The 72089-nt window shown below is 33.1% G+C and overlaps 1 protein-coding gene across 1 annotated transcript; it reads right to left on the bottom strand.

The window, feature by feature from the left end:
* Positions 1–61032: 61032 nt before the first annotated feature.
* On the bottom strand, positions 61033–71745 carry LOC123657623 (peripheral plasma membrane protein CASK-like). The gene is made up of 11 exons (XM_045593145.1): positions 71611–71745; positions 70006–70118; positions 69394–69499; positions 68956–69033; positions 67780–67961; positions 66843–66911; positions 65960–66135; positions 65415–65537; positions 64324–64498; positions 62890–63011; positions 61033–61452 (listed from the first exon to the last, which is right to left on the bottom strand). Exons 1-11 carry the CDS (start codon positions 71667–71669, stop codon positions 61033–61035), a joined length of 1623 nt encoding a protein of 540 aa, XP_045449101.1. The 5' UTR covers positions 71670–71745.
* Positions 71746–72089: the final 344 nt, after the last annotated feature.

Genomic DNA, 72089 nt, shown 5'->3' with positions numbered 1-72089 from the left:
AATAATCGCACTGTAAACACGAGAAGGAATAACAAAATTGTACCTCCAAGTTTTCGACTACGCAAAGTAAACGTCTCCTTTCTGGGTATAGTATTCGCATGTATAATAAAATCTCACAAACATTTTGGGATTGTCTCAACATAAATTTAAAGGTTTTGTTAAAAATTAATAGATAAAGCTTATTATTCGGTGCAGGATTACATAGTTGATAAAGATGTGTGGACATAGTGACGCAGTATTTTAGGCAACATGTTACTAATTTTGTACTAAAACACAATGTATATATTATTTTTCAAAAGAGTAACTGCGAAGTTTCTTGCCGGTTTTTCTCTGCAGAATCTACATTCCGAATCGGTGATAGCTTTACTTTTACAAAAACAATAATTTATTTTTAAACTTTTAATTTGTAAAATAACGATTCGAAAGTGCTTTTCTTCTTTGAATAAATCTGTTTTAGATTTTGATTTTGATTAAAAAAAATGTCCTTACAAAATTTTTAAAATCCATTCAATTCACCTTTTTTTGTCCTGTTACAAGTTTCTATATAGATAATTAATTAGTGTAACACAACCTAAAATATAATAAAAAGCACTGTAATAAACACGTTACACAAGTTATTAACATTTCGAACTTAAACAACAAACCTTAAATAACTTAACCTTAAAAAACTTAAATAACTTAACAAAGGCCAACTTAAATACAACCTGCTACACTGACGCGTTATGATAACATATTTCCACTACATTAAATTCGACTACGAAACCCTGTTAGAAATTCTCCTCATAAATTTACATATGTATGTCTATCATTAGGGTTAATAGAATACGAGCTTATCAAGAGGTTACAGGTACCTCCGGTTTTTCCTAAAAGCTTAATTCATATTTTATCGTATACTCTGCAGGTTCGAGATAATACTCTAATGAAGCACAGATTATTGTGTCTAATAAAACGAAATTTGCGGTTTCGCACGTTTAATATTTTGAATGAAAAATTAATTTTAGAAATAATTAATATTCAAAGAAAAGTCGTCCATACATACATTTCAAATACATGTAAATTGATTAAATATATAATATTTAATAATACACAGGTATATTTGGAAAATATATAAAGATATCATCTGTATAAATATTATAAATCTTTTATAAGTTTGTTTGTTGAACACGCTAATCTCATCGAATCGGACATACTCTCCAGTTCCCCCGGGCTGGAGGCATCCGTTAGGGATTTCCTCTGGGAAAAAAAGAAGATGCTGGTTCGAATCGAAAAATTATTTGGTTCGAATTGATAAATATATTGGTTTTGAAGAGCCTATTTATCAAGGAAGGTTACATATAACACTAGTATAACATACCACGCTACAACTAAAAGCAGTAGAGGATCAGGGAATGTTGCAAAAGCGAGACCGACCTTCAATATTAGACAAACAAATAACATTTCTCCTGTTTTCGTGTTGGGAAAGCCGCGGTACAAGCTAGAGTCTAATAAATCAAAACAAAATCAATAACTGCGTTCGCACCTTTATTTTTCACCCTCATAAACAACAAAAGGACAATTTGTTACTTTGTCTTAGAACTCGTTATAAAAACGACTTAATTATTGTCTCGAACTTAACGACGCGAAACGTTTGTCGAATTACATTGAGTTTCCTTCACTGTTTCGCTCAACTTGGCCCGGGTTCATGCAATTTGGCAAATTGTAGACGAAGTTGGAGATGAATCTTTAACTATAAGCACTAGAACGATACAATCCGCGGAACTTGTACAACAGAACGATGCTTGCTTTAATAATGCAAATATTAATTCGCATTGGGTATAGATAGCTATCAATAAGTACACGAGTACTTTCAATAAATACGCGCTCATCGCTTCGTAAAACGTTTTATTAATTTAACCGCGGGTGCGAAGTGATATTGGTATTGCTTTTTGTTTATGTACATAATAATGACGTTGATTACAAGCAATAACAAGCATATTTCAGTATAATTTTTAATAATATCGTACAGATATTCATTTATGAAATATGGAATGAAACAATGGGTGAAAAAAAATTTTCTCATGTGATAATTTCATGAGCATAATATTATGCATAATATATTGTTAAAATATTTTTATTACATAAGCGTACGTATTTTATCGTATCATTGTTAGTATTTTACCTTGTATATTTTTTCATGGTTTTTAGTCATGTCTTTCATCCGTAAAGTATGAATCCCGTAAATCACAAATTGTATGAATTCCTACTATATGGTTTTCAGCATTTAAATCTCCGTGAAAATAGAACACACAAACAATCAATAAAACGGACTAAATCCCTTAACAAATATCATTATGATTTGTTTTTCTTCATCTGAACATCGTTATAAATATTATTCATTCTATTACATCAACAATGTACTATATACTCGTACCTACATCTCTTTTACACTTTTGAATCAGTCACAGAAACATAACATAACATAACATAACAATACACTTTATTGTACACCAAAACAGAAATAATACATATTATGGACTTAAACAGAGTATCATCAGGCACAAAGGGCGGCCTTATCACAGAACAGGCAGGCAGGAAATTATAACAGGCAGAAATATCGGGTATTCAAAACGATAATTGTGTTTGATTGCAGACGAAAAAACCGACTTTAATTACACCGACTAGTCGTCACTACGATTTTCGAGGGTTCCCCACGATTTCTCTGGGAACAAAAAAAGAATTATCAAAATCGGTATAATAATATATGGTCACCCATGTAATAATATATAAATATATATGGGCGAATTGATTAGCCTCCTCCTTTTTTGGAGTCGGTTAAAAATCGCGGTACTACCCTTAGAATTAAATGTTCATAGTGACCATGATCCAAGCGTATGCTCCAAAATGTACTCGTATTTCCTTAGCACTTGACAAACATTCTTGACGAGTCTGGAAACATTCGTTAACTACATGTTAAATTAAATGCTATTTGTCAAATCTAAAACGTAGAGTAAATTGGAGAAGCTGCAAGCTCATTAGGGCAACAAAATATTGTTAAACGAGAAACCGTCGCAGATTAAACTTTGAAATTAACATCTTTAATTCCATACAGTTGCTTTACATTACGTCATTTTAATTGTCAATGATATTTTTAACCGACTTCAAAAAAAGGAGGAGGTTACTCAATTCGACCGTGTATATATATATATATATATATATATATATATATATATATAATCGGGAGGGTTCGGGGATAACTCCGTCGGTTATGAACCGATTTTGATAATTCTTTTTTTGTTGGAAAGAAGATATCCCTAGTTTGGTACCATGATAAGGAAACCAGGATCTGATGACGGGATCCCAGAGAAATCGAGAAACTCGAAAATCCGCATAACTTTTTACTGGGTCTACCGATTTTAATAATTTTTAATGTAATCGAAAGCCGATGTTTATCATGTGGTCACATTTAAATTTCATCGAGATCTGATTACAACTTTTGGAGTAATCTTTGAAAATACGTATTTACTCGACAATTCTTTGTCTACCTACGTTGTATCACTTGTCGATATAATTGAAGGCGGTTTTTCTACGTTTGCCTGCAAACACAATTATTGAATTAAATTTTAGCTCTTTTCTCTGAATTTCGCTGAATTGTTATTGTTTCAAATCACTTCCAATCTATACGTACGTTAGGAGTTGCTTTTTTTAACTATCTATTAACATTTTTTTAACGACGCGTTGGCGCAACGGTCACAACACTGGTTTGTGGCTGTTACGCTGGCGGTTGCGGGTTCGATCCTCGCACAGATGTTTGCTGTGGTCTGGTTGTTTGTGCAGTCCTTGTGGGTCTCCCCACCTTGCCTCGGAGAGCACTTTAAGCCGTCAGTCCCGTTTGTTATCATTTACACCTGATAGCGATCGTTACTCATAATAGGGAATATATTTCCCAACCCGCAATGGGGAAGCGTGATAGATTAAGCTCGGATCCTCCTTTTTACATGGGGAAAGAGGCCTAAGCTCAGCAGTGTGATATAACAGGCTGAAGCGTTAATTTTTTTAGGATATGTCTTGCTCATGATCTGGAGCAACATGCTTAGTATTATGTCATAAACTGATAGTATTGACAGCGAAGATGAAGTTGGCGAAAAGTTTGTGATTCTCCTGGTATTGCAGGTATTCGTAGACTGCGGTAACCACTGGCTATCGTAGGCGATCCGCTTATTTGCCACACCAGTGATCATCTAAAAACTTTTCTAATTATTAACTTCAATACAAAGTTCTCTAGTACTTTTATTATTTTGCTTTATAATTTACAAATACACGAAGACGCTTTTACACTCCCTTTCAGATAATTACGAAGTTGTTAGCACTCATACCTGTACCTAATTAATTAGCGCAGCAAGATAAATGCTTACCACTAATTTTATTTATACAAAACGGGAAGGACACTGAACCTTTTATATATTTCCATAATCAAATTTAGATGCCTCAAAAAAAGTAGATTCTAAATATGCCATAACGCAGCCTTAATACATTTATGCTAAATTTATTCACAAGAAGATCCACTTAATAAAAGAATTGATTACATTACCCGCATATTTGCTCATCGTACTAAGTTATAATATTGCTGGCAGCTCTCCAGTAACAAACAACAATAGTGAAGAAGTTAATATATAAATTGTATAATTTTTATTTATAATGCTAATACAGTTTTATAAAGTGACAAACTATCGTAGGACTGTTTAGTTTTAAACACTTTTAGGGTGCCTGGTATGTATGTTAGGTAACCATTTTTTGAAAATCATTAGTTCGTGTGTTATATAAACACAAAAAACAAATTAGTATTGACAAGTTTAGAATTGATGAAAATCAACAAATTAAAACTTTGTCAATAAATAAAAATCATTTTGAATAAAAAAAAAATAAAAAAATTATAAGACTGTTATTTATTAAATACTTTTAATAATCTAGTTCAGTAAAAGAATAAGCTTTACCAGATGTAGCAGCTACTTAAAATATAAATCAGCGTACATGACGGGTTCGCTCACAGTGTATCATACAAGACTCTTTAGTCATAAATCTGTTCTCGTTTCCGCCACATCCAGAATAGAACATCGGCATACACTTGCGTCTGACGATATCATAGAACCAGACCTTGTACATCCTGTTACAAGGTCCTTTAGAGGGCGCTTGGTAGCAATAATAGGGTATGTTCATCAAATTGGATGGAAACGGCCCGTCATCGGCACCTGAAATTGATTAAATAAATTGAACGCGACCCGAATTCGAGCGTTCATTCTGGGATGCTTGTAACACACGAACGTACAGACGTGCCTAACACCCATATTGGATAAAACCTCAATTCAAGCTTACGTTTGTTAATTACAAATAATAGAAATTACTCGTGATGAAGAGCATCGCATATATTTTATTGATTATTTCTGTAAAAAAATTATTATTAATAATTTAACTTAAAATTACTTATTACATATTATATATATAAAATAAATTATTTTAGAAAATTAAGAAATAGGATATTTTTTTATAACAAAGATGTATTATTTTCTTTACCTTTAAAGACAATAATTTTAATGAAGTACATCTCCCTATTCTACTTAAATTACGAAAGATACAAATAACAAAAAATAATAAACTAAAAAAAAGTCTTTTTAAATTAAATTTCATGGAATTCGCCTGAAATAACTTTAAAAGTACTACCCACGGACAGTAAAAAGTAATCTTCACTTCCTTTATTAATTCTGTTTCATGCCTTGAATAGCATATTTAGTAATTAAAATGCAAGGAAACGTCGGTTTTAATTAAATAGAATCCGTGTATTATTCAATTAAGAGTGTCAAGTAGCGGAAAAATCTTTGCCAGAAAACCATGTCCCTTTTATCATTTTTTTTTTTAATTGACGATAATAACGTACCAAAGAATATAGACAATGGTACATTAAAAGCTTCAAATACACAAATAAAATATATTACTGTATAAAAAGCTGCTGACCAGATCACTAAAAAGACATAGTTTAGGAATAATAATCTTCAGATGATGATAAAGAAGAGATCCTAAATAGAATTTTGGAACAAAGAAAAGTTTCAAATCACTAAAAAGACATGGTTTAGAAATAATAATCTTCAGATGATGATACGGACGACATCCTAAATAGAATTTTTGAACGAAAGAAAGAAAAAAAAAAGAAAAGTTCGAGCTTTACTTACGTCCATATTTCACGTAGTCATAAGCAGCATATACAAGAGTTATAGTCCCGATTAAATATACAAAAGTACAGAACAACGCCATGGTCGAAACATATAGTTAAAATGAATATAATTGCGCCGACCACTCGACCATCGCAATCAGAAACAATCAACTGGTATATTGGATTCGTTTTATTGCACGTATATGAGTTTTAGATGACCGAAACGCAATTGAATCTGACTTTCAAAGAACTAATATCAGTCTTTCGACACATACATATGACTCTATTTCGGAAAAGATCAAAATTGAACAGCATGATTCGATTTTGAAATTTATCTATGAAAACAACGAAGTTAATCTTCTTTGGAGCAAATGTGGTAGCGTTATTTTTATGATTAATGTCAATGGGTATGTGACGTACGTACGTCGTGAATCATTCTGAAATCTGTGTTAAATATGTCGTATTCATAGCGCAATAAATTCATTTTCGCTTTATATCAAGTATAAAAGATTTTTTAATATATGTAAACGCAAGTGCGCTTAGCATCGATCTTTTAAACGCCCGCATACAGCGCTCCCTGTACGCTTGCCAAGTTTTCTATTTAAGTAAAGAAAACCTTATTTAAATCTTTAAAAAACATTCTACGATGCGAAAATTAATAGGGAAATATTTTTAACGTAGAATATCAAAAACTTAATTGATAATTAAATATTTAACAGCATTAATGTAATTTTAATTAGAAAATGTATTTATGAAATTTACACAACGCCCTACTATTTAAATTAGACATTTTTTTAAAACAAATTTTTAAAGTAAAATATATGTTTTGTATACAGTTTAAAACAAAAACCCGGATAACAAAGCTATAACTATATATTGCGCCTAAGTCGTCTTTTTTAACAAAATGTTGTTGTACACAGTTTACTATAGAATTTGAAACGAAAAAAATCCCGTGACGTATGAAACGTATCTCCCATAACACGAAAACGATTTGCCATTGTGTGCTGGAATTCTTCATTTACGACTTTTGTAACATCTAGTTACTTATTTTATTTTTAATTGCAGCTCGCCTGTTGAAAAGGGCGATATAGTCGTAGTGTTCATTGATCTGTGTCCTATATGCCTAAAGGTAGTGTGGAAGAGATCGCTCTTCTAGCGGTAAGACCGCCTTTGTACACTTTTCTTTATTTGTAATACGTTATTGTGTTGGTTGTTGCTGTGTACAATAAAGACTATTATTATTATGTGTTTTTATGTTTGACAAATCGCATACCCTGTTACAGCTGTAAATAAACAAATATACATATGTTCCTAACACAAGTAACCTGTTCGCCTGTGTTTTAGGTAACTGCCGACTAGTAAATAATTTTATAATATGACTAGCTGACCAGGAAAACGTTGTCTTGCCGCTAAACGCTATTAATAAATAGGGGTTGGTGGTAGAAGGGTGAAAATTTAGGGTTATATGTATTTTTTAAGCCAAATCACAACAAAATAAAAAATAAGTAATTTATCTAAAAATTAAAAACAAAATTAGGGGTGGACTACCCTTAACATTTAGGGGGATGAAAAATAGATGTTGTTCGATTCTCAGACCTACCCAATATGCACACAAAATTTCATGGGAATCGGTCAAGCCGTTTCGGAAGAGTTTAATTACAAACACCACGACACGAGAATTTTATATATTAGATTTTATATTAATTATTAGAACAAGCCAGGAGCGAAAAGCAGTCCCTGTCAAGTGCAACAACGGGCCAGTCATCTAAGAAGTACTTTTTACATTTCTACACTTTTGTATAAGACTGTTATGTCGTGGGAAAATTAGGATAAAATGTGATCTATGTTATTGTTGGTCTGTGTTATTCTGGACATCAAGCTAAAACTACGCACCAAGTGTCATCAATATGTTCAGTAGTTTTTACGTGATAACGTAACAATATAACATTAATCCGTCTTCGCAAACTTACGCATATATAATATTAGTAGGACTCGAGTGATCGAAATTAAGTTTTTTCCTCCTAGTAAGAGTAATAGCACAATTAATCAGTAACACGTTCGACAATTAATCAATAAGACAGAGGGATCTTGAGGCGTGGTGTTACCATGGTTACCGTTCAATTTATGTACGAACTGCGATATGGAGGCAACTATTACATGAAATATGAAGACGTATTTGAGTAAATTTCAAACACAAACTATCATTGTGAGGTAATTAGTGTTTATATTAGTTAATTAGTTTCACGATACGAACGCTGGAATCGCATCTCTATTCGTAAATTTAAATTTGACCACATGATAAGCATCAGCTTTCGATTAAATTAAAAATCATCAAAATCGGTACACCCATTGAAAAGTTATGCGGTATAGTACAACGTGGGTCGACGAAAAATAGTCAAGTAAAAACGCATTATTAGATGTAACTCAAAAAGTACTTGTTACTACTCAAATTTAAATTGGACTATCATTTAATTTTTTATTTTTATTTTATCGAAATCGATCCATCCACCCAATCAAAAGTTCTGAAGTAACACACAAAAAAATACAATGGAACCTCCTCCTTTTTTGGAAGTCGGTTAAAAATAGCATAAGACATAATGAGGATTATGAATCGAAGCACAAATACAATGGAACCTCCTCCTTTTTTGAAAGTCGGTTAAAAATAGCATAAGACAAAATGAGGATTATTAATCGAAGCACATTTACGGGACAGGGATAATGATATCACTACGCACACGGTCTCGGCGTCTTTACCCCACACGAAATAAAATATAGTGACATGGACAACTGACTTAACGATAAACAGAGTCTTTATCTTGCATGAAATATGAAGAATAGTTACACAAAAACATATTATGAGATAAGGAGCAACGTATTGTTCCTATTAACGAAGCTTGATTACTTGCTATTTATGATAGAGATTAAAGGATACAAATAAAATAAATAATTAAGAAATATCTACGACGAAGTAGGTATGTATGAAGCACTCGGGAAGAATTACAATAAATAATAAACTTTTCACACTCAACGGATCACCCAGTAGGATTTTCTCTTGTGTTGGGGGGTCTGGAAACACACACAATACACAAACACAACGCCCAGACCACAACTAACATCTATATGGTCGATACAAATGTCTGTCGTGAGCGGTAATCGAACGCGCTAGCGTAACAGCCAGTGCTATGACTGCTGCGCCAACGCGTCGTTAAGAATTACCTAGGAAGGACTTACCTAGTCGCAACAAAAAAAAAACAAAAAAAACAAAAAACTTTCAAATAAACCTTTTTTGCCATTAGTTTACATCACTAATGGATTTTTATTATTAACATTCTAGTTGTGCCGCGCAGTTTCATACGCGTTCATTTGAGGAAGAAAATAGCCTATAGCCTTCCTCGATAAATGGGCTACCCATACAAAATTAACTTTTCAGCTACATTAATTATATGTCTGTATGTATGTATATAATGATTACATGATTTAAAAGTTCAATGAATATATATATAAAAAAAATAATGGATTAAATGAAATATAAAAAGAATAGTTTTCAAAATAATTTACTAATCCTAACCTCATCACCGCTATACAGTTATTTTTAACCGACTTCCAAAAAAGGAGGAGGTTCTCAATTCGACTGTATTTTTTTTTTTTTTTTTTTTTATGTATGTTACATCAGAACTTTTGCCCGCGTAGACCGATTTCGACAAATTTTGTTTTAATCGAAAGGTGATGTGTGCCAATTGGTCCCATTTAAATTTATTTGAGATCTAACAACTACTTTTCGAGTTATATCTAATAATGCGTTTTTACTTGACGCTTTTTTCGTCGACCTACGTTGTATTATACCGCATAACTTTCTACTGGATGTACCGATTTTGATAATTCTTTTTTTGTTGGAAAGGGGATATCCCTAGTTTGGTACCGTGATAAGGAAACCAGGATCTAATGATGGAATCCCAGAGAAATCGAGGGAAACTCTCGAAAATCTGTAATAACTTTTTACTGGGTGTACCGATTTTGATAATTTTTAATTTAATCGAAAGCTGATGTTTATCATGTGGTCACATATAAATTTTATCGAGATCTGATAACTACTTTTTGAGTAATCTTTGATAACGCGTAGTTGCTTGACTATTTTTTCGTCGATCTACGTTGTATTACTTGTCGATGTAATTGAAGTCGGTTTTTTTTTCGTTTGCGAGCAAACACAATTATGTTACGACTTTTATTTAATAAATTTAAGTTTACTTAACTAGACATAAAATGTTCAAGTTTCCAAATCGAAAATCGTTTATAGTATCGAAAATTTCGATAACAATCTTTGTTGTCTGCAACAAGCTATTCAAATTATAATATTCCTGGCATGTTTGACACGAAATTATCTTGAACAACCGATATCGAGTGTCGAATCTAAATTAAACCTATTATTATTAATAACTAAAGCTGCTCACGCTGGTCACGTCAGCCCGGTACAACCTACTACTGCTGTCTCTTGAGTGCTATGAAGCCACCTACTCAACCTTCAAGCTATTAAACTTTCCAATATAATAAGATTAGCCGAACCTTACTGTATACAAAATATCCTCGAAACAATATTATGGTGATGTATTTTATCGCAAAACGACTATCATGTCACGTAATCTTATTTTAAAGAAAATTCTGCTTTTAGTTATACTTTAAAATATGAAATAGCTTTGGTAAGCAATCATGAACTTAATACTGAACTGAATACCTATATAGACGACTGTCTGTCTACTAAATGCATATGGATGTATACACAGTATATATACCAAAAAATTTTTCGCTGTCTGTATGTCTGTCTGTTTGTTCCGGCTAATCTCTGAAACGGCCGGACCGATTTCGACGGTACTTTCACTGGCAGATAGTTGATGGAGGAGGAGGATGGATGGATAAAGGAGTAACTTAGGCTACATTTATTTTATAACTCTGCGAACTGAACAATAACTTTTTTGTTAAATTCCCCGCGAACGAAGTCGCGGGCACAGCTAGTTCTAAATATAACATGTAACTATTTCTAAAACTACCTATTGATAATTGTTAAGCTTAATAAACTTCAAACAAATGACATATATCGTCATTACAAAAAGTAGGTCTTTAAGCTAAATTTGAAACCAGATAGCACGGTTTGAAATTTCGCAAACACATTTATTCGGATGACATGCATGGTTGGCTAAACGCCATGCATCTTCAATGTTATTACTGTATATAAAGATATATAGAACCATGTTGACCTTAATATCTTTTACCTATATTTCTTATGATAAGGATTTCGTTACAAAGCTCGAATGACATTGATGTAGCGGTCACCATGGATCATGTTCCGACAGGGTAAGCTGAAAATAGTATAAGTTTTGACGTCGAGCAATACATTTATAAAACCCTATTAGTTTTCATATTAACCCTGGACGTAATTACCTATAATAACATAGAAATTATTAGTAAAAAATTTAAATATATTAAAACATGATTAACACTGCTTCCCGTAGTATAATCACGAAACAAAATATTGTTTATAGTTTGTAGTAATAGGAAAAAGCTATGATATTTGTTTACTAAATAATTTATGTATCAGAAAATTAATGAATTATTAACAAATGAAATGAAAGGGAAATAATTATTAATTAAAAAAAAACTGGCGTAACACAACTTGAACAGCTTATATTATAAACCCAGGACTAAACGATGTGATTGTACAGTCAAACAAATTACATAACTAACATCTCTTTCTTAATATATTGAATAAATTTATGGGTACTAAGATTCATAAATTTAAAGGTAAACATTATGGGAGGGTTGTAAAGTGCGTTATTACGTCATCGCGTAACAATTTTATGACACTAAACAAACGCGTTTACTTTTTATATCCATATTTTTCTTGATCGTGAAAAGACGGTTTATAAGATTATTAACTGACAATAAAGCGCGGTCACTGGTTATGGTGAAGTTTTATTCAAATTTGAAATTAATATAAACTCAATAAAAACCAGTTCAAGCTAGTAAAAACATTTTCATTGTGTTATAAAAAAAAATACTTTAATAACTATTATATAACGTTTTTTTGATGACATAAGTAATGTACTCGTCAGAATCTAATTTTTCTCAACTTTGGGACGAAAATATCTATAACAGAAACAATGCTATATCATTATATTTTACTGCGACTCAACTAGTAAATTTAAGCTCTTCAGAATTAATTACGACACATACAAATTAATAATAAATACAGCCTAATATCTAACCGGACATTTACAGCTCTATGTAACACAAACAACAAACAAGGCCTAAGTCAAAGGAAACAAATTAAAACTAAGATTCACATTAGCACATAAGACATAGGTCATAAAGATAACAAAACTTGAACATCTTGAAACTTCATGTTATACTCATAAATGAGCAATGAAACTTGCGTTTGATAATGTAAGACAAGCAAACAGACAAAGTAGAGAGTATGATGCCATGGGACTTGGCTCTAATTACCAAGATACTATTTGTCTCGGAATACGAGGAACCTTTATTTACATCAGAATATTAAACCATTGTATATATTTTTTTTTATTCTATCAGTATTATTTTATTTAGTCATAGAATTGTTTATTCATATAGTCCCAACTCGGAATCATTTAAAAAAGTGCATCGATCGATATTACAGATTGTTGTCAGCTGGTCGCGAGTCAGCGATAGTCGCACGATTCTCGTAAATTAAAATATGGCTTTTCTGTCTTTTGAAGTTACTAACTCTATCGCGATTTGAAAATTTATTAAAATTCTTAGTACACTATCTTTTGTACGCTTAAATTTATTTACGTAAAGCTTATATATATAAAAATCTTCTGTCACAATGTTAGTTACCATACTTCTCCGAAACACAGAACTTTTGTATGCATATCGGGTAGGTCTGAGAATCGGCCAACATCAATTTTTTAACCCCTATTATAAGGGGTGGGGGGATTCAAGGTTAATAACATATGGCAAAACAACGTTTGCGAGCTCAGCTAGTAATCCATATTAAAATACAATTTTAAGGATATCCTTATAAAAATATAGTACCCATTGTCTAATATCATGTCGTTACTATAATCAAATTTCCATTTACACTTACTCTATTTACATTATTTATAACAACGAGAAAAAAGACGTTTAGAGAAAATATTTATTTGCATTTTAACTTACACAAATTATTATTTGAAACTATCATCTTTCGGTTTACGTAGAGATAGACGTATTCAGATATATCAACTGCAGTAGACATTGTCAGTTAAAATGGCAAAGTGAATGGGACTCTTTACATGGAAGAAAGAAATTCTTGCTAGTTGAAATTTATGTGAACCACCAAAAATTGAAAAAGTAAATCTTGAATAAGCCTCACAATTTTATAGATCAGAAGAAAGCATGACGCTACATTCAGTGTCATTCAGTCATACCTCGGTGCCATAATGAGGTAATATTTCAACAAAACTGAAGTTTTGCCCCAGATTCGCGAAAACTTTTATTATTATATCTGGCAGTTATCATCATCTTACTGTCGTTTTCAGCTCGAGATTATTTAGCTTTAGAAGAATTTTGAGCGTAAATTGTTTCATTTAAAGTTTTATCTTTTTTAATTATATTCTACGTTCGTTTAGAACAATAACGATTTATCGTTGAGCTTTATTTGAAAATAGAATTTGTTGCTATCGAATCGTAAAAACAATTTCATATGTGTCAAACGGTTTATTACAGTGACAAATAATTCGGAAACGTATGCAGATCATAATTCAATAGTCGTTGACAATGTTCTCAATTTTGTGTCGATGTTGCGGTTACGATATCAAATGCCTAAATCGATTTTGACTACTGACACGATAGAATGATTTATACACATACATAGTTAAACTTTTAATTTGTAAAATTAGGATTCGATGATGCTTTTGACGCCTATTTGAATAAAGTTAATTTGAATAAAGTTATTTTTTATTTTGATTTAGGTAATATACGTATACTTACATAATTATACAAGAAAAGTAATATTGTGTATACAAAAATATCATGTGCTATGACGTTATAATGAAGTGAAGTGTTCATCGAAAAAATCGGTTAAATTAATAGAGAAACACTTTACAAAGCCGGAAGTATCAAGATTTAATTTCCTGTGGGAGTGTGTATGAGAATATAAATTTTTCATTAATCTGTTAACGAATATACGCTTCTTTACTTTGTAACCAAAATATCTTGATAAAATGAATGAATAAATATTTTTATTCTTTGAATGTTTTTTGAAATTTTTCACATTTTAAATTCCACTTAAATTTTGGTCACTACTTTAAAAAACCGTTTGGTTTTGGTTTGTTGTTGTAGTAACAGTTAATATTAATTTCCGAAACAGAGTACTCTAACTATTCCCACTAGGTCACATAAATCAAGAGTAACTTACGACATCATTATCAACAAATATTATATTAATAATATTGCTTTATTCATAAAAATATTTACATACAATAATGACTTCCCTGGTTTTTGTGATAGGCAAAAGTCTGAGCCACAATGAACCAGTGTGCTCTTTCATTATTTATTCCTTAAAGCAAATTATACACAATTAAAAAATAATAATAATAAAAAATAATGCAGGATAAGGAGGATATGTGTGCGTATCTGTGTGTGTGTGTGTGTGTGTGTGTGTGTGTGTGTGTGCGTGTGTGTGTGTGTGTGACGTGTGTATGTGTGTTTTTATGTTTGCGCAATAAATTGTACAAGATATGTGGGTGCATACTACCCCCAGTCAGAAATAAATTGCAAAAAGTTTGTCTTATTAATGTATCTAATCATCTAAATAGCCCTTCCTGAGCCCTAATCCGTACACCCTCCCAAGTCACTCCATGAAATACAATAGCTGTGTAATCAGCATCAGTGAAAACTTTGCCACTGTTAGGGTTGTCTAACACAAATCGTTAATATAAATCAAAAATATAATCGGGCCCAGAACGCTACTTTGTGGTACTCCAAATGTGACAGGTGCCTCTTCGCTAATGATACTATCAATATTGTTTTCTAATGTTTACTCAAATTTCACTTATATATGAAACAATTTTTGTCTTCGGATTTTATCGCGGTTTATTAGGTTTCGAGATGCCTGACGTTACAGCAATCATGTCACGGGAGGACTATAATAAATGAATGAATAATGAATATTATAAATTTTGACTTTAATAATATTAGTTGGAATATTGAACATTCCAGTACATCGAACATTCATTGATTATTCCATACATCATAAATGTTGACAAATCAGGTTTCTTTTTTCATTCTATTATTTTTTTTTTTTTTTGTCTTAAATTACTTTTGATGAAAAATATTTTCATAAGAGATCAAAGTGTGCACTGAAATTCGCGACGAAGATTTTTCAATAAAACGCGATAGACATAATTATTCGTTTACTTTCCTTTCCACCTTGACGTTTGACTTTGACGTTTAAGTGACATAGCAATATAGCATATAAAAGGGTAAGTGCGCTTGCCTGAAATTCAGATAGCCTTTGATCGTAATAAATTAACTATATTCGCACAGGAGACGCTATCTGTAACATGGCTCTGGAATCTGTTCCCACGTGCATTTCACATTATTATGGTGTCGTAACGTAATAATTAATATCAGCAATTTTACAAAAACCGATTTTATATTTGGGTTTAATTAACGCATAAATCAATAAATAAATTCATGGCGACAATTTTTTATGCTTCAAAGGTGGCAAACAATCACATATCCTACCTGATGGTAAGCAGTTACAGTAGCCTATGAACGCCTGAAACTCCAAAACGTCGTAAAAGTGTTGAGAAACCTACCCTTGAACCCCCCCCCTCCCCAAGGAGCTCTGGCTGCCTTAAACACCACAAGAAAACAAAACTACTTGAGTGTATTATTATTTGGCTGTGATATTGCGTAAGGTCAGTCAGGCCAGGCTACAACAAAGGCTACGTCAAAGTCAGGCTACTTCAGGTTGAGAGCTGGATATTTTCAACTGAATCCTAAGCTAACCTAGTCAAATTTATTTGTCTACAGACTAAAAAAACACTAATCAAGCCCGTTTTGTTACCTGAGAATGGGCAGCGCAATATTCAGGTGTTGGCTGTCTGAAAGGACTGTGAACCGGACAAGTTGCGTGTTGCGCATGCGGCAGGTGGTGTGTATGCGCATGCTGGTGGGCGTGGGCGTGGTGCGTGTGAGGGCCGTGCGCGTGGGCGGCGTGCCGGTGTGGGAGCCGGGGCTGGGCGTGTCGCGCGCACAGATGCGTCGTGCTGCCATGGTGCTCAGCGAGCGACAGCGTCGAGCAGGACGGCCTCCAGTACACGCCTTCCTCCATCTCAGGCCCAGGAGGGCATCGCGCTGCGCCACAACACGCGCAGCGCCTCGCACACGTCAGCGCATGCCGCCTCGCCTCGTGCGGGCACCAGTCCTCACGCTCGCGGCCCGACACCCTTTCCGCTGGCCCCTACCACCGTCGCTAGCGTCTCCGCCGCGATAATAACCTCCAGCCGCGCATCGTATCATCCGCACCAATGACGATAATTCACTTTTTTTTTGTTATATCACTTTTTAACACTTAAGCATTACACTCGAGTTTCAGTTCGATAAATCACAATTTTAAAAGCACTAGCTCCGCATGGTATAAAACTTTATTGGGAATGCACTTAATTTGTCTATATTTTTTTTTTACCTCGTAAACCTTTTCGTTCTTTATTATTTATAGCTCTTAATATTGTGTTTTGATAACATTTACAACCGTTATTACTAGTTCTACTTCTACAGATTACTACAGTAGTTGTTAAGGTCAATTTTTGTTGCTATGGAAACAAACGATAAATACTACTTTAATTCAAAAATCAAGTATAAGATTGTTTTCTTCCATAAACAGGCTAAATAGAGTACCACTTCGAGAAGCAGGGACTTTGTATCTTGAATCGACGGAACATGATAGGTAGAAAATCCAACAATGGTTGCAATTTACCATCAGTCAATTGTTAAATTTGACGACGGTAATGCTTTATTACTATCAGATCTAAGTTCCATAATTAGGTTTGGTTTTGTTTTTGAATAGATTTAATTCAGTGGACATTTAAATTTTCTAGAAGAAAGAAGACAATAATTAATAATACTAGCTTATCTGACAACAAGAAATATATCACAGGGATATACGTTAAAAACTTATCATGCTATTCTATATGAATTTCGTTGAGCCAACTGTGAAACAAAACAAGGACGACGTGTTGCAGAAAGTAGGTCAAAGATTTGCATCTAAAATTGCTTTTTAATGTTTTAATAATGCTACAAAATAATACTTAAATTGAATTAAGTCTTTGTCAAACATTATATTAAAAATGTAGAAGCTAATAATAAACTATATCACATACGAATTGCGCTATGAAGATAAAATATTACGTTAAGAAAGTTTTAATTCCTCAACATAAGCAAAGAGCCATTCATATTGAAATATTCTCAGATGGAAGATTCAATAATTTAATAAAAGGTGCATAAAAACGCGCAAGCTGTTGGCAAAAGTCAATAAATAATGATCTCACGTATTTGGAAACTGGAATAGTAGAATAATATCGTAGGTTTGAAATTGCCTAAGTCCCCAGACACTTGACTATACTGCGGTAAGCCACTGACACTGTCTTAACTGATTTATTCAATTCTTCGTGTCTTGTCCCTAAGGTACACTTGTGTTACTGGATTCCAAATCAACAAACGTTTCATTCAATTTTAAAATACTTATTCCAATTTAATTAAAAATAGCATTGCACATATATCGTAACACTATAAAATAAACATTGTAACACAATTAAAACGGATTTAAAATTCTATAACCGCTTTACTTATTTTCTATTTGTATTATTCTGCGAGAATCAAAAAACAAAATGTTTGAAATCGATAGCGACCAAACGCATTAAGATTTTTTTAAATTGACTAACGAGAAAAATCGAAGCCATAACTTAGGTAATCCTATCGATTCAACGAAGGTTCGGCAATTACCCGTTAACAAGAACGGTAAATCCCTAAACCGGACCAAACGCCAGTTTATATCCCATTTAGGAAAATAAAAGCCACTCCACAAAATTTACACAAACAAAATTTACACGTGTATAAATAAAATTCTAAATGAAAATGGATATTAATGTCGTCGCGATTTTCATATTCAATTTACATGAAATTCTAAATCAATTTGGAAGTTAAAAAACAGATCAGATGCAGTCATCAAGCCTTGACCTAAATGTGACTCATTAAATTTCACTGCCTCGCTCGTACCGATTGCTGAGCGACAATTAAAGGGAACCTTGCTAGTAATGGCTAAAATGGAACCGGCATTTTATTACCTTCATACTTTTCTTTACGAGCTTTTTAAATACGAATGTCGCAGCAAACATAAATACTACGAGCGTTTTTAGAATTTTATCATTTGTACCGGTGTAAGGAATGGATACTTCAGTTTAAAAAAAGAAATATTGGTCACTAGTACGATTTATATACTACTACTAACAAAGTTAAAAAAAAAATATGTAGCTTAATGTACAGACAACCAAAGCTCTTATTCTTTTCAAGTCTTACAATACTTATCTAGCCGGACAAAAGATTCACTCAAATGTATGAAATATGAAAGGGTTGAATTGGAATCAGTGCCAGAAGTTAAAAACAAAATATTAAGGTACACAGGTCACTAACTGCTGCAGTCCAGAAAGAGGTCACTGGGTCATCAGTTCGGTGTCAGATGTCATACAATGAGATATCTGCATAGCTCGGTCTTATATCGACTCAAACGAAATTCGCCGAAGACAAAGACGTAGATGTAATAAATGAAAAACATTCTGTTCTGTAAAATTGTATTATCTTGCCAAAATATCACTTTGCCAGAATATGTATTTCGTAGAACAACTGAAGACGAAAACGAATTTATCTCACCGAGAATACTGCGTGGTCCTCTATCGTAAAACCCTGATATATACTAATACGGGTTTCCAAATTAAACCGATGTCATCGTTCTTTCAGGGTTAAATAAACAAGCTCTTATTGAAACATAATACGATGTGGTTGAGGAAAATCTTCATTCTCGGGAACGAAACATGAAACAATGCGGGTCGGTTTTTGTCTATCCCTTATTTGTTTCATCTTTCGCAAAAGGTAAGGCTTCCGCACAAATTGTACACAACTTGTATAAAGAACCACGTTAATATTGTAGTAGTTTGTTCATTCTAACCCTGTTTTAATAATTACGAGTTAATTTTACGACGTATAATTACAACCTAATTGAAATCGAAAACATTACGCAGCGGTATTCTTCAATGCGTAGGATGTTTGCAATAATTAGAACTAGATACTATTTTTATGAACGCAAGCTCTAAGTGGGAAGAAGCACCAATTTAATAGCACAGACTGTCGTTTCTGATTTTAATTGCATTTGACGGAATAAATTAATTGTATTAACTTAATCTGATGTAACTATACTTTCACGCAGTAGACCACTCTCGTTCGAAACGACAAGGTAAAATGGGTCATGGCCACATTAGGTAAACATCCACACTCCCTGATTATTTGAAGGAGGCGGCCGAGCAATCAGTGAAGCGTTAGTGTAAACATAATCAATCGTTTATGATCTATCCATTTCGCCCTATACGCGTACATTCTACATTTTATTAAAATTAAAAAATAAGAAAATAGTCTAAATTCAATTAAAATAATGGTGAGTAATACTCGTTAATTCGTCGTAGACCTTTTCTCCTATGAATATTGAAAGTTGGTACTTAATCCGCCACGAAGTCATACATATGTATATTCTTTCAAAATATTTAGGTTTCTTTATACAGTTTTTTAAGTTCAATTTTAAAAACACAATTGAAAACTCTGTAGCACTAATAAGGATTTAAAACCAGCTACCACCAACTCGACATACGCTCTCCATACACAATACTGTTTCGGCTCAGTTATAAATATGCGCAACGTAAACCTTCGTAATTAAATTTGCATATTTTTAATACTAAATCATTAATTTAATATGCATGAAACATAAACGCCTACTGTTAATAAAACAATTAATTTCGTTAAGTAAAGGTAAAATAATAGTCGTGGGTTGACATTTGCATCTACAAAATTAATTTACGCTATACACAATAGGCGACACAAAAATTGACTAATCTTATTAAATCCCACCAACAAAGCACTCATAAACCAAATCTTTTTCAATTTCCCGATGTAATTTCGAAATTGCTATTTTATTTCAGGACAAAATAGAAAAAAAGAAAAAAGAGAGAAAAAATTGAAAACTTTGTCGAGAGCTAAGTTAAAATACGATGTTTAATTATTTGAATATTTATAATAAATTTGTTGTAACTTGTACACCAATGCTGACGCTAGACCATTTCCTTTGCCCTAAGGTTGCCTGGAAGAGATCGCTTTTTAGCGATAAGGCCTCCCTTTGTAATGAGTATATTGTCAATACTTTTTTTTCTTTCTTTGATATGTAATATTTCTGTTTTTGGTGTACAATAAAGTGTATTAATATTATTATTATTACGATTTATATTAAATTTCATGTATACTAAACTATACTAAATTACATACTTTAGTTGTTCACGAATTACAGTTAATTAGCCAAAACTTCGAAAGGGTCTAAAACTTGATTTGACCAAATTCTAAATACAGAAATACAAAATCCGCATGACTATTTCAGACAAAGCAATTAATGAAACAACACATAAAATGGACAACGAAATTAAATTAAACTTTGTCAACATGACCTTTGTCAATTATCTAACCAGCACCAGAATAATGTATAATTAACAAATGTTAGACTAAACGAAAGAAATCTGATTTATATGACTACTCTAAAACCAAGTCGTTAATCAATGAACTACTACATCAGTCATTAAATATTATCAAATAAGAACACAGATATGACAGCTGTTAAACTTTGAAGCGTAATATCTATAGGCAAACAGATTTCGTTTTACAAACACGAACAATGAAATTTATATGAATGTCTTCTAATGAGAAGGATATTTGTTTGCGTTTAGAATGACGTGTACTTTCGCATAACTACTGACGAAAGTACACGAAATCGGAACATAGAGGGTAAGATTACGGCAGTTAACAGAGACTTAGCGTAGATCCCTTTCGATCTCTAGACCGTTGTCGACAAAGAGAGTTCTAAACGTTAGAAGCTTGCCAACTGGCAGAATTATCACGGGGAGGTCGAATATATTTTGACTTGGATTTTACGTTCTATAAAGCAATTAAATGGATGGATCAAATTATACTCGAAATTGGAAAGCAATATTATTTTAATCTGTTAAGCTAAAATATATATTCAATCATACGTGCAAGAAAAATGTAAATTATAAATAACACAACATAAACAAGTATTGATCAGATAAGGTAACATAAAATGTAAATTATGTTTCCTATCGATAAATACCCTTACGCAGGTGAATAGCAACTAGCGACTAGTGACATGTGATTGGCGCGTACATCAATCTTTCCGCCCCAACGCCACTTGACCACCGGACAAGTCAGGTAAATATACAATGTTAGTACATAATCAATGGCAGGAACTGTTGTAAATGCTAACTAAGAACGCAGAAGCTATGAAAAAGCAATTTCTGGCGGCTCTAATGCTCTATATATCGTTTTGAACGAAAAGATCGACGGGTTTATATTACACACGTCTGACTGAAATAGTTTATATGTCGTCGAGCGTATTACTTACGCTGCTAAAGTTAAGCACGTTTTATTGACACTATTTAGTTAGTTATGGGGGCTGTGAGGCGAGCGGTGCGTGGTTGAGCTCGCTAGTCGCGGCGTCGACTGGCAACGGCCGGGAGCATCGGAGGCTGCGCGAATCGTCCGCCCCCGCCTTCATTCACTCACACACCACCGACAAGGCCTAGCCCAAAACAGCCGGACTTTTAATGCGGCATGTGCCGTTTTCCCACAAAAACGTCTGAGTTAGATTTTAAAATATATTTTTCTATAATTTTTTTTTTGTATTATTGTTAATTAGAAGAAAATCTAAATTTAATTTCTTATTAAATAAATTGTTTAGATAAAAATATTATCAGAATAAAGGATTCTAACACAAGATATTGCTTCAATGTAAATTATAATATCAATTACGGTTACTAAAGAAAATACTCTTTATAATTAACAAAATGAATAGAAAGAACATTTATGAAAGCGTAAGGGAAAAGCGAAGCACTTACAGGAAAGATTTACTGCTCTCGTTCTTTTTTAATAAGACGATAAGTAACGAATGTTTCAAGTGTCAGGCGAACAGCCGAACGACGCTGGGACGCGACAAGAAAACAACTGCTACCTGTTAGCTAACCAGCGTGAAAAATTATCTGACAGATGAACAGACTTCTCTAAAACGGGGAAGAAATAAAGAATCAAGTAAAACACCTTGATATTTCGTTGCTGCGCGTGTAATAAATCAAAACGCGGAGATGGAATCCTTTACGTACAATTCGAATTCTGTTACCGCAAGCAGGGAAAAGAAGCGGTGCGGAACTAATTTAATTTTAGGGGTGGCCATTGGAGCGAGTGGTATACCCCTAATTTATTCATAAATAAAACAGCACGTACCTTGTATGCCTTCGACAGCTTTTATAGGGTTGTCGAGTTCAGATACTGGTTTGGCGCGATTCGATTACAACGCCGGTGGGAGGGATAGTACGAGACAGTCCGAGGAGGAATTACACAATGAGATTAGTGCGTTTAAATTGTCTGTCCCTTTTCATTCGAAGCGATTTTTACTACATTTATTCTAAACGCTTGAGCTATAAGATACGCCTAAATATTTTAATGAATAACATTTTTAAATTGAGATCGAATTGTCTGAACGATTCATAAGTTATTATGTCGGAAAATGTTTATTTGCTTATTATTCAGATCGTATTAGAGAAATTCAATACATATATTAGTATTATATAGTATTAAATATTACAAATTTAGACATTCGTGAAATCTTAAATACAATATTTTAATAATCCATAGCGTATAATCAAAAGTATGACATTCAGATTTTATTCTGTTCAAAAAATTACGTTGAATATAAGGACAGTCACATGCCATTTTATATTAGGAAATTCTCCAGTTTACCTGAAACAATGATAAAATTTTCTATATTATTATTATATTTCACTTCTACATACATGTTTGAATTGTAAAACATACACACGAGTATAACGTAAGAATTTTAATTAAAAACTTGTGTTGAAACAAACTCAAACAAATTAAAAAAAAAAGACATATTTCACAAAATAGATTTTATTACATTAAAAAAAAAACAATTATCTGAAACCAACTGAATGGTGCGTCATGAACAAGATAAATATTTAATAGATGTTCTGAATCAAAATTTTTAGAAAGCAAAAAAAAAAACGGTCATCAATTACCTAGAATCTGTGTCGTTTTATCGTAAAAATTTGATGTTAAAAGCTTTCAAGGTCGTGTTGCATGCTTATAGGTCACAAAAATATCTGTAGAATTAGATCAACAAGAAAATTAATTAATTTCTATTTTTGATGTTCTGATAATATCTTTTTTTGTGATTTTTTTTTCTATAAGATTATAATTAATAATATTGTAAAAGTATACAGTTGTAGTACAGTAAGTACAAATTGGATTTGTCAGGAACACTTCTTATTACAAATTGTAGGAATAGGCATTACCGAGTAGGTATCGATAGTGTGCAACTGGTCTGTCATTTACCAGTCTTTTAGTTTCACTCATTTTATAGTATAAAGCAATCGGGAAGACGTTCTTGTGATTTCTTTACGTGCAAATGCAGTTTTTTTTTATTGAAGGATTCCTAAATATATCCTAACCAGTGCCATCCAATTTCCACATATTTTTTACTTTAAATAAAATCAAAATTCATATAAAGAACTTTCTCTGTTCTTCATTCTGTTTGAAATGTAATGATAATTTTTGTTGACATTTATAACATGTGATGATGACAGAATTACATTTTTAAATAATATTTACGTTCCTATTACCCGTTAAATTGGCCAAAAATTGTTTAAACAATGGTGTCGGTTGTAGGAAGGTTTTAATTGTCTTAGGTAGGTTTTAATTGACTAGTCCGTTGGCACAGTTTGTAGTGGCCCTGCTTTCTGTTGTTTCCGCCTGAGTCTGGGCGTAATATTTATATTTATACATTATATATGAAAATATTTATGTAAAAAAAATATTTAATTATATCTGTCGGCTGTTACCTATAACACAACCATTACGTTGCTTACCTTAGGAACAGGTGATCGTGTGTTTATGTTATAAAATTCGGTTTGAGATAATCTACATATTGCAGATACGAATAAAAATGAATTCCAAACACATAGGATCGTGCACAAAAAAAAATTCTAATTTTATAAATAACACCCGGTTAAAGATCATGAGCTATTTCAAAGTACGAACACTACTTTCCTTTTCCTGACATAGCAGATAAAAATCAGCGAATTCGTAAAGCGACGTCATTCGAAGCATTGTATGCATTTTCATTTACGAATGGATCCGAATATTTAAACGAAGAACAATTTCTATAGACGAAGTTTTAATGAGTACAATCCGGAAACATTCTCACAAAACGATAACAATTATTTGCGACGTATGTTTCTCAGTGTTTTGAGCACTTTCTTTCATTCACGAAAATATTTTAATATTGGTTATTACGTGACTTTTGTCTTTTAAGGTTTTTAAGAAAAATCATCTTCATTATCTTTTTTACAATCTTGCATAGCTACAGCTAGAACAAAAACCCAGCAAAACTGCCTAACCTCCACATTTTTCAACCTGGTCGAACCCCTGTAGATATACAAATGAAGGGAACTAATTTTAAGTGCTCGCTCCTTACTATGGGATTCCAGAAAATAATCTAGAACTTTAGATCCACTAACGTAGCCGACGTCTGACAGTCATTTTCATAGCTTTCTTCTAATAGAAATAGGTTGATCAAAAACATCAATAAATTGCAAATTGTGTAGAACACTACAGTTCTATTTCTAATCAAATTGAACATTATTTAACAATGAATAACTTAAAAAAATCAACACCAGATTCGTAACGATAAATCATGTAATAATGTACAAATTAAGTCCGAAGGTATGCGCTAATCTGAAACATCAGCGGGATTTGAAAGCAATCGCATTTCAATGAGCAAAATCAGTGAATCAAAATGATGAAATGTTGAGAGTAGCCACGAATACGAGTACGTTTAAATTGATGCAATTCAATACAAAATAACTATAAAAAGATACTATTTGCCTAATTTGATATATGAAAATCATAAAATATCTTAAATATTTACATGACACTAATACATACATATTATCTAACTTAAGACATGTTTGAAAAGGTTCCTGTAAATATTACTATCGATACAAAGGAAAATATGAACAATATTTCAATTTCTAGAATATTAAAGCGAACAAATGAAGTGGAATTGTTCAGACGAAATTTAATATGTCAGTGTAATAAAATATCTTTGAAGAAAAACATTTTTATTAGTTTCGATACAATAGCGTTGTAGATATATTCAGAAAAACTATACCTCCATTACTTAAAGTGTCACAGGCATCACTTAAAATCATTGAAAATTGGTATTAGTGTGTGTAGTAAACGTTTGATATTAGCTGCTGTATGTACGTAAAAATGGTATTAACTAGCTATTCTACATTACTTATTTTATACTAGCTGCCCGGACCGAATTCGTTCTGTTTATATTTAATAGTAAAATAAATGTAACGTTTTCCGAGTGTTGATTATAATTTTTTTTTGTTATAAAGACTTTTCGTGGGCCTTAAGTAACATACAAAAAAATAAGTTGGCCGAATTGGTCGAACCATTTTCGGGTTATGATGCGCTTAGCAACATTCATTTTTATTTATATAGATTACATTTTAGCCATCAAATTTAGTAAAAGTAGATAAGAAATATCAATTAGGTCATAGGCAACCTAAATGCCATTTGTGACATGTAGCGGCTTATCAAATTTCTATAGCACTACGAGATTTTACCTCCAAGTTCCAGTTTAAGAGAGATCTTTACTTGGCATTATGGATTTTTGGATTTAAAATTGGTAAGCAAAGAGATTGAGTTCAATATACCACCATGAGAATTTGGAATATTAAGAGACCAAAGAGTTGGTATCATTCCAAAAACCTGATGTTAATACATTATCTAAGCACGAAGCGAATTAGTGTCAGCGGATTTCCATTACATAAGATTTAATACGTATTACACGTTCTATCGCTGGCCATTTTTATTTTGTAACAACAAATCGATTGGTACTTTAACGGCGCAAATGGAACAAAAGAAACGGAACAAAATTTTTATTCTCGAAATAAAAATTCAACTGGAAATTATTGATCATAACTATCAAGACGATTTGTTTAGCACTAGCCCTCGCCTGCAGCACTGCCCACGTGCACTTCGTTCAAAAAATTTGGGAAAATTCATCCATAGAAATAAAATGTAACGCGTCTCTGTTGTTGAATCAAACGAACTCGAATTCGAGGATTATGAATGTGTCAGTGTCAATAAACCTTTTCGTATTTAAAATATAGGACTAGTGGAACAGGATACTGATAAATTTTCGGATGTACTATTTATATCTAAAGTACAAAAGGTTCTAAGTTTTTTTTCTGTTTTATCGTCAAAGTTCACCTCAGCTATCAGATATTTTAAATGGCGAACTGTCAAGCTGAAAAGCTTTAATTTACTTTTTTACTTCTTCTTTCTCATAATTAGCCTTATTAGGGATTTTTTTTTTTACGATAATACGACAAATTAATTTTAAAAAAATAGCTTTCTAGTTAATTTACATTGGTTTTATTCAGGTGGAATAAAAAAAATTAGTAAAAATAATTCGTATCAAACATTCGACCGGAGACCATCTTGTTGATAAAATACGTGCTCTCATGCCAGATTTTCTCTAACGGTCTAACGATCTAAGAGCAGGGTGCCAGGATCAAAATGTTACTATTATTTTACATTCTATATAAAGAACCTCAACATACAATTTATTTATCTTTTTTTGCTCTTTGAAGATGTTAACATTATATAAGAGGATCATCTGTTTACTTTGAAAGTTTTCTACCCACAATTTTTATAAAAAAATGTTTTATTTTTAAAAATTATAAATTAAAATATTTTTTAACCACTTTTATCCTTGTAAAAAATTAAAAACTATAATATTTACAAAATTTTATTAATATTTTATATAATGGGAGTAAATATATGAAATCTGACTACAGAATTTCTACGTAATGAGAAGACTAGAAGTACTAGTTTTTGCGAATATATTAACGATAAAAGCTTACAAGGACCTAAAAAACAATGTCCTTCTCATAAACAGGCCGTTGTAACGATGGCTTATGAAAAAAAAAAATACAAATTTACTTCAGAGCGCGAACAGGTAAAATGAGATTTATTGCGGGACGTAAAGCCGAGGATTTTACTTTTCTTCCCTTTCAACATAAAGATAATGTCAATGTAGGAAAGATATTCGGTCTAATGGTTCCTTGTTAGACTTCCTTACTTACTCGGAACTCTTCTTATTTGTTTACAGATACGACTATAATACTAAAATATTATATATATAATACTAATAATAATAAATACCGTAATACGAAGTATACTAAATGTTTTTGTATTAATTAATTTAAATAACAATCAATTCAAAAAACAAAATACTTAATTACTACTATTAGCATTTTTTTGTGAAAAAACATCTCAAATAACCCAAGAAACTTAGAAGAACAAGAACAAGAGATGTTTAGTAGGTTATAAAGCATATTCGATTTTATCATTAAATAAATAATGTTGCATAATTAGTTTCCATCACGAGACGGACCTAAATGCTCCACTATTGATCGAAGACCTGCTATATTTACAGAGGGATTAAATTGAATCGTAGTTAAGTTTGTGAAAGTATCGTATAACTTAGAGAATAATTATATTAAAGATACCCACTCTCTAACACTCACTCTTCAAGCTATTACAGTCCACAGCTGGAGCCTTTGATTTTGCGCCGAATAAAATCTTTTAATTCATACTTTATTTTATTAATGATAAGGTAGCCCTTTCTGGAAATTTTTAAATAGCAACTAAATTTTTAATCGATGTAAGAGTGTCACCGGTTCGCAAGGCCGCGACGGCTATTCACATACCAGATAGAATCGAGTGAAGATAACACTTAAACTTTCAACCTTCACCGTTAGTTGCTTTTAAAGCTGACTGTATTATACTGCCAAGTTAAAGGAGAAATAGCCTAAGGTTTATACCTAAATATAATATCCATTATGTCGTAGGGTTGAAACTGCGACCTTGTGACGAGATCAGACCCTCTTTATTGCTATATGTCAACGAAGCCCGCGCTTGTTACAAAGGTGATGTAATAGTTATTGCTATACCACTTTATTGGCATTTATTTTTAAGATGATGTATCAGTAAAGTATCTTAGAGATTTAAAAATATAAATTAAATTAAATATTAAGAAATAATTAAAAATATTAATTATTATTATTAATAATTAAAAGGCATTGAAATTTTTACTTAACGAATACAATGCGTGTTCTATTTCATTACTTTTATGTAAAAACTACGTACATAAAAAATTAAAAATTCAACACAAATAGTGCGAGAATTCATCATCACAATTTTAAACACAAAAGTAATCAAACCAATCCACTAATAAATTTGCACACATGAACGAAATCAAACTAAAATCCAAACAAATAACAGAAAAGCTGACCAAGCATAACTTGATTGAGTTAACTTGGGAACATCCACGAATTTCAACTAATTTATTCATAGCTCAATTCCGTAACGAAATGCTAATTTGACCCTGAGCTAAAAAAAACCAGGTCGATGGAAACTATAAATGCGGTGCTTTATATTCTAGAAAAACCTATGCATACTGACCAGGATCATATTTTGAAAAAATAACAAACGCTTAAACAAGAGTAAATGGAATTTTTAGACAGCAATATATTGAGGTTACTTCATAAGCAGGAATTTCCTGCTCAAAATATGGAGCAGCCCGACTGGGGTAGTAACTCGACCTTACAGAAGATCACAGCAAAATAATACGGTTTTCAAGCAGTATTGTGTTCCTGTTGGTGAGTAAGGTGACCAGAGCTCCTGGGGGGGGGGGGGGATTGGGTCGGCAGCGCGCTTGCGATGCTTCTGGTGTTGTAGGCGTCTATAAGCTACGATAATCGCTTACCATCAGGTGAGCCGTACGCTTGTTTGCCGACCTAGTGACATAAAAAAAAAGAATAACAAAAGACAATTAAAAAATATCTTTATTGTATTTGAGAAGGCATTCTGATAAGAGTAAAGAAATAAAATCATACACGTAAATAATGCAGAAATGATGTAAATCTGCTAGTGACGGGCGAGATTAAATCCGAAGTCTTGAGAACGTGTTTCGTCTTATAAAAAACTTAATATGCCGTGGTTTTCGCTTGGCATCTAAGAGAAAAATTTGGAACGAATACACAATGTCTAGGTAAACTTGAATAAAAACCTGAATAGCATTAGCTTAATTTACTGTTTGTATGAATTTACAGAGGTTATATTTACTCCGCCCTCACAAGACATTATTCAAACATGAAATCGTTTCAAAAATGTTTTAATTACATAAATACAAGAAAACACTTAAATTAAGAAACTTATTACAAGAACCGAATAAAATGTTTGATTACTAGCTTCCAAACCGTAACTCGATAAAAGTTTGGGCACCTCCAAATTTTTGTTTACAAATTCTTTAATACCATTTTTTACAAACGACACAGATATCGTTATATAAAATTTTATCACAATATCATACTGCGATCAAACTGCCTCCTTTATGGTAGCTAAGAAGGTGAGAGGCGATAATAAAATATCTCTCTGAGAAGCAAGTCTGAGTTACATAATGGCTACTTACTGTAATCGAAAACCATTCCCAATATCGACTCCGTTTGTGGAAGTCATTCATCTTAATAACAGCCATGAATTCTTTGGTAATTTTGTTTTTACTGAACAGACATGTGCCTATTTAAAACAAATGGTGGATAATTCATCTAAATTTTATGCACAAAAACTACAACAGTAAAAAAACTTAAACTATATTTAAATACAGGAAAGACCTGACATGCTAGGATGTACCTTGCAAACGTTATCAATAACAATTTTTATTTATAGACATAAGTAATAAAATATGCTAGCTAGCTATAAAACGTGCAATGACGGAAGATCTCGGTCAGGTGGTTGAAACTAAAACAGTGTCCCTGTTTCCCGTTTATCCCCATTTAACTAATCCTTACCCAAAACCAGTAATAATTCAACTAAAATTCATAGGATAACGAAAGTGGTACATTCGTTTAATAATGCTCACATTATAAAGTGCATAAAAAATTACTGGCGGTATACCTGCATAATAAATTGTCATAGAACTAAAAAAAAAAAATATTTTTAGTGAACACAATATTACTTTTGAACTAATTGAAGCATCTCATTATTTTGATGTGACGAATGTAGGTAAATATTTACGATCCAAGTCACAAAATAGATGAAACAGCTTCTAATTATATGCCCATTGACATATGTTGCAAATATTTATTTAATAAGTCATAACCAATAATTAGCTTTACCACTAAATAAATATTCCATTTTTTTTTTATTTCAGCATTTCGTTTAACATTCAACTATTCAAGTTATAAAAAGATCAAACAAATGAAGGCCTGACCTACATTACTGCACAGACCACGTGCATTTACAAAGACAAACATTGCTCAGCCACTTTGCCGTTACACGAATGGGAAAAAGAGAAGGAAATATCCAGAGTGCATTAGGAACAGTAAATTTTAAGAATGTGATACAAGAGTTCTACTTTACAAATGTATGCAAAATTATACAACATAAGAACACGAACAAAGGCAAAGATACTGGTAGCATGAAAATGAAAAATGTAGGTTATAATATATTAATTTTACAAATAACGTTATATTCTATTCAAACATTTGCTTCAGCTACGAACTTATTCAATAATACATTTTAATTATTACACGTTGCTTAAAATATACACAAAAAGTATACATATATTTTGAAACAGATATAAAAAGGAACAAAATATATTGTAATGAAAGTTATAGCGAATCTTAGGGATTGTTACAGAATGCAACTTTGAGAAATTCAATACAAGCACTAGAAGGAAGTAAACAAGCCATTGGATGTAAGGTATGTGTACATATTTCACAGCTAAGTTTTGACAAACGACCCACAAGCGAACTCGCATTTACCCAGTTTGAAAATGACTTCGTGGTCCTATTTGTCAACAGAGCAGAGTCATATTTCGAACTATTTTGTACCTACACTTGATTTTTTTTTTTCTTCTTGACAAATATTGTAAAAGTAAAAATACACAGAAGTACAAAACTAAGCGAATTAATAGTATCACACATCAACGTTATATAAATAAATGAACGCTTGACACTCAACAGCTCCCAGTAAGACTTTCTCCTGTGTCAGTGTATTTATCTAAAAAAAAACATCTAACAGATAAAAGGGCACTCAATAATTAAAAACAATTATCACAAGCTTTTATCCGTTGAATACTGTCATACTTCAGATATATTGGCAACTGATAAAACAGGCCAAACGAACACGCATTATGAGCTATTAAACGTAAGTTTCAAAAATAAATTTGAACAGCAGAGTAAGTACTCATTAGGCAGGAAACTCACAGGATATAGTTAATTTTGGTCTCTCTGCTGTGTTTCTGAGAGAATGTAAAACATAGATCCCGGTTATTATCAAAAACACAAAATGGTGCACCAGGGAATCATGCACCAACTCGTAGTGAAGTACTCGTAAGAGAGAAAATACCTGTGCCCAGCAATGAAACATACAATGAGAATGAGAGTAGGTTTATGTAGCGAACCTTATGAAGTTATCAGAATCTAGTAACAATGAGAAACATCGAATAAAAAACGTGAAATACTCAGAAAAGATATATTTAATTAGAATATATATGTATACGTCACTCGCTTAAATAATGGGATTGTCTGAATGGCAGGAAGGTATTAAGGTGTTAATTCAAGGAGAAATAATGACAAAGTAGACATTTTGAGTGAAACATTACTTTTACTAATTAGGTCAGGTTTAATTAAATAACAAACCTTATTAAATATCACTTGTTTATCATTCACATAAAACTAGAAACGCTGAAGAACAGTAGGTATAGCTTATTTGTAGATGGATGAAATCAATATATTATTACTTACTCGTCTAGACGTGGGTGATTTAAAGTTTAGGTACAGAACCAAAACAAAACTATTTCTTATGATATAGTACACAACATAATATGTAATTGCTCGCAAACGAAAAAAAAAAAACTTCAATTACATCGAAAAGTAACGTAAAGTAAGACGTAAACGTAAGTTGACGAAACAAATTAACAAACGCACTAGTCGCCACTACGATTTTCGAGGGTTTCCCTCGATTTCTCTGGGATTCCATCATCAGATCCTGGTTTCCTTATCATAGTACCACACTTGGGATATCTCCTTTCCAATAAAAAAAGAATTATCAAAATAGGTTCATAAACGACGAATATACAAAAAAATAAACCTCGAACATACATAATACGGTCGAATTGAGTAACCTCCTCCTTTTTTGAAGTCGATTTAAAAAAACTCTAAATTTTCTTTAAAGATTCTGTTAGTAAATAGATTTAAATAACACACGATTTTCGTAGAATAACATTATTTACTATCTGTAGAGCTGAAATGAGAGTAGCGATGAGTAGAGCCTTCTCTCATAGAATCGAGCGTTTACTAATAAAGAAGCATTAAGGTTTCCTATAGTGATATCGACGACCTGTTCATTTTTATTAACCCTAAAATGCAAACTTTTTTTGTATACATAATAAATAAGGAGTAGGGTATACTGTTAGGATAAAAGAAGACAAAAGAATTTCGCAATGTAAGAGGTAATGGCAAACGTTAGACCTCCTTCGTAATTTTGTCTCGTCGCACACGAGGGCAACAAACCTATAAATATGAAGGTCGAAGCTCTTTGTGTAATTTTCCCTGTGAGTATTTATACTTAGTGCTAAATGATTCCACATATTTTACAGACGCACTTTTTACATTTAAGCATACAATTAGAAAAAAATATTTTCTACTTTTTTGAGCCAAAAACAGAACAAAATCGAAAATTGTTTTAAATGGATAATACGAGAAAGGAATAGAAACAAGCCGCGAGTGCGAGCAACGTTTCCAAAGAACAATGAGTTGGTAAGAACAAAGAGCTCATTTCAGCAGGATACTTGAATACTCGCGTTATCGATATATTTCTGTAGGCTGCACAGGTTTGGAGGCTTGAATAGCGCCGCTTGTTTGTAGAGCCTGAATTGCGAACGCAGATTCCAGGTCGTGTAACTTAAGAGCAAACTCTTTGCATGTTATACTTTCTAGATAAACATATTCACGAACACCATTACCGCGTGTTTTTCTGAATACCTAAATATATATCTTAGATATATCATATATATTAAAATATAAAACAATAATAATAAAGACAATTAAAAACTACTTCACGTTTAAAATTTCAAAATAGTGTAAAAAGTCAAGAAACAATTTCGCTATACCCGAGTAACAAACAACAAGACAAAATTTATATCCAAACATTTTAAGATAAATTATCATAATGGATCCGAAAATGGAACGGTTTCGTCGTAAAGCGCATCCGCGGTTTTAAATAAATGTTTAATTGTTATTATTAAACTAATGCGACCAATATACGACATGTGAAAAATTTTAACTTTTAACCACCATTTTTACAAGGCGGAATATTTTAAAACAATAATAACGAAACGATATGTAAGACGTATTATGGGATATGTAAATTTCAACCTTAAAAAAGTAAATATTTGCAGAGGATGTAATGTCAGTGACATTTGTACAAAAAGCTTTGGTGCATTTGCTCGCCTTTCCACATTTTTTTTTTTTTTTGTAGAGTGAGGCAATATGTTACGCCAGTAGCCAAACACATTCTGGATAAAAAGTGCTTTGGTAAAAAGGGATGTTACTTTCACAAAGAAAACTCTCAATCGGCAGAACATGATTATTTTTTAAGCAAAGACATTCGTGTGTTGAAAAATAAACTTTTTAAACCGAAATTTAGCATACCTTGTTGGTCCTGTACAACTACGCGAGCAATTATTATTAGTTATTGAATCAGAAGAAGAGTGGCAAGAGGAAATCGACCACAATTTTTAATTTTGTCTAAACGTAAAAGATTTCAATGGTATTAGAATAAAAAGATACCGCAAGGAAACTCACAGTTTTTTATGAGTTTCTACTTCGAAATGAAAAATTACTTCGCTTGGCGCTGGCGCGGCACAGACATTTCATGTTAAAGTGCCTACTTTGTTATTTCTACTAAGGAAATCTGTTCTAGTGAAATACCACCGCATTCCTTTTATTTCTAGAATATTTTACGCATACTTTTAAATTATAAAAACATATTTTTCATAGTTCGTTACACAAGTTTCATAATACAAATTAAAATTCAACAAAGGTATGTACAAAAACATAGTCAAGCCACTGAGAATAATCAACATCTACACAAAAACGCCTGTAAATGTATACACACAAGTATACATATCTAGTGGTGGATATACTTAGCCTTTAATATTCAGGAATCAATATGGTGAGCTTATATTTGCCCGCATAGCCATAATCCTCTATCAAAGGGAAGGACCGTCCAGGTCCTTGCTATAACATAATAATGTTATAAGGTATGTGGTCACAAATATTATGGCAAAGGCGTTTTTATTATCATCACGATATTACGGGATCATAAAATCCTTCGTGCCTTTGTATATTGCTGTGTTAAATAGTATTTATTTTTTATAAAATGCTGTAGGTACTTTTTATATCCATTTCATTAACCATTAAACGAAAAAACGAGTGTGCTTTAGACCACGCGATTGAAGTAAAACTTCTTTATCTACCTTATCGTTCGATCACACTTTTCGTAACGCTTTCGTCACGCAATCACCATCTTACTCTCCAAATTAACAGTACGTAAAGAAGTTTTACTTCAATTAATTTCGATGTTTCTTCGTACAATTAGATATACAATGAAATTTTGCTAATGAATTACTAACCTGAATTTATCGACACATTACGTTCAATTTGTCATACATAACTTTAATGAACATTAATTACTTTCTACGTAGATACCACGAATGCGACACTAATCAAACTCATCGTCTACATATTGTCCGATCATAATGTTCATTATACACGTATTACTGGAATTGATGGCATAATCTCTACAGGGTTATTATTAAAGACCTGGGATACTGCATCTACGTCTTGACTACTATCGTAATTAGAATTGCAATTTCGGTTGACACAGACACCTACTGTCTGTACATAACGTTAAAACATATCATTAATACATATTAAAATGCTGAACTCTATTAAGTCTAGATTGTAAAAGAATTTGAAATTAATGGAAAAGTCTGCGAACCTACTGCTTGTAAATTATCTACTGTAATGGAAACCAATTTCTTTATTCTTATTTACTACAGCCAGCGGACCATTTACGCTTATGAAAAACAGAGACGAATTCAAAATTTAATCCGCCTTGCCACTTTCTTTACGAATATACAAAATTTTATCTTGACGCCTGTGTTTTCATTGTTTTTCATTATGATAGAGCAATAAAATGTATTTATTACAGATACACCATTTAAAATATTCTTCATACAATGGGTCACATTCCCATTCACATTCCGGTCACAAACCCGCCTGCCCAGCGTGTTAACTATGGGTAACACACATGAGTTCACACCATTTTGGCGTGAACTTGTGGAGGCCTATGTCCAACAGTGGACTGTGATAGGATGAAATGAAGGTGATGATGAATGGGTCACATTTAAATAATATTAATAAAAAAAAAATCTTTAACTATCTATCTGTAGTCATTCCTAAGACAGGCAACTTAATGCTTGTGTTTCAGGTAACAACAATATATTTTTTTCTTAATAAATTTACACACTACATTTAAATAATACACCTACGAATAAATAAATACATTTCACTCAGACTCTGGGCAGATTATTACGCTATAGTCACTACAAATATGAGTTTTACTCCTATAGAACGGAACTATGCTAAAGTATGTTACGTCAGTCTGCTAGCCTAGAATTGTGGTATAAATTTGTCCTTTAATAGCTCTGGTTGATTGATCGCCTTCGAACGTTTCGAGGGATGACTAATTAGCAACGAGCAACACGTGGTGCCGTTCTACGGTAAAAAGTTTCACCTCGCCGTTTCAAATTACCTAATATTCATTGTGGAGCATTTATTTTCCCATTCACACGGTTTAGAATTATTTTATACGATGTAATTAATTCTGAAATAATTTAATATGTTTTGTTATATATTTCAAAATCATACTTCAGTTGAAAATGTGGGTAAATTGTGCCGATTTAAATTGATATCGTCTATTTGAAATACCGCGTACTCTTAATGTTAAGCCCGTCATAGATATGATATTGAATTTTTTATTGCTACTCAAACGGAACGGGAAAGCGAATCAATGTACCACACCCTACTAAACTCTATGGATTTGAATAACAACATGGTAGGGAAAGGATACGAAAGGGAATTGCCAAGCGGCAACTGGCACAAGGCCGCGATGTCTTAGGGATGTAAAATGAAGAATAATATTTAATATCATAATGAACGAAACGCTGTTTTAGTGAAAATAAACAAACGATTTTCTTATTAGTAAAATTAAGAACAAAAACATCAAACTTGGAAAAATTAATTAGAACACAGTGCCTTAACTATATAAGATTAGTGTAGTGATGACAAATGTTCTAATAAAGCTGATGACTCATTCCTGCTGAGACTAGATAGTTCGTATTATTCGTTTCAAATCTATAATATTATTAAAGCGAATAAATAATTAATATTTAAATTCCATTACTATCGCGATTAATTTTAGTCCCCTAATATACATTAAAAAAAATCTAACAAAATAGTATAGTAGTAAAATAAGTACCGAATACAAGACCATACTTAAATCACAACAACAACTACGTATTATTATGAATAATACAATAAAAATGAAATTCCCAACAACAATCACAAATTAAATTTAAAGATTATTTAATTAAATTAACAGTAATTTTAAATTATTTTAAACGACGACCCCTAATACAGCGTCGACATATTCTAGACTACTAAATTTAAAACAGAGCTGACGCTAACGCAAACGGCTTCGCGCTCAAATGTAAATTAATCTCGAAAAAAGGGTAGTGATACCGGTAAAATGAAAAGCGAGATGCGAAGGGCAAAGTCGTTGTTCAAGGGGCAATAATGTAACACATGTAAGTATGGCGGCTCTTTAATAAAATCTCGAGTTAACGAGAAGACGTTGATTCTATTAAGACTTGAACAATATTATGGGTTTAAAAGTTATTTTAACCTGGTCATATATTTATTCCACTCAGCATTCAATTAAAACAAGTAATCACTAGCGTACTTTAGAGTTATATTCTGTGAGTATTTTTTTTACGAAGTATACACATACAACAAAGATAGCTTCAACGAAATGTTGTTTATGATCGTTCATAACGATTATTATCATCCAATAATAGACCTAATAACTAACGAAATCGCTCGAAAAATTGAAAATAGTAAAACAATAAAACTGTACCTACCCTAAACTAATAAATGGAGAGCCGGTTTTATTGTTCGGTTATACTGCGAACTACCGAACCGATCGGAGTAATACTTAAACCATAAGATGCAGCGTGTTTCGGACAAGATTTTAGTACCTATATGGTATGGTAGTCATTACTTACCGTGTAGAAAAATATGGAGACAGAGGTCGCTACTATATTTATAACTTGCCAGCTGTCAACTGAAATAACGCATTTTTACCTTGTCATATATATTTTATTACTTAATTAAATAATAGAAATATAACATTATTCTTACAAAGTAAAAACCAGATGGGACATTATTGTCTAGTTTTGTTTTGTCTAGTCTCAACTTATTTTCAAACAAAATATAAATCGCAAAATACTGGGACAGTTTTATTCGTGCAAAAATATAATGCAATATTATTGCTAAGTAGCGTTCAACCGGTAGAACTGTGAAACGCAAAAACAAAAAAAAAATAATCAACAGTACAAAACTTTCGCACTCGGCAGTATGAAGACCTATATTTTATTTTTCGCAACAAAGCTCGGAAACGTTTTCCAATCGATTTACTGCTCAGTTTTTACCTTCGTATATTTCTTTGCTACGAAATATTTAGAATGGCTAAAGATAAAACGTCTTACATTCCCAATGAAGCAAAATCAGGCGGATGTCGGATGTATAATACATGGAATCACGTGTTTCATATTTTATTCATAAAAAGTACATTAACATTGAATTTCGAGGTCGAGTTATACATGTTAAATTATTTTTTATTAAATTTCTGTTTCGCTAAAAAAAATAAGCGATATATTTGTTTAAGCTTTGATATAATATTTTATACTATTTGAATGTCCTTTAATTTTATTTTCATTGTGTATGAATGTCACTGTTTATTAGTGTGATCCGTTGTACAAATACAATAACTACAAAACAATTTATGACCGAAATATAGAATAAATTGTTGGCAGCATTTTCCGGTGGACGGAACAAATTAATTGTTATTTTTTACTAAAACAGTGTTTTATAAATTGGATTTGAATTCTGATGTATTATGTAGGTATGTCGGTTAATCTGACTTTTCTATGAATATCTCTTCATTGACGATTCAATCACGTGGACATGCATCGAGTTTAACATTTTCCATAGATCGACGATCACGTCGTAATTAATTTATTATAATAATCTCATTATTATTCAAATGTTTTTCAACAATGCTATGCAAAAGACAAGACAACTTGCAAACATGAAAAAAAATCATGAATGAATATGTAAAATTAAAATAAAGGATCTGGATTATTGCAAGAACTTTAACTCGGCATAAAAACGAAACAGCCTAAGCCAGTCAGAAAATAATTACATAATTTAAGTGAGCGCTTAAATATTCAAGCTAAGTTTATGACAGAACACAGACGGTTTCTTGCTACATTTATGTCTAGATTTCTCGCTACAATATTCTAATAAGTAAGTTTGTAGATTTTGATACGTTTGTGGAGTTGACGCTACTATACTTATTATGTTATTTCTTCGTAACCATTTGTAAAAATTTAATTTCCTTACATTTTAAAAATGATTTTTTTTTTGTCACCAAAAGACCAGGATAGAGACAGCTATTGGCCAGGTTAAAACTTGACTACCATAATGTATGGATATATAACATTCCTAACTTATAACTTAGAAATATGGTAAATCTTCCTAATATTTTTTAAGTAAAATTAAGTATTCAAATAGGTCTTAATTTTTATTAAAAACAATACATTTTTATTACAACAACATGAATTTATTTTTTTAATTCAATTTAAATGCACTCTTTAATTTAAACAAAATTATGAACACAGTACAGCACCCGGCCATAAATAATGCACATCGACCTTTGGAAAAAGCCACCGGCTCAACTCAGTACCTCAGTGTAATTAATTAAACTGTCTTCTTGAATACGGTACTGTACATCCATCCATCAAAATTATGCTCAAATTATTGGGACTTTGTTTTCGAAAGTGGCGCTTTTTATGTAAAAAGGAACCAATCAGGTTGATGGTCCACCTGATGACAAGCAATCATATTTACAGATCCGAGATAGAAAGGGAGGACAGCGTCATTTCACGTTTACATTACTTATTCATCATATAAAAGTATTTGTTTTTCTTTTATAATATCAGTGACAACCTAAAGGGACCTTGTATATAATATAGCGTATATATAGCCTAGTACATACACATAAGTTAAGAATTAATTTAATCGACAAAATGAATTGAATATAAATTCTATTGATAATTAAAAATCATAACGAAAACATCATCGAAACACAAGCGAAACTCGATTCTAACCGAATTACGTATACTAAATACATATAGTTATATGCATATCTTTGAATTATATCATAAAATTATTAATAATAAAAATATATTTTTTTATTTTTCTAAGTTTTTTTTTTATCGCTATATCAGTTGCAATTTATTTGTTTAACACTAATTATTAAAATTAATAATGTAAAAGCGTATTTTTAAATTAATTAACTAAACAATGTTTCGACCGAAATTTTACTGACGACGAAAATAACGCGGTAAGATATTTTTTTTTTTTGTATTACAAATTAACATGTAAAACTTACCGAAAGCTAGAGCCTTTTTTGGTATCGCAGGGGAACCCATTTACGGGTGATACCCAGGACGCCCGGGTAAGCATTCCTAGACCGTATGTCGGCTTCAGCACTTGGGGGTGCAATACCGACCAAACCCCTGCAACACGACTGAGAATACTCAACGAAACACTTATTTCTCACTTTAAATCTATACTTATTCAATCACAATACGCACTTAACTACATTGAATACGTTATCACACTAATTACTTATACGCCACTTATCGAGCAGCAACGTTAGTCGCACAATAATTAAACAATAACTGCTTCTTCACTTACAAATTATCATTTTATAGGACAACAATACCGCCAATACATGACAAAGATGGCGACTGACCAATCAAAAAATTAGTATTAACTATTCGGAAGATGGTGTTTCCATCTTCTCTTCCTTCAACATGTAATAATCAGAATAAGAACATTCAAATAATAACAGTATTTATTGTGTAACTACCCTGCAAAACAGATAACAAAGATAGTGACTGACTAATCGGAAATTAATAGGTATTAACCATTCGGTAGATGGCGTCACGATCTTTTTTTTATACATAAAAGTTATGTCTACAGGCTTATGATGCCCATGCTTTTGTTATTCCGATTTTTATTTTTGGTAGTGATCGTTTACTTGGTACAATACTGCTTACATTAAGAAAACTAATTATGGTATCTTAGTATCCCTAGTGCAGACGTGAGTCCACCGACCAAAACTATGTTAACTTAATTGATATCTTACATGCAAAAAGACAGTGTTTTTTTTTTCATTTAATTATTTTTTTATTTTCTTTTTTTATTATATTGTGCCTTATCTTAATTACTATTGTCATTATTATTGTTATTGTCTATGTTTATATATACGACACGACGGCGTCACGATCTTTGTACTGTTCCGGTACTAAGCGAATAAACAATAAGAATAATATCGACACAAAATCCAATATTTTAATAATTTTCAGAATTAAAAATTTAAATGCTAACATACGTAAGTAAATAAAAAGCTAAATTACGTAACGCAAAATTTTCTGTGAAATCACACGACTCACACAACTCGATTAAATCCATCTACTCGCGAAGAATTTCTTCGGCAATGGAATACTAAATAGGCCTACGAGCTACAGTTAAATTAAATACTTGATTTGTGAGAACTATAAGCGTTAAACTTTCCGTCCTACATTTTCCTTTCCCGCCGCCGTTCTGAAGTCGTTGTGAATTTTCTGAAACATAATTAGCATTCGGCCTACGCTGAATGTGACGCTATAGAAATATTATGTGCTGCTTTTTAGTTCGTAATGAATAATCTAATTAAAATTTTGTTTTATGACATGATATGAGTATGTTTATTGTTGAGAGTTCATCTAATGAGATCGTTACTTATATTGTTCATAATTATTGTCGTAGAATTTATATCTATTATGTTCCTACTATCAACTCAATACAAAGTGATACTGATTTTTTTTTTAAATATAATATAACTTTATCTTGTCAAAATATTAGAAAAGTCAAGTCAACAAAAAAAATAACATTTTTTTTTAAATAATAACTTGAGCGCTAAAATAATACACTATAATACTAATTTCTTGCAAAGAAGTGACAAACTTGAACAAATTTTGGAAAATACACGAATATATCATCTGACTTTCTTGTAGACATTTCTCATACATGTTTTCGTAAATCCTATCTTTAGATATTTGTGGTAGTTGCTCTAAGCTATAAAACGGCAAGACCAGAATATCTTCCCGACGACGAAATACTTTAATCCTACTTTATAAGAACAGAGGCCGTTGCTGGGATTTGAAGCCTCTTATTTTAAGATGTGAAATACAATATAACCCTTTACTGTATTAATTTAAAACATCTGAAGTAGCATTAGGTAACATACCTGACTACTTTTGAGTTACACTGTCATTTTTACTTTATTATTGTATTTTTAATTCATATTTCGTTTTGTACAAAATTCTTAAGCTGAAGTCCTTATTTCGGGTTTACTATATGTATTATGTTTAATATTCCACGTAAGTATATTTCTTCTTTCTTTCTCTTACTCTCTTTTAACGTTTACTATCTAACGCCTCTAATAATTAAATTGATTATGAAATACATTTCAAATTTTTTGTTTATTAGCTGTGATACTCTAATTTTGATAACTAATAATAAATTGAAAACATTCGTTGAATGGCATATTACTTGTTAGATAATACATTTAATCTCGGCTGGGTTAAGTAACGATGTTATGTAAGTGTTTTAGTTTATTTTTCATGTAGCAGTATGTTTTTCCTCAGTATACACTTTTTATATTCTATATAAAAATAACACGGAAAACGTCCTCAGGATCGCGACCGACCAGAAATGTTTTTACAATTGAACAAGAAAAAAAAATATTAATTTTTGTACATCTATTGATTATTTATTGCTGTGTGACTACGGCACCAAAGAATATAGCCACCCCCTCTCTTCCTCGACTAAGGGATAACAAGGATCCACTACCACCTTGGAACTTAAGAAGCCGACCGATGGCGGGATAGCCATCTAACCGCTGGCTTTGAAACACACAGGCCGGAGACGGGCAGCAGCGTCTTCGGTGCGACAAAGTCAGCCCTGCGGTCACCAACCCGCCTGCCCAGCGTGGTGACTATGGGCAAAACACATGAGTTCACGCATTTTTGGCGCGAACTTGTGGAGGCCTATGTCCAGCAGTGGACTTCAATAGGCTGGAATGATGATGATGATTATTATTTATTATCATCATTTTTATGTACGTGATACAAAGTTGCTTTAGTATTCAATTACAACCCAATTTAGTCTACCTCTGTTTCGTTATAAGTAAATGTACACAAGGTATTAATTACATAAGAAAATGTTACCTTAACAAAATTTACAATTTTCATTTGTAACAAATGAATATTTTATTTTTGTCTCTCTAGAACGCGAATTCGTGCAGAAATTAATAAAATTCAATTCCACGAAACAGATTTAGCGGTTATGTAAATATCAACAAAAAAAATCTCGTTTAAAAATTTATCGTCAGACGTTAATATCATTATGCAAGTTGGACTTTTGCCATTTTTTATTTCATTTCGAACATAAAATTCGTCCACTTTTCAATATTAGTGTCGATCCAAACAAATTAGTATTGGGTACCTTCTTCGTTATATAACCTGGCGACAGTGTTGGGCAAATTTTAATTGCAACAACAATTAAAGATTAACAATTGATTAATTGGTAAATGTAACCACAACAATTAACAATTGATCAATTGTAATTGTGGAAAATTACAATTAACAATTATTTAATTGTTAACTGTAGTAGTAACCATTAACAATTAATTAATTATTAATTGTGCTTTACTACAATTAACAATTAATTAATTTTCAATTGTTTTGTGAATTTTAATTAAAACTAACAATTAAAAAATAATGCTGTATGCTGCTGTGGCTCCGGGTATTAATATATATATGTACTGTGTGGCTACGGTACTAAAGAATATAGCCACCCCCTCTCTTCCCATGGGTGTCGTAAGAGGCGAATAAGGGATAACACAGTTCCGCTACCACCTTGGAACTTAAAAAGTCGACCGGTGGCGGGATAACCACCCAACTGCTGGCTTTGAAATACACAGGCCGAAGACGGGCAGCAGCGTCTTAGGTGCGACAAAGCCAAGCCCTGCGGTCACCAACCCGCCTGCCCAGCGTGGTGACTATGGGCAAAACACATGAGTTCACGTTGTTTTTGGCGTGAACTTGTGGAGGCCTATGTCCAGCAGTGGGCTGTATAGGCTGTAATGTAATATATATATATATATATATATATATATATATATATATATATGTTATACATATATATACTATAATAGTGTATAATTATAGTGTATAGTATCGCGACTTACCGCTTAATTTTCCTAAATCTTTTACTAATTTAGTTTTGATACATAAAGTTAATTGTTAGTTTAAATTGTTTCATAAAACAACTAAAAAAGTTAATTGCAATTATTTTAATTGTGAGTTACAATTGACATACGTTAATCAAATTAATTTAATTGCAAGGTGCAATTAAAAGTTTAATTGCAATTAATTTAATTGTAATTAATTTAATTGCAATTACTTTTTTAGTCAATTAACAAGATAATTGACAATTTAATTGATTAATGCCCAACACTGCCTGGCGATAATCCAATCAATTCAACTATTTCGTTTATTGTTATTAGAGATCTCGGATCAACTGCATATATAAACTGACCAATTAAATTCGTTCTGAATTTTTACGAATAATTAATAACAGTTAACTAAATTAATTCTCGTACAAAGCCTGAATACTAATAAACAATTTTAATCATGTTTTCAAAAGGCAATACAACATCGCTAAAAGCAACTATAAGTTTAATATCAGAATCGTACATTATAAGTTGTATGAGCGATCAAAAGGCTTCAATGGTGCTGATAATTTCTTACTTCCCGCATTTTATCCAAAGTTATTATTTTATTATCAGTCTTCGCATTTTTCGTATACTCATTTATCATCAGCATCTTGTTAGTAACATCACATTCGTAACACTTCCTCGACTTACATCACACTTCCTGGCTTACATGTTACGATGCGGGAAGGAAAACACCATCCAACATCATTAAACAAATAACAATACGCGTGTTTTGCAAATATAAAGCTGAAATCATGTTTACCTTATATAATTCTGTCAAAATAACCTCGGAATAAAAGATAAACTGAAAACAGTCTCACAAAATATTAATTTGATATTCAAGATCAAAGGTCGGAAAAATCAAGTTTATATCTTGAATATCTTGCTCCCCATGCTACATATGATATTTTATGATAAATCATCTGAAGTATTAATTTTGTCGACGAAATTTTCTCAAGTACTTCATATACTTATCGATTTATTTATTTTCTATGTAGAGGGCGAAGATTAAGCCGAAGAGCTACCTGTGTAGTGTATGTAGTTATAGGTACTTATCTACAATACACAGATATGGCAAAGAAAAAGATATATATAATTTTTAATATCCAGGTTCACCTCAAACAATAGATAGTGGAAATTGCTATCCAAGTGTTTTTGAAACCAACTCGCATGAAGTAAATTCAGATTTTGGTTACACCAATCTTAACGAATAAAATACCATTACAAACACCAAATTGTTAATTATTAATCGTTAATATTTTTAACATTAATTGATTTTATTCAGAAATTAATTATAAGAAGTTTAGTTAGCAACAAAAACGAAATAAAATGTCATCGGTCATCAAGTTTTACGGCTCGAATAGATTTTACCGATAAGTCGCAAGTCGGCCAAAAACTCGGTAACAATTAAAATCTTAACATTCAGAATCTTTCAGTATCATAGAGAAATCATATTTCCATCAAGAAATTTTGCACACATTAATTTCAGTTTTTTTTTTTTTTGGACGTTTCTCTCGCGTCTTATATAGAACAAAATGCCCAATACCAATATCAAGTATTATATGTAAATAATTAGACTATCTAATTTAATTCTATCAGACATATTTTTCGATATAATATGATATACGGAAAAAAGAAGTTTTAAATCAATATACACATAAATCGAGAGTTATTAATGTAGGTAAGTTTTAAGCTTACTTTAAACAAATCTCATACTATTTGTTGAATTTGATTCTAGATACCTAAACATATACCAGTAGTCGAATTCTAAGTAAAGCTTTAGTCTAGTGTTTGTACACAGTGGCTTAAACTGTTAATATATTCAATTGTTTAATCGACGCGTCCAAGCGTTGAAGCGTTAAGCCCGAACTAACAAATAAACTCACTAAAATTTTGTTTTATGAGACTCAGATACAATACGAGGTTATAAATCAAGCTAATTTTATTTTATTTCACTTGTCGATTGTCAACATTCAAGTTGAAAGATTCAATAAATACATTAAAAAAAAATCTAAATAAAGTGAAAATATGCTATGACATTAAACACATCTTTAGGTCACAGTTAACTTGTTGAAAAAGTCTTTCAATTAAATTAAATCTTTTTTAAAATAATTCAGTTATGACCGAACTTTTAAGTGTGAATTTTAATTTTTTTTTTTTACTTTTTTACAAATTAGCAACTAAACAAAACTTCATCTGGTTCCAGTCCGAAAAACATGAATTAAATGAGTTCGTTTTTTTAATAAAATTATGACCAAACCGAAAGTGCAACACCAATGGTGATCGTTTTAATATTTTCTTTCTCACAATTTATTTGACTGATCGTAATAAAATTCTAAAAAACTAATAAAACTTGGTATGTAAATAGCTGAATATTCACACTAATACATAGGGTATTTTTTATGCCGATATTTCCACGAAACCGAAAATACGCCGGTAAAACCACCAGAACAGCTAGAATAAAAAATGTACTGCGCTGAACTGTGAAGATTACACAATAAAGCAAAGGTTTCTCCTATTAAGGACAAAGAGTGTAACTTAATCCGCCACACCGCCCGACGGCGGATTGATGGATATACATATTTCAGATTTTCTCCCGAGACAAGGTTTCCTTGAGACGTTTTCCTTGTTTGTGAAAAATGCTTTGTACATGTTATACTGAAACAACTGTTTACATTTTTCTCATATAATCTATACATATATTATCCCTACTAATATTATAAATGTGAATGTAAGTTTGTTTGTTACGCTTTCACGCGAAAACTACTTAACCGATCATCATGAAACTTTTAAACACATTCTTGGAGGTATTAGAAGTAACATAGGATACTTTTTAACCGACTTCCATAAAAGGAGGAGGTTCTCAATTCGACTGTTTTTTTTTTTAATCTATGTTACTTTAGAACTTTTGACTGGGTGGACAGATTTCTAAAATTTTTTTGAGATCTAACAACTACTTTTCGAGTTATATCTAATAATGCGTTTTTACTTGACTATTTTTTCGTCGATCTACGTTGTATTATACCCCATCGGTGTAACGATTTTGACGATTTTTAATTTAATCGAAAGCTGATGCTGATGATTATGTCTGTATTTAAATTTCGCCGAGATCTGATTACAACTTTTTGAGTTATCTTTGATAACGCGTATTTACTTGACTATTTTTTCGTCTACCTACGTTGTATTACTTGTCGATGTAATTGAAGTCGGTTTTTTTCATTTGCGAGCAAATACAATTATTATTTAAAAAAATGCGAAAGATAAAATCTCTTATTTAATATAATAATACTTATTAAATAGCTTTCAATGCGGGCGAAGCCGCGGGTAAAAGCTAGTAATTGTATATAATAAAATTTAACCATGATACAAGACTTTAAACAAAAGTAGATGTTACGTTTCTTACCAATACTTTTAGAATCTACATTCCAAATCTATTGTAGCATCAGATTAACTACAATCGATTCATTTAATAAACACTTTCCTTATAAAACTGTGCTTTTGAAGACTACTTGAATAAAAAAAAATATTTGATTTAATTTGATATTATTCAGACGTAAAACATGAGACATATTAGTTATCATGCTCGTTTTTGATTGACTCGTGTGTTTTGCCCATAGTCACCACGCTGGGCAGGCAGGTTGGAGACTGCAGGGCTGACTTTGTCGCACCGAAGATGCTGCTGTCCGTCTTCGACCTGTGTATTTCAAATCCAGCAGTTGAATGGTTATCCCGCCATCGGTCGGCTTTTTCAGTTCCAAAGCGGTAGTGGAACTGTGTATCCCTTAGTCGCTCTTTACGACACCCACGGGAAGAGAGGTGGTGGCTATGTTCTTTACTGCCGTAACCACACAACGTCATTTTTTGCGCGAACTTGGGGTGGCATTTTTCCAGCAGTGGACTGCGATAGGCTGAAGTGATGTGACGATGACGTTGTTGATGATTGATAGTAGTTTACCGATATTTCGACACTATTAACTTAAACATTTTATTTTACAAGGAACTTGGAGTAAATGTTTTGATTTAAAAATGTTTAAATTAAAACGATTTTTAAATTTCTTTTAAACAATGACACGATAAATTACAAGAAACATTTTATAACGAAATAATATGAGACGGTACTAACAGAGACACTCCACGACGGAAACCTCGTTACATGACATTTTAATCCCTATTCTGAAAAACTGTTTTTTTCTCTCTCTTTGTGTAACTAAAATATAACCAACACTGCAACGTCCGCGAATTTTAAAGTAAATTGAAACATTTTGTTAGCCTACAAAAATAACTGCACTGAAATTTAAGAACATCAATATATCATTTTATGATTCATTCGTGTAATGGCGATGATTTATGATGGTGGTTTAATTTAATGTAACAGCCGGTTTTTTTTTATAAGAATTCTTATTCTGGTTTAATTTATTCAATTGGAATGAATTTTCTAATGTTTTACAGCAAATCTCCAATTCTTTTATCGCTAATTATATACAAGTAATGCATATAACTGTATAGGTAGTTCAACGCACGGATAAGAAATTCCAAATATTAGAAAATAGAAAACAGCATATAATTTACTTACAAACAACGAAAGAGTAGGTATGTGTAACATGCAACGTTCGCTCTTAATTAAAACGTGTAGGATGCGAGCACGCCTATAATGGGCTGTATTGACTTACAAGTTGATATCGACTAGAACTGATATATATGAGATAGCATCTGGAGCAGATTTATTCGTCAAGCTCCAAGCTCGTGTGGAATCTGTAATAATTAGATCCTAAAAAAAAATACCTTTTAGGCCAATATAAATCTACTTTTATTACTGACTTCAAACACGTTATGAGAGAATATATTGCCTAAAACATTAAAAAATTTTGAACCTTCAAAGGAGCACATTCTTTTTATACCGTCAAAGCGTAGTTTGGTCGAAGCTATTCCTCAAAGCCGAACTCAATAGAAGCCCGATCTATAGGATGATCCACGTGAAATTTCATTAAGCAAAAGCCGTGCTTTTAAGCTGCTACAGGGTTAAGTCGATCATACAACTCCATTACTTCCATACAGGTAGCAAGTTTAAAAATTGAATTTACTACGACCTGGTTGAAATTATTCAGCTAATAGACCCTAATCAAGTTGGTAGTAGATGCGCGCCTCGTACGGCACATTTATCATTGGAAATCTAGTTAGTTCTACAACACGGCCCTATTTCCTAACTTATATAATACACTTTTCTAGCTTACAAAGCCACGGGGGATATGTTCCATGTTTTATAGTTTAGCGCCAAACTACGTGATAGATAACACATAATTAATTGAAGATATATTGAAATCTACGTATCAGAGTACATATACTCGTAATAAAAGTGAAAAAGAACTATACAATGTATTTAAGATATTTTGATGGAACTCTATAATTTATATTGAAATTAACATATTCAGGTGTATTTTAATCAACGCGTTCGATCTTATGTATTCTTTTTATGTATAAAAAGTGTCCCTTGATGAACGCAGAAGTTTCAGTTACTTTTGAAAATTACACATTAAAAATGTTGCAGTGCAGATTCAAATTATTGCTAAAATACGCGTCAATAGTTGAATAATTTTGTCAAATATGCAACAGTCGTCTGTGATTAATGAGTAACACGATTAGGATTATGCATTAAATCCAAAAAAATCTCATTAAGCCGTGAAAAAATTCCACGTCATAACCTTTGGTCCCTCGAATTTTTCGCTTGCGTTTTAAACACAGTTTTTGAAGCATCAGGTTAATTTAGATACGGGAGATTATTAAAATTATTTGCATGAAAATATTTTCTCTTTAACATCAGGTAATTTACGAATGAATTAAAAAAAAATCTTTAACTCCTGCAAACATATTAATTATCTAAACCAATTTGTTTTTTGATATTGTTAAATCAATGATACTTACAAAAAACATTTTTTATATCTTGACTACTACTACTTACAACTTAATAATATTGTATGTACATAACTTATTTTAGTGTTTCCAAATATTATCATACACTGTTCCGTAAAACTAAGCGTACTAACATAAACAACATTTTTTTTCTTCATCATTTATATTCAAAAATATTGCCGTTAACATTTTACTAAAGGAAAAATTTGATTTATTGTTTGTTTAAGCGTTTGTTAACGAAACATAAGCTAATGTAAAATGTATCCATCAACTGCTTATAAGATATGAATATAGATAATGGTCATTAATATTTTATACTTAACAAAGAATATTTGAACATTCTAGTACATCGTGTTTGTTTTAAGGATTTTCCTTTTCAAATCGTCTGGCGAAAGTGTAATTAGTTGCTTCATTAAAGACTGTTTCTCGAGCTTCTTCTTTTATTTAAGCATCCTGGATTTTACAGAAAAACAACTTGGGATGAAACCACTAGACTGTAATGTAGCACTTCCGAGCTACTGCTCTATCTTATTATCTTTAGATCAGTACACGAGTGCAGAGTTGAACTTAGGTTTATTCTACGTCTTGTTCGAAATGTTATAACATATAAATCTACGAACATTTATAACGTAAATATTGCAGTCGAAGAAAGAGTAAAGGATGTGTACATTTGCCATAACGCTATTTTATTATTTTTTTATCAGACTGTTAACATCTCACCGATGGTTTGGTAACCACGACGCTGCATTGTAGGTTGTGGAATAATTTGCCTTCCATGAGTTACCATACCAAGGGATACCGAAGATTGAACGTCTTTTCATTAGCAAGTTAGAGAAGCTTACAAGTGCACGCAGACCAGGATCAAATATTTTTATAATTTAAATCTGCCCTGAGCGAGAACGCATCGGCTATTTGCGGATCAGATTAATCAAAGAGTTATCTAAGCGATTCCCTAAATGCAATGAGTTATATCTTAATGTAAATTGTCGTTGAAAGAGTAAAGCGAACGTCAATAATTTTTTGCGCTAACTTACTTAAATCCATCCAACATGAAAGAATAGAAAAATACATTAAAATTGTGTTTGCAAGCAAACGAAAAAAGATGACTTCAGTTACATCGACAAGTAATACAACATAAGTAGACGGAAAAAAATAACAAACACACTAGTCCTCACTACGATTTGCGAGGGTTTCCTTCAATTTCTCTGGGGTTCCATCATCAGATCCTGGGTTCCTTATCATTGCACCACCCTTGGGATATCTCTTTACCAACAAAAAAGATTATCAAAATCGGTTCATAAACGACGAAGTTATAACAATATCGTCTAACTCGCACCGCTGAATATCATATCAATTCAAAACTACCGGCAATATCACATGAGATTATCATCATTCATACACCAAACAAAGCGAAACTTCTAACACTCATAAATAACAATCACGCTCCTGAAACTCGAGTCGTATATCTCGAACATTTCAATTAGTCTTTTCATACGAACAATGACCGTCCGCCGCGATCCAATTAAATTAGAACCGCGAGAAAACAATCAAACGTTGGAACAACCTATTATCGTTGATTACTATTTCCATTATTTGTGTTTCGGATCTCTCAATAATAGAGTAGGTTTAATCGTTCATTAATAAAGCTTGGTATTAATGTCGAATACATACATATTTTTTATTAATTTCCTGCTCAAAATACGGAGCAGCCCGACTGGGGTAGTACCTCGACCTTACAGAAGACCACAGCTAAATAATACTGTTTTCAAGCAGTATTGTGTTCCTGTTGGTGAGTAAGGTGACCAGAGCTCCTGGGGGGGATTGGGTATAGGGTCGGCAACGCGCTTGCGATGCTTCTGGTGTTGCAGGCGTCTATAAGCTACGGTAATCTCTTACCATCAGGTGAGCCGTACGCTTGTTTGCCGAACTAGTGACATAAAAAAAAATAAAAAATATGGCGGTTGCGGGTTCGATCCCCGCACATGACAAAGATTTGTATTGGCCATACAGGTGTTTGCCGTGGTCTGGGTGTTTGTGCAGTCCTTGTGGGTCTCCCCACCGTGCCTCGGAGAGCACGTTAAGCCGTCGGTCCCGGTTGTTATCATGTACACCTGATAGCGATCGTTACTCATATTAGGAAATATATCCGCCAAACCGCATTAAAGCAGCGTGGTGGATTAAGCTCTGATCCTTCTCCTACATGGGGAAAGAGGCCTATGCCGAGTAGTGGGATATTACAGGCTGAAACGCATATATATTGTATATCTACTCATGTCTATCTACTAATGTCTCTACAAATAAGGAAAGTTCAAGTAAAAGTATAGTGTTGAAAAATTACCTCTCATCTCGAATGAAAACCAGTAAAACACGCTATTCATACATTATTTCCCATTTTCGTTAGAAATTTTCTAGAAATATTTTTTTCTTTTTTTTTTCAAAACTCGACTCGTAATTGTAAGCACGATCTTAACGATTTCTTCCAGGGTCGTCTAGAAGTGGGATAATATGATGTAAATCAAATACAAAGAACAAATATTGTGGATAAACAAAACAAATTAATATAAAAAAAAAATGTGTGCGTGTACACACGTAAGAAGTGAAACTTCTTTATGACCTTATTTTGCGAAAAATGATGGACTATATGCAACTTTACAGAAGTTGGTTATTAAATTTAAATTAGATAAAGTTTAACAAAAGGCTTTTATTATCATAGACAAATAATACAATTATTTCATTTTACCTTATTACTACTAAGATTATTACAGCATTTCATTAATTCTAATAGAATTATTACTATTGTTATTGTTATTATATATTTTTGTTATTAATGGCTTATGGTAACTGAAATATGAAATATATTGTTAACATTCCACAAGATTTAGTTAATAACCGAGTAAAAACTCTATTCGAATCAACCGTGGTAGGAACAAGAACATGATGGCGCGTAACGGAAAAATGTGACGCGTAACCGAAAAATGTGACGGTAATTTTTTAACAACGCCGATAAAGAATTTTTACTTCAAAAACGGATAAAATATTTTGTTATCGCACTATACATTACATTAAGTTAAATTTTTTGGGTTATATCGTTTTATCTTACTTATTGTATATATCTACGTATGTAGCAGACACTATCCACAGGTCCGGTTTCGAAATTAAATGTTGGAGGAATATTTATATGGAATTAATATTTTAATATTGGCTAAAATGTCTTTAGATAAGATAATATATATATATATATATATCTTTGACATTTAAAATGTTATAGGATTTGGTAATATCCAGGGCTCAAAACTAGGTATGCTTGACCTGTGGGTATCAATTACTATTTAAAATTCTTGATAGATGGGTTAGATGGGTTACTATCGAAGAAGTAATGCAACAGACAAAAACATTTATAATTAAAAAAAAACATAAATGGCTTTTAGTCAACGCCCACCGAAACCTACACGAAATTATTATTACTAGCGATTAAACCCACGACCCATTACAATAGCTTATTGCTGATACCACTGAGGCAATTTGTCATCAAAGGCATTAAATATGATTAATACATTAATTTTGTCCACTAATGACTTGCAACTGTGACTTTTGCGAGACATATAAACGTTATTACAATTTCGTTGTAAAATACATATCCAAACATGGATTTGCCATATATTTTATGAACCTAATAAATTGAAATCATCCAAAGCTTTCGAACGTCCAGTTATTTTTTTTTTTTTTTTTTTACTAAGTTGACAAATTTTATACGATTTATCACGTTTAAGTAAAAATTTAGATTAAAGCAATGGAGAGTGCATACCTTGCTCTTGAAAAATCAGCTGTGGAGGCCGGTCTTCAAATTAACGTGGCTAAGACTAAGTACCTGAAAGCGTCAAAAGACCAGCAAACCGTACTACAAGGAGTTCATATTGGCAATAACACCTTCGCTAGCGTCAATCATTTCGTATACCTGGGATCCTTGGTAACCGATAACAACGATGTGTCTTCAGAAATAAGTAGAAGAATAATGGCGGCTAACAAGTGCTACTTCGGACTACTAAGATACATACGTTCGAAACTCCTTTCAAGAAGCATAAAACTTCTCTTGTACAAAACCTTACTAAGGCCCATATTCACCTACGGTTCCGAATGTTGGGTGCTGAGCAAAAAAGACGAAACTTCCTTGTTGGTATTTGAGCGGAAAATACTAAGACGCATTTTCGGAGCTGTGATGGAAAATGAGAGATGGCGAACGCGTTATAACCACGAGCTATACCAAATGTACGATGAGCCAAATATAATTAAGACCATAAAGATTGGGCGCCTGCGTTGGGCAGGGCACGTATTGCGAATGGACGAGGCCAGAGTACCCAAGCGCCTTTTAGAAGGCCGACCGGAGGGCCGCAGAAGTCGAGGAAGGCCCAAGCTCAGATGGTTGGACGGCGTCGAACAAGACATCAAGACGTTGGGAATAACAAGTTGGAGAAGGAAAGCCTCTAACAGATCGGACTGGAGAGCTTTGCTGGACCAGGCTAAGGCCCACCCGCGGCTGTAATGCCTCAGATGATGATGATGATCTTTTTTCAAGCATATAAAACCTTGACCTACTTACTACCTACAATAAACCTTAAAAAAACGATAACAAAATATTTCAAATATTAATTTTTATGTAATTACTTATTTACAGAAAATCGTATCAATACAAAAATTTTACGTCTGTTAATTTTAACGAAACATCTTTAAAATATGATGAAATAATATATATTACAAATAAAACTGACAAACAAAAAACATTAAAATAAAACTTTCGTCAATTCGCAAATACGAAGCGCAGGTGGTACAAAAACAGCAAAACAAACCCTAATGAGATCTGACTCTTCAGTACACGTCACTGTAATATCTGTCCCACCTGCTGAAAATTTACCGTGACATATGACAAGCGCTGCAACGTCCCGAAATATAAAGTTTACTTTCGTCTTTGTCTCCTCGACGTAAAATTCCAGCGTATAAATTGTATGAAACACTAAAGATTTCTAAACGAAGTAGGGATAAGGACTGCCTGACAGATTCTTATCTAATTTTTATAATATTACGAGTAGAAATTGTTTTGCCATTGCACTGATTGTTGTTGTGATGTTTTAATCATATCATTCCCATAATTATTATACTCATCACCATGTAACAAAACATATGTATTAGAATACTCACATTAAAAAAAGGAAAGATCTACAGTTTTATTCACGTTTGTCGTTATGTAATTTGATTGGAATTCTTATTTAGGATATGCTATTGGGCTTACCGAATACACATTTGTATAATAACTAAGGAAACGTTAAGTAAATAAGTCGACGTGTATGCTAATAACGCAAATAAAATCACCTGTTTACTGTATGCTGAGCTAATTAATGAAATTTTGACTGAATTATATTATACTTAGTTATATAATACTTGTTTACTATTTATTATTCATGTATTAATTTTTATTTTGACTTAATTTACTTAGAATTTACTTTGCACAACTACAAAGATCTACTCTTGTATTTTCTAAAGTTGACTGGCAGAGACTGCTTTTAGTATTAAAGTCTGGCTTTTGTACAATTTATTGTAAAGTAGAATAAAGCCTAAACATGTAAAATAGACGATAATAATTTATTAAAAAATTAACAACGAAGTATTACGTATGTCTCGCAAAGGAATATCCAAGAATAACTGTTTACATAATAAAGACATCTATTGCTTCAATTTTATCACTTCATCTAAAAGTTTTAGACTCGTAGTGTTATGCGATACGTACTCGGCAAGCACTAACAAGTTATCATATGAAACTCTCCCAAAAGTTAGACAATTTCGGTAAGAAACAAAATATCTACCAAGTTTCTCACAAGTTAATCTCATATTCCTAAGACTAGACGTAACTCGTTTAGTATTTTTACGGAATTCGGAATTAGGTAATTTGTGTACTATAAGACTTTGATTAACTCTGAAATCTCGGACGTACTAAAGTCGAATTTTAAGTTATAACTTTGTTAGTGACCTTTTGAAAGGGTTTCGCTTGTTTATTTAAATAAACTACCAAAATTTGGTTAGTCGGCTTTATTTAAATGCTCGCGGTCTGGCATCTATATACGTAATAATTAAAATTTTATTTAGAGATTAAATGACTTAAATAGGCTTATCTCATTCTGTGTGAATAAAGTAGTCAAAGGCTTATCACGAAAATCTGAAAAAAGTGTCATACTATTTTTTTTTTTCATTGTTTAATCGGGATCCAAGCGACCACGTAATTATTGTGTTTTTTTTATATTTGTGAGTTTGTATCCAATAAGAGAGTCCAAACTTATTAAGTTATTTATACCTATTTTAATTCTAGGGGCTTACGCCGAGTTGCACGAAAAGAAATTAAAATTTAAATAGTGATTAAACTAATTTAATCGCAAGAATTGTATGAAATTCTTGTGATTAAATTAGTTTAATCTCTACTTAAATTTTAATTTTGTTTCGTGCAACTCGGCGTTAGTTGCAAAAATACTAAAATATTGCGTAGATACCTATTATGGCGATTACCCTATACATGCCTGCACAACCTATGTATGACCTTTTGTACGTATGCTCATCTCTCAAAAATCATAGAATCAATTTTGATTATAAAATAGCTAAAGATATAAGCTAAAGATACAGGCTTTAAAGTGTCACACTACGAATCTTATAAAAGCAGTGAAATTAAACAATAGCCCCGGAAACAACACTCTAGGCACATGCCAATGTAAAACACAAGTCTAGTATTTCTTGTAGATTTGAAATTAGAAACGAATTCAAAACAAAATAGGAATTTCCACTTCGAAAAAACACCCAAACTACGGTAAGAAAATTTACGAATTCTGGAACAAATAATTTATTTAAGTCACATCCACATAAATGAATGGACTTAAAATATAAAGCAGCGTACATATGCTTGAATAAAACACAATAACAAACGTGCCATATTCAAGCTGTACCACTAACTAGTGCTTCAATTAAAGAGGGTTGACACTTGGTAAATTTTGTAAGGATAAATTATGAGGGACCGACGAGTGGCAGTCATTAATAATAATGTTAACTGGGGCACGTTGTAAGCTCGTTCTTAGCACGTATTTAAAGACTTGTTAATATCGTACAAGATCCTGTTTATGCGTCTTAGTTTTGTTATGAATAGTTATTGGGGTCAGCTGTTTATACAGACCTTAAGGTGTTTTGATTTGTGAGTACGTAGGATGGTGTGTATGTGTGTGTGTGTGTGTGTGTGTTTTTTTTTTGTAAAAGGATATTAATAGGACCTGCAAGATGGTTTTTACCCCTGTGTTTAATGACAGGATTACCATTTGGGGGAGAACACTTGAATTTAAAAACGAAATTGAAGCGAATTTAAGTTTATTTAGAACTTCTAAATTGTTGATAGACAAATGTTTATTCTTACGCTAGACAAATTAATTTCTGTGATTTCTTCACCCCAATCATAAGGTCAACTCCGAAAAACTAAGACTACACAACAGCATACAACAACAGCGCCATCTAACGGTACACAACAGAACTACTTAGCAAAAACGTGTACATTTTGTCCACAATTTGTAAATGTGGAGTTTTGTTAAACATTGCCTTCATTTATGAAACCGCGTAAACTTCCTTGAGTTTAATTTAAATAAAAATACGCTCTCGTTACGACTACGAATAAACATTATGTTGTTACATTAAACAGCGCCTTAAAAATGCGTGTCGTTATCCATTCTCATATTTACGTTTTATTGCCGACGGCAGGATAATAAAGCCTTATCGTTCGTTCCGTTTTAACTGCTCATATATTTTCGAGTTCCATTTTAGTCAACATTTTGTCGATTCCAGTACAAAATATTAAGTAATTAAGTAAATGTAGCAAATTCATACAATCATACTTCACATATGTGATCATGTCAAAGTTTTAATAAATGGTCGTTACTAAATCATCCCAGAACAGCAGAAAGATTACTAATGAAAATTGGCACAAAAATACATATAATACGTCTACAATAGAGAACACGACTAGTCGATATCGGAAAAAATGCGATACAAAAGTATCCAATGCGATTGTTTAAATAGAGACTTTCGTTAATGTTCATAAATAGTTTCATATCTCATTTTGCTCTAGGTGGCCTAGCAAACACATTGAAATGTTTACGCAAACGATATCTCCGAGGATAGACAGTATTTCGTAAATAGTTTTTTTTTTTAAGACCCGGGCCCTAGACTTCACAGTCTAATCCACTAGAAAGAGAATCAAAGTTATGTTAACATACTTACAAACAACGAAGCAAATGTACTCGTATTTATTTGATTTTCTTGCGGGAAGCGCGATTAGCAATTTTCTCAAGATCTTTTTGGTATTATTTTACCATTTCTTGCAGTGTTATAAAACCGGTTACCTATAACGTTTTATCGAAGAATAAAGTGAACATAAACGCGAATGATACTTACTTGGGTTGACTAATGTAGTAAAATACTTGGGTTGTCTAATGTAGTAAATTATTTTTCTCTGCACAATTATATTATTGTAAACACAAATCATGTAATGGAATGTACATTTATCATAATTATTTAAACATAAATTATTGGTAATTTAATCAGTAACAATAAGGGCATGATAAAGTGTTGTATTTAATTATTACGTCTTTTTTATATAACTAGGTCGGTAAACGAGCGTACAGCTTATCGGATGGTAAGCGCTTAGCGTAGTATATAGACGCCTGCAACACCAGAAGCATCGCAAGCGCGTTGCCGACCGTATCCCTAATTCCCCCCAGGAGCTCTGGTCACCTTACTCACCAACAGGAACACAATACTGCTTGAAAACAGTATTATTTAGCTGTGGTCTTCTGTAAGGTCGAGGTACTATCCCATTCGGGCTGCTCCATAGCACGAAAATTCCTGCTGTGCCCTACCTCAGAAGCTAGTCGACTTTAGCTCGACAACTTTTTTGTTAATCTACATCAACCTATACCAACTCATGTCTACTGCTGCTGTCACACAAATCACATCACTTTGTCACTACTCATCGCCACAACCCAAGCCCCCTCCTTCGCCTTGCCGTTTGTAATACAGCACGAACCAGTAGTACTTGGTCGAAACTTACTAATATCAATCGATGATGCGTCCACAAAAATCGCCTTAGCTAGTCACTAATTCTAAATAACAAAAAAAGTCTGAAAACTCTAAAAAGTCTTTTATTTTATTAATTTTTAGATATTTTTTTTTTAGATGGCCATGTCGAAATTCCTCAAATTATCGAAAAATAAAAATCATAACTCCTAAACTATAAAAAATCGCGGAACATACATAGGGGTGATTCGAATACCCCACAACGTACCGGGCCTAATTTTTTTTGTGACGTCAATTGACCGACCTGTATTAATAAAAAACAAATATATACGACAGAAGACAGGATGAAACGGCAAGTCATCGACAATAATATACATTTACATCTCTCATGTTCGGTAAGTAGGTTCTTATTACCTCCAAATGGGGCTTGTAGGTGACTAATTAGCGCTCTATGGTAATAATGTAGCTAGAAAAGCCCTAGGGCGGTAAGTGATTTAAAAAAAAAAACACTTCTTTCTTTCAAAAAGTTCGCGTACATCTAACCATCATACTGGCAATAGACATCATGCATTCAGCCCAATGACCAAAGAGATCGCTTTGCTATTCAGCCTTGTCTTCGTGTGAGTACAATAGTCATCAATTTTAAATATCGAACGGCGAAGCTCAATTTCGATCTTGAAAAAAAAAATTAAAAAGTTCTTTACTTGATTCTTTTTAATAAAAATAAAATGTTTAAAATGTTTTATTCTTGTAATGCCGGTTTTTTTTTCTACTTACCTCACAATCGAGATGTAAAGCAGAATAGTTAGCTCGGGTGTAAGCATCAATTGCACCCTCGAACTATAGGCGCACGAGCGCATAAGGGCTGCAATTGATTCCTTACAGCCCTCGGCTACTAATCTACTATTGCAGTAAATGAATTAAATAAAGTCGGAAGGCGACTCGTGAAGTTAGGCTTCGTTCACACGGCATTGTCCTGCACGTTTTTTTGAAGTCGTTTTTTTAAAGTATAGTCAACCTGGTGTTCATATGGTAAATTTTTATTCGTGTAAAAACGAATAGCCGCAGTTTTCACACAGTTGCCACAGTGACCATATGCCACTGCGAACCGAATACGTCAAAGTTCATTCGATTTGCTTGACAAGTCCGTTGAATATGCGTTTAAACGTATAAGTGGTATACGTTTTTTTGCAGTACAATCGACGTGTGAATAGATCTGTGGACGTTGTATAGTCACTATTTATACGTTAAGACGTATACTTAAAAAAAACGTCCAGGACAATGCCGTGTGAACGAAGCCTTAAGCCGGGTCCAGACATGTATCATTTGCCCGATCCGATCACCGTATCCGTATCGTCGACGCGTATCATGATCCTATATGTGGACGGGTAATGATATACGTATCATGATACGGGATCTCGATACGCCGTTATGATACGGCCCGTCCCATGTCGTGTCGGTTTTTGTCCGATCATCAAAGGTGATACAGATACGGACGTGGGTCAGTCTGGACGCATCACTCGCGACGCTCGGTCGGTTGCACGTGCGCGTCATTTTCAGTCCTTGCCGTGAAGTAAAAACTGCGATGACATGTTTGATCGAGAGCAGAAACTGAACTGGGCAATTTGATACGCGATCATGACTATTGTGAAGATACGGATACGGAGCAAATCGGAGGCGTCCACAACTTGATACGGGGCTTGACAATACGCAGATACGGTGATAGGATCGGTCAAATGATCATGTCTGGACCCGGCTTTAGACAGTGGGCGGTGACGACTGACCTTGACGTGCGGCGCGGCGAGCAGGCGGCGCAGGTCGTGCACGGCGGCGGCGGCGGCGGGCGCGGCGCCGGGCGCGGGCGCGGGGCGCAGGCGCGCGGCCGAGTCCAGCGCGGCGCGCGCGCGCGAGCGGCCCTCCGCCGCGGGGGCGCGCCCGCTCGTCACCACCACGGTGCACGCGATGCGGTCGTACACCTGCCGGAGGGGCGCGTTGAGTCGGACGGGATCTCTCACTGCCGAGCGTCGTAAAAGCCATGCTCGACAGTGAGAGAACTACTCTAGAACTATACAATTTGGTTCCACCATCACCCTTCTACCACCGAACCGCAAGGCATCGCATGAATCTACACCGCTATGTGGTTGAAATCCCACGATCTCGCACTAAACGATTTGCTTCCTCTTTCCTAATACGCACCGCAAAAATTTGGAATGCCCTTCCGGCTTCCGTTTTTCCAACGAACTATAATTTGGGTATCTTTAAATCAAGAGTGAATAGGCATCTTCTAGGCAAGCGCGCACCACCTTAGGCTGCATCTTCACTTGCCATCAGGTGAGATCGCAGTCAAGCGCTTGTCTATATAGTTAAAAAAAAAAAAAAAAAGATCGTGGCAGGCGGCGGTCCCTTCTGCGAAGAGGTAATGACGCAGAAGTAGGCCGCGGAGCGGGCCAGGTAGAATGACGTCTCCGCTGACCCACTCCGGCGGAGACGTACGGGGGCAAGGAGGAGACGGTTTGCCCACCTCCCCCCCCCCTCGTAATAGTGGGTTCGCCGGCCGATAGTCAGGGGACTTCCGCCGGCCGGCCGACACGGCCCCCCACATTTCTGAGGGGTGGCCACCATTGTGCCGGGTCCCGGAGGCTTTATCCGGGCCTACCACCGGAGCGAGGTGGCGAATGCTAGCGCGACCCCATCTCGCCCCACCCAGGCGAACGACTGCTCACACGTGGTGGTTTTCAGTCAGTAGGAGTCTGACATAACCCTCGTGCATGTCCAAGAGCGTACGTCAACCTTACAGAAGATCACAGCTAAATTACGTTGATCTCAAGTAGTGTTGTGTTTGTGAGATGAGTAAGGTGGCGGAAGGGAAGGGTCGGCAACACGCTTGCGATGCTTCAGGTGTTACAGGCGTCTATAAGCTACGTATGGATGTTTGCCGACCTAATTGTAATACAACAAAATACAATAAAATAAAATAATAAAATCAGTACAATAAAATCAGTGAGACCATTATGAAGATTGTCGAAAATAACGTTAATGGTTACCTATACAAATTTAATATACAATTTACATAATAAAAATTCAAATAAATATTCAATTTTTCTACCTTGTGTCGCCATCTAGTGGTAAACCGGAATACTACTTGAATTTTCATTATTTGTCGTTGTACCTCCGTTACGTCATTAGATAGCGTAAGTTAATACGAGTATACCACCAATATACTTACGTGAAGGCATATGCAACTAAAGCGTACAAGTTTAAAAATGTATTTGCACTGAACGAAAAGTATTTAAAAAAAACTTGAAGATTCATGTGATATTTTACTTTCATTCGTTAATTGAAACAACACAAACTGAAGTAAACTCTCAACAATCGACTACACAGTGACGTAAAAAAATGTTAACACAACAAACCTCCAATAGAGATCGTAGTTGCAGATCATCAAGCACGCTGTGGAACAGATCAGGATCCATAAAACCCGGTCCGTCTTGGAGGACTGCTACGTCATCTAGCGATTCAACTATGAGGTTAACAGCTGTAACAAACAAAATTGTATCCTTTATTTGACGCTAAAAACATCACGGTAATCGACATGAGTTTAAGGCACTTTTCAACATTCTATTCTTTTTCTGAAATCCAATCTGATAAACTGTTTTCATTGTCTTTTCGAATCTTAATCAAAATAAATCAACAACTGATTAATTGGTTAGTTCTTTTTTATTGCAGTCGTCGTGGTTTGAGGTTGTGGGCTTGTTGCAATGTACACTCACCACTTCCAATGTTTAGTAATACTCTTTTTTTGTAGTTAAGATACCAACTATTACAATTTTAGCAAACACATCAGTTTTTTTTGCGCCACAATTTAAACCAGCTATTGTTTCTTCTTATTATCAATTCACAAGTCATACATTTCACAAATTTTTGTTAAATACTAAAATTACAGGTTTTATCAAATCCCAAGCGCCATTGACTTCTGAGTCAATATACATTACTGCTCTTACGGTACGCTTGTCCTCCTCCTCGTCACGTCGTCACTTCGTCACACAGTCCGGCTCCACACTGAGGTCACTCACCCGCCGCGTTGGCCTCCTCCATGAGCACGAGGCGGCGCGGCGGCTGCTCGTCGTCCTCCTCCTCGTCACGTCGTCACACAGTCCGGCTCTACACTGAGGTCACTCACCCGCCGCGTTGGCCTCCTCCATGAGCACGAGGCGGCGCGGCGGCTGCTCGTCGTCCTCCTCCTCGTCACGTCATCACACAGTCCGGCTCTACACTGAGGTCACTCACCCGCCGCGTTGGCCTCCTCCATGAGCACGAGGCGGCGCGGCGGCTGCTCGTCCTCCTCCTCGTCACGTCGTCACATCGTCACACAGTCCGGCTCCACACTGAGGTCACTCACCCGCCGCGTTGGCCTCCTCCATGAGCACGAGGCGACGCGGCGGCTGCTCGTCCTCCTCCTCGTCACGTCGTCACTTCGTCACACAGTCCGGCTCCACACTGAGGTCACTCACCCGCGGCGTTGGCCTCCTCCATGTGCACGAGGCGGCGCGGCGGCTGCTCGTCCTCCTCCTCGTCACGTCGTCACTTCGTCACACAGTCCGGCTCCACACTGAGGTCACTCACCCGCGGCGTTGGCCTCCTCCATGTGCACGAGGCGGCGCGGCGGCTGCTCGTCCTCCTCCTCGTCACGTCGTCACTTCGTCACACAGTCCGGCTCCACACTGAGGTCACTCACCCGCGGCGTTGGCCTCCTCCATGTGCACGAGGCGGCGCGGCGGCTGCTCGTCCTCCTCCTCGTCACGTCGTCACATCGTCACACAGTCCGGCTCCACACTGAGGTCACTCACCCGCCGCGTTGGCCTCCTCCATGAGCACGAGGCGGCGCGGCGGCTGCTCGTCCTCCTCCTCGTCGTCCACAGACGCGGCGGCGAGTGTGGCGGCTCGCAGGCGACGGCGGCTGTTGAACTTCTTCAACTCTTCCACCGTACCGGCGAGGTGGACACGATTTTGCTTGTCACGATCCTAGCAAGATTGAAATTGATATATAAAAATTAAGTTTGGAAATGTCAAAAGTATTTTTTCCCTGATGCTATGCGATTACCGTAGCTTATAAAGTCTGTTCAACGAGAAGAGATACCAAATGTAAACAAAGCCCATCATTTTTTCGTAGCGACGACGGAACAAACAAAATATAGTCTATCTCTTTCTATCTTGTTTGTTTGCTGCTGCACGTCTCTCTGCAAGGTCGAACGATATTTTAACTGGCATGGAAAACATTCGGACCGCGGACGGCCCTTTGATTTGGTATTATTTATTTTTATTTCATTCCGTGTCCTGAAGCGCTCGGGGTGATTTTTATATTTCGATAATTATTATTTAAGAAGTATCAAATCTTATATACATAATTATATTTAATTAATTATATTTAATTCAGTAATTATCAAAATATAAATACATTTTACATTTTAAAAATTTGTGTAATTAAAAAAAAAATGTTACAAAACCCTGCATAGTTGAATGACCTCGCATTTGGTTTGTTTACATTTGGTATCTCGGCTCGTTGAACGCACTTAAGACGTCGACAGGCAAGCATCGCACCTCTGGTCACCTTACCCACAGAAACACCACACTGCTTGAAAGCTGTGATCTTCTGTAAGATCGAGGTATTTCCCCAGTTGGGCTGTTTCAGATTTTGAGCAGGATATTTCCTGCTGTGCCCTACCCCAGTTAAATATTTTCGATATACATATAGAGAGATACGAAACCTATTCACTTCTATTTTGGAAGTATCAGTATCATTTTACTGATACTATTCATTAAAAGAAAAAGTACTAAAACCACAATAGGTGTAAATTTCATTTAAAAAAAAAAACTAATTTTTAACTTTAGAAAAAATCAAAAAGGAATTATAATTTTATTTATTTAAAAAATACAATACCCTGATCCATCGATGGTTAAGAACTTCTTGGATATTAATTCTTTGCGTGTGATCAACTGTCAACATCCGCTGCACGAGATCTTTCGCAGCATCGCTTACATCATCCCACAGAGGTGCATCAAACTTAAAAATAAAATTAGATAAACGAATAGAAAGCATTACTTAGTCATTTGAAATTATTTTAAGACTAGCTGTGACCGCGACTTCGTCCGCGTGCAATTTAACAAAAAAGTTATTGTTCAGTTCACAGTTATAAAATATAATTATATATTTCTTTAAAAAAGTAACCCAAGTTACTCCTTATTACATCAGCTATCTGCCAGTGAAAGTCCCGTCAAAATCGGTCCAGCCGTTTCAGAGATTAGTCGGAACAAACAGACAAACAGACAGACAGACAGACAAAAATTATATAAAAAAAAAAATGTTATTTTGATATAAATACCGTGTAAACATCCATATGCATTTAGTAAAAAGCGGTTATTTTACCATTACAAACAGACACTCCAATTTTATTTATTTGTATAGATTATCTTATTTTTACTTACGCGTAGTCTGCCACGACAAATTGCTTCGAACAGCCTCTCCCTAGTTCCAGTAAAGGGTAAGTATCCCACTAGCAACACATGCAGTAAGATTCCAGCCGCCCACACGTCAACTGGTTTTCCATACAATTGACTGGAAACGACTTCTGGTGCCATGTAGTGAGGAGTGCCAATACGACCTAAATAAATACATTTATATGTATTCCTTAGTTTAAATATGCATTAATATGTTAAACATAAATGAATATTAAAATTTTTGTGGTAAGCGATTAGTGCCATATATTAATCAATAATTCTATGCCATTTACTCTTTTCGAACTACCAATGTTTCAGACGATCACAATTAAAATAACACAAATGTAACTTTCTATTCTAGCTTTGTATTTGAGCGATTAAACGGATTATAACATTTATATATTTATCAGTTTATATTCAATATTTTATTTTACACGAAAGCCAACGACGATAAATTAATAACGAAAAAGGGAAAATATTTGGAAATAACTCACGCTATTTTCATTCTAGACTACTTCGTTAATAAGACGACTCAAAAACTTTGGTAAGGCTTTTTTAATAAACTAGTACTTGGGTAAGCGCTCTATGTGTCACAATAAAAATGTTGGCAATAAAAATGAGTTAAATCCAAATATCATTTAACATTTTTTTTTTTTCTGAACACAGGTTACATTTAAAACTTTCACGAGCACAGTGTTAAGTGATTGTGCTAATGCATAATTAATAGTGTATTAAAATAACGTGATCACACTAGTCATGTCTGTTTTATGAGACACCTAGTAGGTGATTATGAGCGTGAATTGTGCCAATGAAAATTGCACATTATATCCATGCAGTTAGGGCACAATTTGCTTCGCTGCGGAAGTCTTACCATACTCGTCTGATTTGAGATATGCTTGGCCCATAGGACCCACTAGAGGTCGATTGTCCATCACCAGTTCTGTGCACAATTTAACTCTGTCAATTGCTTCACAAATGGAATACTTGAGAACATCGTATATTTCAATTTTAAGCATAAATTTAATTTGTAAAAATCAAAAACGAAAAGTCAGGGCCCAAAATATTTTAACTTGAAATTTTCTGTCATTTTGGTGAATAAATAACGTAAATAAAATATAAAATAAAAATCATTAACTATATTTCAACTACACTTAAACTTTTCATACGAAATTTGATAGTTATAAAAATTTCAACACATTAATGTTTAAAACTAATATTTTAATACCTTTAAGTATAGTAACTTAAATTTTTCCGATAATGCCTAACCGAATAACTCCAGAGATCTCTCGAGAGTCTAGTAATCAATAGAAAGAGACTGACAAAAGTGAAGCAAAATGTTGCTATATATATTAGATAATTGCTCATATATTAGATAAAATATATTTCTATCAATTTCTAGTCCTACACTCATCGTCAATTTAGGTAAAACCGAAACTTAGGCATATCCGGCTCGAAGGACTAAAATGATAGACACCACCATATAACTTCCAAAACGTTATAAAGAAGTTTCCAGAAGAAGCAACACCAGCACATTTTTAATCCTTCAATCAAGTAAAGGCTAATCAAGTTGGCTAATTAGCCATAAGTCCGCCCATTGTACTTCACTGTCTGTAACTATCTTTATGCTTTGTTTGTAATATATTTGTGGTGTACAATAAAGTATAAAATAAATAAACAAATAAAGGAACATGTCACAGAACAACAGTGGACATGTTATATATGTAAATAAGTGCATAGATTGATTATACACGATACTAGAACATAATATACTGAGACTCGTTACATAGTACCAGGAGACAAGTACTAACCAGGGGGTGCTCGATGAGCAGTAGGAGTTGGTAGTTGGGCGGCGACACCGAACCCGCCGAGTTTCACCGGAGCGCAGTTATCGCGTCCAGCTAACAACACGCAATGGGGACGAACGTCACGATGTACTATATCGTTCTCGTGGCAATAACGAAGGGCTTCGAGGATCTGACGCATGTAGTGGCTGGAAAAAGGGGTAATAGAAATTAATTTAATACTTGTATAAAGTACTTAAATGAGAAATAAGAAACAGCTATGACGAACTGCAAGTTAAAGCAAAAATCAAAAATCCTCTAACAATAATTTAACACTAAAGGTTAAGAAAGTGTTTCATACAGATATTGTATACTAATAAATAACTATGGTCCCATTATACTTATATGAGACCTAAGTATTAACATAATTCTCTGCAATCTATTGGCACTAACTACCAATTATACTATTATGCGTAAATTAAGTAGTTTAACGTAATTTCTGGCATTTATAGAAATTTGACTAAAAAAATACAATTTTATTATAGTATAAAAATCGCTTTATTATATTCTGTTCTTCAAAGTAGGTCAGAGCTAACACTTACCAGTATCTGTTTTATCTCATTAAAACGACTTGAGGAAACCTTATACCTTATTTAATAAATCTTTTGCATATGAAAAAAGATGCTTTACAAAATTCTACTAATGGAGTATTGGATTTGTGGTTGTGCACTGCACCTATAATATTATAGCTATAGTTTTGCTCCTAGTGTGAAAATCGTTTCATAAAATAATCTAATAATAATCAGGCAACATTGTGAAATAAGCTAAATGTTGAATTGTCACTGATAATTTATGATATTTTTGATGTGACCAAAAATATCACAGGTCTGTTGGCAAAGTCCGCAGTGCTTACTGCTTCAGTGCTGCGGGTTTAATTACAATCTCTAGTCTGAATGTTGCATATTATTATATTTATGTGTGCATTTATTATGACAAAATATGTTTCTCACTTGTCACACCTAAAACTCGGGATATAAACTTGTCTCCATAGGCAAATGCCTATGTTGGAGCAGTTGACAGTGTTTTGATATTAAACATATTTTAAAATGTATAGTTAATATATGTATTTTATTTACTCAACAACTACTTACTGGAAACTTGAAAAAATTTAATTTTTTAAATAAATTTTACATCTTTACATACCATGCTACTGCTTCACTATAGACAAATCCTGCAGTTGCTCGACGAACAACCTCAAAGCACAAATCAGATCCATCCATACTGAAATTTTAATTACATTGAATTACTATAAAAAATAAAACCAACATATTCATAACATTTATATTTTTAGAAGTAAAATAGTAAAAGAAATGAATGTTATTAAAAATGACACCATTTGAAATAATAGTATAAAAATGAAGTACTCGAGTTAATGTAATTTAAAGTGTTCATACATTTAAAAAATATTTGTATACTTTATTTAAAACAACAGGTTAAGATTCAAATTGAACAGTAGATAATAAGAAGTTTTTGTATAAAGTATAATAAATAAAATGATAAAAATAGGCAATTGACACACATTGTCGTTAAATAATATCAATGTAAGTATTAATAAATTTAATAATGAATTCCTAGACTTACTATTCAAATACCATGTAGAGCATTCCCTCAGAACTGTAAGTCTCTAGTAGCTCCACAATATGTGGATGTTTGAGCATATGGCATATTGTTGCTTCTCGTTTTAAATCTGTAAAAATATTAAATAATGCCTTGTATTAAATAGTTATAGTAGATTATAGATAGTCTGTTTATCTATATATTGTTTGCAGATATAATTGAGTACTCTAATTTGTTCAAGAGATCCTGCTTAATGTTAAGTGAAGTACATTGCTATGGAACAGACAATATGTAGTAGCTTATTATTAGTTTCTTAGTTTTCTATTATTATTATTATAAGCGATATAGGTATAATACTTTTATATTTATATGAACAAAATTGAAAAATTTATCACACACAAAATTTACGTTTATCAGCTGGATAAAATTGTTAAGGTATAAAACAATAGTTAGTGTATATTTCTTAGATAGTCTTACTCCAAACTAAATAAATTTAGAGTAAATTAACTCAATAATATACTTTCCTGATGATTATCTTTACACATTAATTTAAATACATATTGAGTACAGATTTTTTTTAATAAAGTAATACTAGTTTTAATACTTTAAAAAATATAATTTAAGTGACATATTTACCAGCAGTACTCAATCCAGGGCTAGCAGTAAAACGAGCTACGTCCACAATCTTCACAGCAAACTGTTGTCCTGTTTGTCGATGCACACATCGACGGACAAGACTGAATGGGCCCCTTTTAAAAAACATTTAATTATGCTTGTATGAGAAAATATGTACATTTAGGACATGTTCGCAAATTAAAGTAATGTTTATGTCCATTTATTTTTAAGTTAGTAATAAAAGCAATTCTAATTTTCTGACATTTATTATTGTAGTAAATGAGAATCTATACAGAAACAGAAATGTAATACTTATATGAATAAAAATATATATTATTTATTATATTATAAAGTTTTGTTACACTTTTGTGAGTGAATATAATCACAATCAATAACTGAATAATTTGTAATTGACTACTACCATGAATAATAAATTATTTTCCTAATTCACATCAGCAATTTATATTTGTAATTTATTTAAAAGTGTAAGTTTACATTTGTACCGTGTACAGTTTCAAGACCTATGTATTGTGACTGACATACACATGTGATTTAGGATTTTTTGCAGCCTAAAATATTCCTGTAACATTTTTCTAATTGGACATTGATACATTCAAAGAAATTTTTGCACATTTTACGAAACACATATCATCATCATCACTTCAGTCTATCACAGTCCACTGCTGGTAGTAGTGGAACTGTGTTATCCTTTAGTCGCCTCTTACGATACCCGTGGGAAGAGAGGGGGTAGCTATATTATTTACTGCCGTAACCACACAGCAGGCAAACAAATATTAATTTCTTTTTCATTTGCATTAAAAAACATTTCTGACATATAATATCATGTGAATACTACGTATTATAATATGGAATCTTTATAAATTAATAACTATTAGAAACCTATTAAAAATTAGTACATCAAAATTTTAGAAATAAAATAGTACCTACTGTAAATATTCAAATAAATTATATATCTATTTGACATTTATAATAAACTCAACGAGCTCTGCAAGATTATTCATAAAACAAAAATTTTAATTGTTTTTTTTATACTGAATATATTTAAAAAGTTAACTATTTGTAAAATTTTAAATATTTTTACATTTTGTGCAAAACTTATCATTTCTCTATTTTTTTTTTCAAGCTAAACCACATGTAGAGGACACTATAAGCAATAATTTTCAGTTAGTTCAACTCTGTTACTTTATTTTCACTTGAGATATTCTCAAGTTTTTTTTTTTTTTTTTTGTGAGATCTGGTATTTTTATTTTTGAATATACTTGTTTTTCTAATCTTAGGTTTCTGAGTTTCAGTTATAGCTTAAGAAGAGTTACTTAAATTTAAAACTTAATTTGAATTGATGAATATACCTATTATTTAAAAGGTTTTATTTTAAAACTTGTGTATCGTATGGTTTAATAGTTGTTTTGAATATAATATGAATTATTGTGGTTTCAGTGATATTACTTGATTCTTATTGGACTGCTCAAACTTGTTTAAACAAAATTATGAATTTAACATAATATTACGCTACGCTTACAATATGTATATCGTTCAAATCTAAAGTTAAATAGTAAATTTATGGCGATTTAGCGACATAAGAAAATTCTCTGAACTGTAACTTACTTGCCAATAATTTCACATAACTCATACACATCATCAAACAGGACCTCGTCTTCAGCCATTTTTAACACTAATACAGTGCACTATATTTCAGAAAAACGCGAAAAATATCATATTCATATCGCCACAACCCCGAAAGTTAAAAGGTTACGCCCAGGGTCGTATTATCTAAATTACAATAGTTTTCACTTTATTTTGAACATTAAATTATACTATATATAATTATCTGGTGCATTAGTTACGAACTTAGTTTGTTAACTCGTGATTATACGCTAATTGTGCACTATAAAAGGTGAAAAACTGATTTATTCGGTATATTTTTTCTTAAGACTTGTAAATAAATTTTATCACAATAAAAACACCGTCATTGAAGATATACAGTAAAAGATTATTAAAATTGCGTGCGCACTAATAAATATTAGAATAAAAAGTTAAATTATCGTAAAATAATTTCTACTCTCTTATTTTCTATTTACTTTTGA

The sequence above is a fragment of the Melitaea cinxia genome, chromosome 11 (genome assembly GCF_905220565.1).
Source record: "Melitaea cinxia chromosome 11, ilMelCinx1.1, whole genome shotgun sequence".
In the NCBI taxonomy this organism is placed as follows: domain Eukaryota; kingdom Metazoa; phylum Arthropoda; class Insecta; order Lepidoptera; family Nymphalidae; genus Melitaea; species Melitaea cinxia.
Note: the sequence above shows the minus strand (reverse complement) of the source record. Positions and strands in the feature narration are given on the sequence as shown.

Bases quoted from the DNA above. Each gene is read 5' to 3' on its own strand.
- LOC123657623 (XM_045593145.1), bottom strand. From the start codon at position 71,669: ATGGCTGAAGACGAGGTCCTGTTTGATGATGTGTATGAGTTATGTGAA. The intron at 70,119-71,610 runs GTAAGTTACAGT...GTTTTTTAAAAG, and splicing joins TTATGTGAAATTATTGGCAA to GGGCCCATTCAGTCTTGTCC. The intron at 63,012-64,323 runs GTGAGTGACCTC...TGTTTGTTACAG, and splicing joins GGAGGAGGCCAACGCGGCGG to CTGTTAACCTCATAGTTGAA.